The sequence below is a fragment of the Pseudophryne corroboree genome, chromosome 1 (assembly GCF_028390025.1).
Source record: "Pseudophryne corroboree isolate aPseCor3 chromosome 1, aPseCor3.hap2, whole genome shotgun sequence".
NCBI classification, from domain to species: domain Eukaryota; kingdom Metazoa; phylum Chordata; class Amphibia; order Anura; family Myobatrachidae; genus Pseudophryne; species Pseudophryne corroboree.
In genome coordinates this window covers 643,302,612-643,374,700 of record NC_086444.1, presented here as the reverse complement: position 1 = coordinate 643,374,700, position 72,089 = coordinate 643,302,612, and the positions used below count along the sequence as shown (strand labels likewise).

General features: G+C 46.6%; 2 long non-coding RNA genes across 2 annotated transcripts; one reads left to right on the top strand and one right to left on the bottom strand.

Moving 5' to 3' along the window:
• Positions 1-27,950: 27,950 nt before the first annotated feature.
• Positions 27,951-33,557, bottom strand: LOC134931717 (uncharacterized). The gene is made up of 3 exons (XR_010179168.1): positions 33,389-33,557; positions 31,815-31,881; positions 27,951-29,276 (listed from the first exon to the last, which is right to left on the bottom strand). It is a non-coding gene; the product is annotated as an uncharacterized LOC134931717 (long non-coding RNA).
• LOC134931791 (uncharacterized) lies at positions 31,934-68,253 on the top strand. Its single transcript, XR_010179177.1, has 3 exons — positions 31,934-32,088; positions 50,454-50,589; positions 68,077-68,253. It is a non-coding gene; the product is annotated as an uncharacterized LOC134931791 (long non-coding RNA).
• The last annotated feature ends 3,836 nt before the right edge of the window (positions 68,254-72,089 follow it).

The window sequence follows — 72,089 nt, the reverse complement described above, 5'->3', positions numbered from 1 at the left end:
GACTTTGACAAGGGTGTACGGTGACTTTTGAATCACCCTGTATACCTGTATTTTGAATTCCATATTTGCTCTGATCGAACCCTTGGCTGCCACTGTTAGGGCTTCCCCTGATAAACATGTTGTTTGTGCAAGAAATAAAGAGAGCAAGCTGTCCTTATGTGTGAAAGATATTCTCCATACCCTTCTACATCCCAGAATCCCCCCTCATCTCCCCTTCATCCCCTTTAATGTTTAAACTTATGGAACACTATGGTTTCCTTTCAGGTTACAAAATAACATCACCAAATCAGATGCTCTTTCACTGAATTTCTTACCCCATGATGCTTTCAAGATCACCTCTTTTAAGTGGCAAAAGACAAAAATATAGTATCTTGACACCTGCAGCATAATACATATTCCTATGATTACGTATTTCAATTTCCCTGGTTTGTTTGCCAAAGTTAAATCGGGTCTCCTTTCCTGTGCATTCTGATAATTTCATGGATGGGTAGGATCACATTGGTGAAAATGGATATTCTCCCAAAACTTCTCTACCTCTTCCAAACCCATCGCATAACAGTCCCCATATCTGAGCACTTTGCTCTTCCATGGTTGATGTCTGAGGGCCTGACTCAGAGATGTACAGCATGTAATCCCAATGTTTATGCACATCTCTGATGTTTTTATATCTGTGCATTCATAGAAGCTGCACTTCGCATATGCAGATCTGGGTCTGAGATGTTGCTCACAGTGCTCCAAAAACTGCAGTATGTTTGACATTTGAGGGTGGCAATGGGCAGAGCTCCAAAATAGGGTGTGTGCTGGCCCTGTTTTCTGGCCATGCCAATGCAAGTGACTGCCTCCAGCAGCATGATTTAATCAGACATACTGGGTTACCTAAGGGTTACTCAGATGTCAGATGTTCATGCAGAGGGATCCAACGATACATCTTCAGATGCAGCAGCATATCATAAAAGCCGACAGTGGGTATCTTTTTAGGCAAGATGCAGCTGCTTTGCTATAGTGTACATCTCTGAATCAGCTGCTAAATGTGAAAGGAACAACATGAAACCCAAGATTAATCTAGCCCTCCTTAAGAAACCTACTCGTGCTGGCAGAAGAGGATTCCTTGATTTCAAATAGTACTGCTGGGCCTCACGCCTCAAACAATAGCTTTATTTTGTAAAGTAATACACCACACGGTACATTAAGTGCATTAATATCTGTATTTTTTCTCCCTTTTCCTTTAGAAGAGAGTGGGCCTCACACCCTATTGTAAGGTTACGGTTTTCCACCTGGGACACTAGTACCCCATTGGTGGAAACGTGGGATCTGAAACCAAAGGTGCCAGTGATGATTTCCCACTAAATCCCATTATATATTCCTGTGTGTAGAATCGGGCTGGTAGAGCATTATGGCCTACACAGAGATGAGACAGTACTTATACTTTGTCTTTCCTTCCACATATCTTCTGTGGATTCTTGCATCTCACTATTCCGTAAAAGTCAAATCAGGAACCTGTCCACTAAAGTGTAATCATCTGGACCAGAGGTTAGCACCCTAGAGGGACCCCTCTTTCTGTCCCTTTACATTTGCACCCCTTGTTTTGCAACATGGTTTGTTCGGATGCATAGTTACTTGGTTTATCAGCTTTGCTCCCAACCCAGAACCAGTACCATTGTTTCAGGCAGTATTTTATTGTGGACCAGTAGACTCTTAAAGACAATTTTCAAAGTCATAATTCATTATTTGTTTGAAGTTTAAAAAAATAATAACTTCATTTAAATAATAAAAAAATAACCTTTACCTGTAAGTCAATAAAAAAAAAAGTCAGCTTTTATGGATTATACTCTAGAACAATGGTTCCCAAACTTTTTTGAGCAACGACACCCAAGAGTATCAGAATTTTCGTCACGGCACCCCTAGACCAAAAGTTTCTTATTGAGAAATTTAGAAAGAAATATTAAATTAAGTAAATTGTGTTAATATTAGAGATGTACACCAGAAATTTTTCGGGTTTTGTGTTTTGGTTTTGGATTCGGTTCCGCGGCCGTGTTTTGGGTTTGGACGCCTTTCGGCAAAACCTCTCTGAAAATTTTTTGTCGGATTCAGGTGTGTTTTGGATTCGGGTGTTTTTTTTCAAAAACCCCTCAAAAACAGCTTAAATCATAGAATTTGGGGGTAATTTTGATCCTATAGTATTATTAACCTCAATAACCACAATTTCCACTCATTTCCAGTCTATTCTGAATAGAGATGAGCGGGTTCGGTTCCTCGGAATCCGAACCCGCCCGAACTTCATTTTTTTTTACACGGGGCCGAGCGACTCGGATCTTCCCGCCTTGCTCGGTTAACCCGAGCGCGCCCGAACGTCATCATCCCGCTGTCGGATTCTCGCGAGGCTCGGATTCTATCGCGAGACTCGGATTCTATATAAGGAGCCGCGCATCGCCGCCATTTTCACACGTGCATTGAGATTCATAGGGAGAGGACGTGGCTGGCGTCCTCTCCGTTTATAGAGAAGAGAGTGAGACAGTAGAGAGAGACACAGTAGTAATTTTGGGGAGCATTAGGAGGAGTACTAGACTAGTTACTTGCTGAAGTGATAGATAGTGTGACTGTATTATCTGACTTGTGGGGGAGACACTGACAGTGGGGAGCAGTTAGAGTCTGAGAGCAGGACTCAGGAGTACATATAACGTACAGTGCACACTTTTGCTGCCAGAGTGCCACACTGCCATTGTGACCACACTGACCACCAGTATAATATATATTGTGATTGTCTGCTTAGGAGTACTACTTGCAAGTTGCTGATAGTGTGACCAGTGACCTGACCACCAGTTTAATAATCACCACCAGTTTAATATATATAATATATATATATAATTGTATATAATATATATATAATATTGTATACCACCTACCCGTTTTTTTTTTCTTTCTTCTTCTTTATACATACTACTATAGTAGCTTACTGTAGCAGTCTGCGGTGCTGCTGAGCTGACAGTGTCCAGCAGGTCCGTCATCAGTCATTACATAATAAATATATATACCTGTCCGGCTGCAGTACTAGTGATATTATATATATATATATATATATATTGATTTCATCTCATTATCATCCAGTCTATATTAGCAGCAGACACAGTACGGTAGTCCACGGCTGTAGCTACCTCTGTGTCGGCAGTCGCTCGTCCATCCATAATTGTATACCACCTACCCGTGGTTTTTTTTTTTCTTTCTTCTTTATACATACTACTATAGTAGCTTACTGTAGCAGTCTGCGGTGCTGCTGAGCTGACAGTGTCCAGCAGGTCCGTCATCAGTCATTACATAATAAATATATCTACCTGTCCGGCTGCAGTACTAGTGTGATATTATATATATATATTGATTTCATCTCATTATCATCCAGTCTATATTAGCAGCAGACACAGTACGGTAGTCCACGGCTGTAGCTACCTCTGTGTCGGCAGTCGCTCGTCCATCCATAATTGTATACCACCTACCCGTGGTTTTTTTCTTTTCTTTCTTCTTTATACATACTACTATAGTAGCTTACTGTAGCAGTCTGCGGTGCTGATGAGCTGACAGTGTCCAGCAGGTCCGTCATCAGTCATTACATAATAAATATATCTACCTGTCCGGCTGCAGTACTAGTGTGATATTATATATATATATATTGATTTCATCTCATTATCATCCAGTCTATATTAGCAGCAGACACAGTACAGTAGTCCACGGCTGTAGCTACCTCTGTGTCGGCAGTCGCTCGTCCATCCATAATTGTATACCACCTACCCGTGGTTTTTTTTTCTTTCTTCTTTATACATACTACTATAGTAGCTTACTGTAGCAGTCTGCGGTGCTGCTGAGCTGACAGTGTCCAGCAGGTCCGTCATCAGTCATTACATAATAAATATATCTACCTGTCCGGCTGCAGTACTAGTGTGATATTATATATATATATATTGATTTCATCTCATTATCATCCAGTCTATATTAGCAGCAGACACAGTACGGTAGTCCACGGCTGTAGCTACCTCTGTGTCGGCAGTCGCTCATCCATCCATAATTGTATACCACCTACCCGTGGTTCTTTTTTTTTTCTTCTTTATACATACTACTATAGTAGCTTACTGTAGCAGTCTGCGGTGCTGCTGAGCTGACAGTGTCCAGCAGGTCCGTCATCAGTCATTACATAATAAATATATCTACCTGTCCGGCTGTAGTACTAGTGTGATATTATATATATATATATATATATATATATATATTGATTTCATCTCATTATCATCCAGTCTATATTAGCAGCAGACACAGTACGGTAGTCCACGGCTGTAGCTACCTCTGTGTTGGCAGTCGCTCGTCCATCCATAATTGTATACCACCTACCCGTGGTTTTTTTTTTTCTTTCTTCTTTATACATACTACTATAGTAGCTTACTGTAGCAGTCTGCGGTGCTGCTGAGCTGACAGTGTCCAGCAGGTCCGTCATCAGTCATTACATAATAAATATATCTACCTGTCCGGCTGCAGTACTAGTGTGATATAATATATATTGATTTCATCTCATTATAATCCAGTCTATATTAGCAGCAGACACAGTACGGTAGTCCACGGCTGTAGCTACCTCTGTGTCTTTTAGTTGTGCCTATTAAAATATGGAGAACAAAAATGTTGAGGTTCCAAAATTAGGGAAAGATCAAGATCCACTTCCAACTCGTGCTGAAGCTGCTGCCACTAGTCATGACCGAGACGATGAAATGCCAGCAACGTCGTCTGCCAAGGCCGATGCCCAATGTCATAGTACAGAGCATGTAAAATCCAAAACACCAAATATCAGTAAAAAAAGGACTCCAAAATCTAAAATAAAATTGTCGGAGGAGAAGCGTAAACTTGCCAATATGCCATTTACCACACGGAGTGGCAAGGAACGGCTGAGGCCCTGGCCTATGTTCATGGCTAGTGGTTCAGCGTCACATGAGGATGGAAGCACTCAGCCTCTCGCTAGAAAACTGAAAAGACTCAAGCTGGCAAAAGCACCGCAAAGAACTGTGCGTTCTTCGAAATCCCAAATCCACAAGGAGAGTCCAATTGTGTCGGTTGCGATGCCTGACCTTCCCAACACTGGACGTGAAGAGCATGCGCCTTCCACCATTTGCACGCCCCCTGCAAGTGCTGGAAGGAGCACCCGCAGTCCAGTTCCTGATAGTCAGATTGAAGATGTCAGTGTTGAAGTACACCAGGATGAGGAGGATATGGGTGTTGCTGGCGCTGGGGAGGAAATTGACAAGGAGGATTCTGATGGTGAGGTGGTTTGTTTAAGTCAGGCACCCGGGGAGACACCTGTTGTCGGTGGGAGGAATAGGGCCGTTGACATGCCTGGTGAAAATACCAAAAAAATCAGCTCTTCGGTGTGGAAGTATTTCAACAGAAATGCGGACAACATTTGTCAAGCCGTGTGTTGCCTTTGTCAAGCTGTAATAAGTAGGGGTAAGGACGTTAACCACCTCGGAACATCCTCCCTTATACGTCACCTGCAGCGCATTCATAATAAGTCAGTGACAAGTTCAAAAACTTTGGGCGACAGCGGAAGCAGTCCACTGACCAGTAAATCCCTTCCTCTTGTAACCAAGCTCACGCAAACCACCCCACCAACTCCCTCGGTGTCAATTTCCTCCTTCCCCAGGAATGCCAATAGTCCTGCAGGCCATGTCACTGGCAATTCTGACGATTCCTCTCCTGCCTGGGATTCCTCCGATGCATCCTTGCGTGTAACGCCTACTGCTGCTGGCGCTGCTGTTGTTGCTGCTGGGAGTCGATGGTCATCCCAGAGGGGAAATCGTAAGACCACTTTTACTACTTCCACCAAGCAATTGACTGTCCAACAGTCCTTTGCGAGGAAGATGAAATATCACAGCAGTCATCCTGCTGCAAAGCGGATAACTGAGGCCTTGGCATCCTGGGTGGTGAGAAACGTGGTTCCGGTATCCATCATTACTGCAGAGCCAACTAGAGACTTGTTGGAGGTACTGTGTCCCCGGTACCAAATACCATCTAGGTTCCATTTCTCTAGGCAGGCGATACCGAAAATGTACACAGACCTCAGAAAAAGAGTCACCAGTGTCCTAAAAAATGCAGCTGTACCCAATGTCCACTTAACCACAGACATGTGGACAAGTGGAGCAGGGCAGGGTCAGGACTATATGACTGTGACAGCCCACTGGGTAGATGTATGGACTCCCGCCGCAAGAACAGCAGCGGCGGCACCAGTAGCAGCATCTCGCAAACGCCAACTCTTTCCTAGGCAGGCTACGCTTTGTATCACCGGTTTCCAGAATACGCACACAGCTGAAAACCTCTTACGGAAACTGAGGAAGATCATCGCAGAATGGCTTACCCCAATTGGACTCTCCTGTGGATTTGTGGCATCGGACAACGCCAGCAATATTGTGTGTGCATTAAATCTGGGCAAATTCCAGCACGTCCCATGTTTTGCACATACCTTGAATTTGGTGGTGCAGAATTTTTTTTAAAACGACAGGGGCGTGCAAGAGATGCTGTCGGTGGCCAGAAGAATTGCGGGACACTTTCGGCGTACAGGCACCACGTACAGAAGACTGGAGCAACACCAAAAACGCCTGAACCTGCCCTGCCATCATCTGAAGCAAGAAGTGGTAACGAGGTGGAATTCAACCCTATATATGCTTCAGAGGTTGGAGGAGCAGCAAAAGGCCATTCAAGCCTATACAATTCAGCACGATATAGGAGGTGGAATGCACCTGTCTCATGCGCAGTGGAGAATGATTTCAACGTTGTGCAAGGTTCTCCTGCCCTTTGAACTTGCCACACGTGAAGTCAGTTCAGACACTGCCAGCCTGAGTCAGGTCATTCCCCTCATCAGGCTTTTGCAGAAGAAGCTGGAGACATTGAAGGAGGAGCTAACACGGAGCGATTCCGCTAGGCATGTGGGACTTGTGGATGGAGCCCTTAATTCGCTTAACAAGGATTCACGGGTGGTCAATCTGTTGAAATCAGAGCACTACATTTTGGCCACCGTGCTCGATCCTAGATTTAAAACCTACCTTGGATCTCTCTTTCCGGCAGACACAAGTCTGCTGGGGTTCAAAGACCTGCTGGTGAGAAAATTGTCAAGTCAAGCGGAACGCGACCTGTCAACATCTCCTCCTTCACATTCTCCCGCAACTGGGGGTGTGAGGAAAAGGCTCAGAATTCCGAGCCCACCCGCTGGCGGTGATGCAGGGCAGTCTGGAGCGACTGCTGATGCTGACATCTGGTCCGGACTGAAGGACCTGTCAACGATTACGGACATGTCGTCTACTGTCACTGCATATGATTCTCTCCCCATTGAAAGAATGGTGGAGGATTATATGAGTGACCGCATCCAAGTAGGCACGTCACACAGTCCGTACTTATACTGGCAGGAAAAAGAGGCAATTTGGAGGCCCTTGCACAAACTGGCTTTATTCTACCTAAGTTGCCCTCCCACAAGTGTGTACTCCGAAAGAGTGTTTAGTGCCGCCGCTCACCTTGTCAGCAATCGGCGTACGAGGTTACTTCCAGAAAATGTGGAGAAGATGATGTTCATTAAAATGAATTATAATCAATTCCTCCGTGGAGACATTGACCAGCAGCAATTGCCTCCACAAAGTACACAGGGAGCTGAGATGGTGGATTCCAGTGGGGACGAATTGATAATCTGTGAGGAGGGGGATGTACACGGTGATATATCGGAGGATGATGATGAGGTGGACATCTTGCCTCTGTAGAGCCAGTTTGTGCAAGGAGAGATTAATTGCTTCTTTTTTGGTGGGGGTCGAAACCAACCCGTCATTTCAGTCACAGTCGTGTAGCAGACCCTGTCACTGAAATGATGGGTTGGTTAAAGTGTGCATGTCCTGTTTATACAACATAAGGGTGGGTGGGAGGGCCCAAGGACAATTCCATCTTGCACCTCTTTTTTCTTTAATTTTTCTTTGCGTCATGTGCTGTTTGGGGAGTGTTTTTTGGAAGGGCCATCCTGCGTGACACTGCAGTGCCACTCCTAGATGGGCCAGGTGTTTGTGTCGGCCACTAGGGTCGCTTATCTTACTCACACAGCTACCTCATTGCGCCTCTTTTTTTCTTTGCGTCATGTGCTGTTTGGGGAGTGTTTTTTGGAAGGGCCATCCTGCGTGACACTGCAGTGCCACTCCTAGATGGGCCCGGTGTTTGTGTCGGCCACTAGGGTCGCTTATCTTACTCACACAGCTACCTCATTGCGCCTCTTTTTTTCTTTGCGTCATGTGCTGTTTGGGGAGTGTTTTTTGGAAGGGCCATCCTGCGTGACACTGCAGTGCCACTCCTAGATGGGCCAGGTGTTTGTGTCGGCCACTAGGGTCGCTTAGCTTACTCACACAGCTACCTCTTTGCGCCTCTTTTTTTCTTTGCGTCATGTGCTGTTTGGGGAGTGTTTTTTGGAAGGGCCATCCTGCGTGACACTGCAGTGCCACTCCTAGATGGGCCCGGTGTTTGTGTCGGCCACTAGTGTCGCTTATCTTACTCACACAGCTACCTCATTGCGCCTCTTTTTTTCTTTGCGTCATGTGCTGTTTGGGGAGTGTTTTTTGGAAGGGCCATCCTGCGTGACACTGCAGTGCCACTCCTAGATGGGCCCGGTGTTTGTGTCGGCCACTAGGGTCGCTTATCTTACTCACACAGCTACCTCATTGCGCCTCTTTTTTTCTTTGCGTCATGTGCTGTTTGGGGAGTGTTTTTTGGAAGGGCCATCCAGCGTGACACTGCAGTGCCACTCCTAGATGGGCCCGATGTTTGTGTCGGCCACTAGGGTCGCTTAGCTTAGTCATCCAGCGACCTCGGTGCAAATTTTACGACTAAAAATAATATTGTGAGGTGTGAGGTATTCAGAATAGACTGAAAATGAGTTGAAATTATGGTTTTTGAGGTTAATAATACTTTGGGATCAAAATGACCCCCAAATTCTATGATTTAAGCTGTTTTTTAGTGTTTTTTGAAAAAAACACCCGAATCCAAAACACACCCGAATCCGACAAAAAAAATTCGGTGAGGTTTTGCCAAAACGCGGTCGAACCCAAAACACGGCCGCGGAACCGAACCCAAAACCAAAACCCGAAAAATTTCAAGTGCACATCTCTAATTCTGAACACCTCACAATACTATTATTAGTCCTAAAATTTGCACCGAGGTCGCTGGATGACTAAGCAAAGTGACCCAAGAGGACAGCACAAAGACCTGGCCCATCTAGGAGTGGCACTGCAGTGTCAGACAGGATGGCACTTTAAAAAATTGGCCTCAAACAGCACATCATGCAAAGAAAAGAGAAAAAGAGGTGCACTGTGGTCGCTGGACGGCTAAGCTAAGCGACACAAACACCTCAATATCACTGGAATTATTCGTTCTAATCAATGGTATTATTGGTCCAAATCACTGGAAGAAAATGACAAAATCACTGGAATTATTCGTTCTAATCAATGGTATTAATGGTCCAAATCACTGGAAGAAAATGACAAAATCACTGGAATTATTCGTTCTAATCAATGGTATTATTGGTCCAAATCACTGGAAGAAAATGGAATGGATGGATACGTGCAGTGACACAGAGCTGCAAGATACAGCAATGGCCTACTGTACACAACTATATACTGTTGGGTCACCAAAATGCTGCACTGTAATACTACGTATACTGCTCACAAAAATGCAGCGCAGATATGGAATGGATACTTGCAGTGACACAGAGCTGCAAGATACAGCAATGGCCTACTGTACAACTATATACTGTTAGTCACCAAAATGCTGCACTGTAATACTATATATACTGCTTACATAAGCCGCTCATAACTTTATTGTGATTACATAAACCTTTTCTTTAAGCTAGCTTATCACTAAATAAAACCACACCACACACTGAAATAAAGACACGGACACAGTAGCTGGAGTTAAAGGTCAGACGATGTTTATTAATCGCTGACCAACTCTTTAAACTAATAATTGAGGCCGAATTAGAATTGAATTGAATATATATTTAACTTTAGTTTGGAGGATGGCAAACAGAAAACCGCTGCCAAACACCAGCACCCGTCACCTAGATGAAAACCACCAAACCAAGGAGGGGAGTACACATACCCCGCCTCCTTCCCGCATAACCCGCATTGTGCTGGCCTTACCCCTCTTTCTCTGGCAAACGTTCGGTTCCCGCAGGGGAACGTCTAAATGTCCAACCGCAAGAAAAGGACACACCTGCCGTCCTTCTAAAGAGGGAGCCCCACAATGACCACTTATGCCTGTGTGACAGCTGGTTGGCAGCGATTTCCCGCCAATCTGGCTTTCAATAGCCCACAGCAAGAACAAAAACGTAGACGCATTCTGGGAGGGCGGGCGGGCATAAACTGAAATGGCAAGAGGAAGTCTAGCAAAATGGCCACCCCCTATATACTAACCTAAGACCCTCCTCTTCATCTTGATGCACAACCCTCTAATCCAATAGGAAAAAACCAACCGGGAAAACTGATCTGCCTAGCAACTGCTTAGTCATTTAACAACCAATCACAAAAAGTTGATCGCTTATATGGCCTCAGGCTTATGCAGCCTTCAGCTTATCTAAGCCGCTCATAACTTTATTGTGATTACATAAACCTTTTCTTTAAGCTAGCTTATCACTAAATAAAACCACACCACACACTGAAATAAAGACACGGACACAGTAGCTGGAGTTAAAGGTCAGACGATGTTTATTAATCGCTGACCAACTCTTTAAACTAATAATTGAGGCCGAATTAGAATTGAATTGAATATATATTTAACTTTAGTTTGGAGGATGGCAAACAGAAAACCGCTGCCAAACACCAGCACCCGTCACCTAGATGAAAACCACCAAACCAAGGAGGGGAGTACACATACCCCGCCTCCTTCCCGCATAACCCGCATTGTGCTGGCCTTACCCCTCTTTCTCTGGCAAACGTTCGGTTCCCGCAGGGGAACGTCTAAATGTCCAACCGCAAGAAAAGGACACACCTGCCGTCCTTCTAAAGAGGGAGCCCCACAATGACCACTTATGCCTGTGTGACAGCTGGTTGGCAGCGATTTCCCGCCACCAAGGTTTACCAAACCGCCACCGCCATCCGCAACCACAACATTAACCAAATAAGAAACTAACTAGCTCTAACGAAAAAGACCGAAAATATCCTCCAGAAAAAACTGCACTCCTTCCGGCGAAAGGTGAACCCCATCGTCTCTATAGAACTGCCTGTTCCGCAGCACCAGCAGAGGATGCTTAATTGCCACTCCGCCTATGGCCTTGACAAAAAGAGACACCGTCGAGTTCACCTTTTTGCGTGCTTTCTCCAGCGCCGAGAAACGCACCGCACCACGCCAATGGAAACGGGGCACCATTTCCGACCAGACAATGCATACCCCAGGCCAGTGACAACGTATCGCCACCACATCCGCCTTTATAGACAAAATCAAGTCTATGCCTTTAACTCGGCCCAGATCATTACCACCCAAATGAATGATAATACAACTGGGGCGACCCCAGCGGCGCTCCCGAGAAAAAAGGACGCGCAACAGATCACCCCATAACATGCCCCTGACACCTAACCATCTAAATTGCCTGGACCCAAAAATCTCAGTCGCCCTAGACGCCATGGGATGTTTCTCCGCCCAAAAAACATAGGAATGACCAACCATCCATATGTGGTCTCCAAAATTGATGACAGCTGTAAAAGAAAATATCCTAATGTCAGATTATGCACATAATCTGTAACTTAAACACAACGTAACCAATTAAACCCAAGTGAAGGAGAAAACTCAAAAAACCTCCCGTGGACCTTGATAGAACAGCCAATTGAAATTAGGCCCCCTCGGAGGAAAAATTTAAAAAATTCGCTTCACACCCTCGATTCCTGAACGGTAAGCGTTCAAAAACCGACGAGTAAACACGTTTTTGGGTTAGCGCAACAGGCGCACTTATAACTTATCTATACGGACATAGGACTTATAGGAGGCCGACTTCCAGCGACCCAACTCCCGAATAGCCGCCGGTGATGAACCAGCGGCCGCCGCATGGGTAGCCGCCCCAATCCGAAAGGAATGAGTACCGAAGTCCGCCTCCTGCAAGCCCAACGCCGTCAAACATTTCTTGAACACCGATGAGAACTGAAACTTTGTCAGAGGGTCCGACTGCGCGTGCACCAGCAACTGGTTGCCCCCCGGAGGTCTTAACCGCACATACTCTTGCGTCAACCGCAGCGGGCAAACGCCCATACCTCCCTGAGCCTCCAAGGACAACCAGCGACCCCGACCTGTTTGATCTGTCTTGGATCGCACAATCCTACAGAGCAACAGGCCCTCCTGCAAGCGCACATTCTCGTAGAGCAGACCCGATTCCCGGGACGCCTTGCTGCTCGCCACTAACTCGCTCACCCGAAAAGCCCCGAAAAAGGCCAGGGCATAAGCGCTACTAAACAATGCCACCTCAAATTCCGAGGACGCAATCCGAGGTAGCACACGCAGCAATTCTGCTAGCAGCTGCAACGTTATAGGCCTACGTGAATCCGCAGGCGCCGGGTGCAACCTAGCCCAACCTTTCAGCGCTCTGGAAAGGACAAACGACCCCGTGGGGTCCGTCGTCCCGTGGAGCCGCGAGTGAAAGGCGATGCCCGCAAGGGCAGTAGCCATGGCCGCTTTTGACCTACCGTTTTGGTAATGCTCCCAAACAAAGGTCAACATGGCGTCGGCCGAGGACTCACCTGCTACCCCGTACCTACTCTGAAAGGCTGACCAATCCCGCCATGCAGCATCATACGCTCGTAGCGTGGAGGGAGCCAGTGCACACCTGGCTAACGCCGTTAAACCGCTTCGACCATCTGCCAGACAGAAGGTGGGCACTGTAACCCCTCTGCCTCCGCTCCCGGAACCAACGTCCTGAATTTGTCAAACTGGAACCGGGACAATGCATCCGCAATTCCATTGTCAACTCCAGGAACGTGGCGAGCCCTAAAATTAATATTGCGCTGCAAACAAACCAACACTAAATGCCTTAGCAGTCGCAGCGCCTGCGGAGAGGAGGAACGCTGATTATTAATCGCATGCACTACCCCCAAGTTGTCGCAAAGAAACAAAATGTCCCTATTTGCGAACCGTCCGGCCCATAACTCAAGCGCCACTAAGATCGGGAACAATTCCAGCAAAAGCAGGTTCTTGGTAAACCCACGCGTTACCCAGGATGCCGGCCAGGCCGCAGCGCACCATGCGCCAGCGAAGAACGCGCCAAACCCTCGACTGCCGGAAGCATCCGTGAACAATTGCAGCTGCTTACTGGAACAACAAGGAGCGGGCCACAAAACTTCCCTGTTGAAGGACACCAGGAACGAGACCCAAATCCGCAAATCATCCTTGATCTCGCGGGAAAGGTACACGGAGTGATTCTGCCGAACCGTCCCCGCGGTGGCCCGCTCGAGTTTGCGACAGAAAATCCTACCCATGGGGATAATCCGACACGCAAAATTGAGAGAACCAAGCAAGGACTGCACCTGCTTAAGCCGAACCCTGCGTTTTCCTAAACAGTCTGTAATCAAACCCTATAGTTTCAGCACCTTATCCTCGGGCAAGCGACAGCACCCCCCTACCGTGTCAATTTCGATACCTAAATAGCTAAGACAAGTGCAAGGACCCTCGCACTTATCCTGCGCAACCGGTACCCCTAAAGCGCAGAATAACGACCTGGCCACCGAGAGAATGTCCCCACAGACCGAACTGTCCCCGGGCCCAACAAAGAGAAAGTCATCCAGGTAGTGAGCCACCCCCAGTTGCCCGGAGGCGGTCTGGACGCACCAGTGTAAAAATGTGCTAAAGCACTCAAAGTAGGCGCAGGAGACAGAGCAACCCATGGGGAGACACCGATCGACGTAGAATTCGCCCCCTATTTTGAAACCCAGAAACCGCAGGGAATCTGGGTGTAGCGGGAGTAGCCGAAAGGCCGACTCCACGTCCAATTTTGCCAACAGACTCCCCGGTCCACCATCCCGCACTAAGCGCAGCGCGTCGTCAAACGACTGATATCGAACTCTGCACTGGGCTTCCGGGATAGCGTCGTTGACCGACAACCCCGGCGGGTGCGACAAGTGCTGTATCAAACGAAACTTGCCTATGGCCTTCTTGGGCACTACCCCTACTGGGGAAATGCACAAGGAGGGCAACGGGGAAAAGGCGTAGGGCCCAGCCATGCGCCCCAGCCCAATTTCCCCGTCAACCTTCCGCCGGACTTCCTGCGGGAATTCCCGAGCCGATCTCAAATTCTGGCGTGCAACCACATACACCGAATCCGGAATTGGCAAACGAAAACCGTGCTGAAAGCCCTCCAAGAGAAACGATGCCGCCGCCTCATCGGGGTACAAGGTAAGCCAGCGCTGCAACTCGGGAACTATAATCGGGGAGAAGGCCTTACTTGCCAACTCCACCGGCCTCGGTGGAAGCGGCAGGCTTACTGCCTGTCGCCGCGGTGCATTCCTTGGCCGGGTGACTAGCTCCGCACAACCTACATGAGTGGCGAAAACGACAACTCGTTCCGTTGACGCATTTGCCGTCGTTGTAGGCAAAGCACTTGCCTTTCCCCGTCAATCGGGAAGCCGCCGCCCCGGCCGCCCCGGGCTTCTTGGCCGTGACGTCCGGGGTGGGTTTGACCTGCTGCGTGACCTCCAACCACACCTCAACATCCTTGAAACCCGCGGGCAGGATGGGGTTGCCATCCTGATTGCGACGAAACTTCTCGTCGTAATCCCGCCACGCGGAACCCTTGGATTTTAAGTACATATCGTGTACTAAAAACAAATATTTCACCAAGTTGGCATACTCCGAGGGACGCGATTCCGTGTAGCAAGCCATGAACACCAAAAAAACACGCAGCCACTGGTGAAAATTGCGAAACGCATTTTCCCCCATACCACCCGGCTTCTTGGCTGCGTCAAAACCTTGCCGCATTTCCTCCGTAAGGGTGAATATGTCTACATACTTCCCCTTACGGATTTTTTCCCGCATGCGCTTGCGAACCCCCCTTGTAACTGCCGTGTTGGCGCAATGTACCATCTCGCCGTAACGGGGTGGGTCAGAGGGGACCACCTGCACAGGAGCGGCCACCTTATGCGCCTCCTTAGCCATTCGCCGCGCGATGAGCCTAGCTAATTTACGCGGGCGCCGCGGAGAGCCGGATGATACGCTGCTAGAAGACGAGGAACTACAAGTTGAAACGTGTAAAGGAATGTTTAGCTCACCGGAGTTCGAAGGACCCGGAACCGCGTCGTCCGCTGCACCCGCCTCCGCTGATGGCCGTACCTCCACGTTCGCAGTCGCGCTCGTCCGCGACCTTCGCCTCGTGACGGGCGTAGCCCCTGAATTAGACGGGACCTGTGAGGGAGAAAAAGAGGGGACAACAGGCACAGGGGGAACCAGAACATCATTAACAATTGGCCGCAATTGTGGAGGCGGAGGGCCCGCCCCTCCGCTCCGCGGCGGATAGCCGCCCGGCAGCTGCAGGGAGGGGGCCCCCGCCGAGGTGTACCCGATCGACTGCGTAAAGGCCGACCCGCTCACTGCACCAAAACTCGCGGGGTAAGACGGCCGCCACGCCGTATGCGGCGGGCAGACGCCTGCCCCCGCCCATCCGTATGACGCCGGAAGGAACTGAGGGGGCGCCGGGAGAGGGGGCCAACTCTGTGCCACCTGATACCCACCGCCCGGTGCCTGTCCTGACTGCAGGCCCGCAAAGGCCGGCAAGGGCACCGCGACTCGGGGGCCACCGACCGACCACGTGGACTGCACGCCGGCGCCCGCGCTGGACCCGTGCGGGGAAAATTGTGTGCCGGACACCGTCATGAAGCCCATGGAAGGCATGCTGGCGGCTAAGGGGAATGCTGGAGCCGGAGGCCACGCAAAACCCCCGGGGAAGGACTGGCTCCCCGCGAAGCCTTGCTGCGCTGCTACCGCAAGCGCCCCGCCGGGCGTAATATAAGCCACCGAGACGGACGCCTGCGTGGACCCGAAATGAAAAGGACCGGGAAGGGCGTGGGGAGGAGTTTGAAACCCTGCAAGCGGGGGCACAGCTAATGGCGGCTGGGCGGCTGACGGCCAGAGGGCGCTAGAGCAGGCCCCCGAGGCCGGGGGGAAACCCTGCCACGTGGCCGCCGCCGGGGCGGGTGTGGCGGCAGCCGCTGCCACGTCCCCCACCCCAGCCACACTCGGCCGCACATTATTCAAAACACCCTGGGGTGTGCTAGTCCCCTCGCTGGAAGGGGGTAGGCTGGGGCCCTGTGTTGTCCCGGGGACAGCGGGAGCCGCTACCCGCTGTCCTGGGCTCATATTACCCCGCTGAAGATCGACCCCCCCCTCGCCCTGCGCGGCTCTGCCGCGGCCGTCCGGCACCGCTTGTGCCCCCAGGACGCCGCCGAGAGCCGTCCGCGGGGATGGAGGAGGAGGGCCGGAGGCACTGATCGGATGAGGGTGAGGATATGGGTGAACCGCTGGGGGCGCTGGGGGCGCTGGGGCGCGCGGCCCGGCCGGGCCGCGCGCACCTGCGCCATGCGACGAACGGCCGCTGGCCGCCGGGGGAGGAGGACTGCAAGCACCCGAAGCAGGAGGGAGGGGAGAGGCCCGTCCCGCTGCTAGCGCCGGTGCCGCGCGCCCCGGCACCACGTGACGAGCGGCCGCTGGCCGCCCGTCTCCGTGCGGCAGGGGAGCGGGCCGTAACTGCCCGTCCCCGCCGCCTGTCTGCAACAGGGGAAAGGCCTCTCTGAGGCACAATGCTCGGGGAGCGGGAGCGGAAGGCGCTCCCCGCATCCACGAGGCGCCTGGGGGGGGGAGCTGATCATCTGGGACGAGGCATGGCAGAGGAGGGAGACGTCGGTAAAAGCAGGCAATGACCGCACAGAGAGGGGGCAACAGTGTTATATAATGCCCTAGGGAAGGCAAATGAAATTCAAACCAAGTTACAGAAAGTTGAAATAAGCAATAATACTTATCCTTCCTGGGCATAAACTGAAATGGCAAGAGGAAGTCTAGCAAAATGGCCACCCCCTATATACTAACCTAAGACCCTCCTCTTCATCTTGATGCACAACCCTCTAATCCAATAGGAAAAAACCAACCGGGAAAACTGATCTGCCTAGCAACTGCTTAGTCATTTAACAACCAATCACAAAAAGTTGATCGCTTATATGGCCTCAGGCTTATGCAGCCTTCAGCTTATCAAAATGCTGCACAGATATGGAATGGATACTTGCAGTGACACAGAGCTGCAAGATACAGCAATGGCCTACTGTACTGTACTACTATAATTATTATATAGATGACATATAAAGTTACATTGTGGGGGAATCCAGTATACGTTCTGTCACCAGGTACCAGTGAATGACCACATCATGTATATATATATAGGTGACAGATATAAAGTTACATTGTGGGGGAATCCAGTATACGTTCTGTCACCAGGTACCAGTGAATGACCACATCATGTATATAGGTGACAGATATAAAGTTACATTGTGGGGGAATCCAGTATACGTTCTGTCACCAGGTACCAGTGAATGACCACATCATGTATATACTAGGTGACAGATATAAAGTTACATTGTGGGGGAATCCAGTATACGTTCTGTCACCAGGTACCAGTGAATGACCACATCATGTATATAGGTGACAGATATAAAGTTACATTGTGAGGAAATCCAGTATACGTTCTGTCACCAGGTACCAGTGAATGACCACATCATGTATATAGGTGACAGATATAAAGTTACATTGTGGGGGAATCCAGTATACGTTCTGTCACCAGGTACCAGTGAATGGCCACATCATGTATATACTTACACTGGTGGTCCCCAGTCCCCACAATGCAGCACACTGATCAGATATTTGCAGCACACTGAGCACAGATATGGAGCGTTTTCAGGCAGAGAACGTAGATATTTTCAGCACACTGAGCACAGATTATTTGCAGCACACTGAGCATAGATATTTGCAGCACACTGAGCTTTTCAGGGAGAGAACGCTGCCACGTCCTCTCTGTTCAATCTCCAGTGCACGAGTGAAAATGGCGGCGTAGCGCGGCTCCTTATATAGAATACGAATGTCGCGAGAATCCGACAGTGGGATGATGACGTTCGGGCGCATTCTGGTTAACCGAGCAAGGCGGGAAGATCCGAGGCTGCCTCGGAAGCGTGTAACATGGGTGAAGTTCGGGGGGGTTCGGATCCCGAGGAATCGAATCGCTCATCTCTAGTTAATATGTCATCCTTAGAATCAGTTGTGTGGTGACGGATAAGATGTGCTTCTGTATGTCCACATATTTTATGATTGACAGCCACCAGCACTGGTTTTGCCTATTACATTGACCATAAATAATTTGAATTGGTCCCACCAATCGAAGGCACACCTGCAAGTTTTCCGAGGCACCCCAGGGTGCCACGGCACACAGTTTGAGAACCACTGCTGTAGACCATACCTTAGGCACCGCAGATGATTGATTGTGATGGATTAAAGCCTATTGTTTATATAAAAGTTTGTGTTAACATTTTCTCTTGCACCTCATTTTTCCATATGAAAGCCAATTCTTGTCAGCTACAGTAGTTTCCCAGTTGCTCACTAAGTGATAAGCTTAGGTGCGGTTCTGTCTCTATAAACCAGTGAGCTAGCAGAGCTAATCCCATGAAAAAAGAATAGTTTCAGTATAAAGTCTGTTATATTGGTAGAAGTTTATGAAGAGTCAGTGTAAGGACTGGCCAGAAGGAAAGACTGATGCAGTTGGCTATCATAACACATTATTTCAATATTTTAGAACCAGCTTTCCCTGAATTTAAATGAAATACAGTTGGACACCACCGATAGATGAACAGTGACATGAATAAAAGCCTATTGTTTATTCAACTGTGATCACATTTTCTCTCACATCCCTTTTCCAGCTAAGCATATGAACAGAGAGGTTAAGGATAGCTTACTATATGTTTCAAATCTGTGTGATATGTAGTGTGAAGCAGAGTATGTCATGCTTTCTGTGGAACAGTGTAGAAAAGGCCAGACGGTAAGACTTTGGTGCATTTGCATATGCAATATGTTTAACTAACATTCCTAGGCCCTCATTCCGAGTTGTTCGCTCGCTAGCCGCTTTTAGCAGCATTGCACACGCTAAGCCGCCGCCTACTGGGAGTGAATCTTAGCTTAGCAAAATTGCGAAGATTCGCAATATTGCGAAAAGACTTCTCTGTGCAGTTTCTGAGTAGCTCGAGACTTACTCTTCCAGTGCGATCAGTTCAGTGCTCGTCGTTCCAGGATTGACGTCACAAACACACCCAGCGTTCGCCCAGACACTCCTCCGTTTCTCCAGCCACTCCCGCGTTTTTCCCAGAAACGGTAGCGTTTTTTCAAACACTCCCATAAAACGGCCTGTTTCCGCCCAGAAACACCCACTTCCTGTCAATCACATACGATCACCGGAACGAAGAAAAAACCTCGTAATGCCGTGAGTAAAATACCTAACTGCATAGCAAATTTACTTGGTGCAGTCGCAGTGCGAACATTGCGCATGCGCAGTTAGCGGAAAATCGCTGCGATGCGAAGAAAATTACCGAGCGAACAACTCGGAATGACCACCCTAGTTTTTAAATAGAATCCCCTTTGGAGTATGATAGGTGAGTGCTGGGTATGATTTTATACAGGAGCTGTTTTAGGTGCAGGGAAGCTGGGCAGCCAACTAAGGGCGCAGCTGCAGTCAACCCACAGGCGCCCACACCCCAGCTGCAGCAAGTGCCGTGGGCAGTGCGGGCACCCACTGCAGCTGATACCATTGATGGAAACACTAAGATGCTAGAGGTCCTACTTGACCTCTAGCATCTCGGGGACAAAAGGGAGATAGATGCTAGAGGTCAAGTAGAACCTCTAGCACCTAAGTGTTTTCCTCAATGGTATCGGCTGCAGCCATGGTGCATGCGGTGTCCAGCTTTTACATGTAAACCCCATGGCAACAAGTAGGAAAACCCTTGGCAATGAGCATGAGACCCCTGGCAGTGACCATGAAACCCCTGGCAACGAGCATGAAAACCTTGGCTATGAGCATGAGACCCCTGGGAACGAGCAGGAAACCCTTGGAAATGAGCATGGAACATAGATCAAGAAACCCTTGGCAACGAGCATGAGATCCATGGCAGTGAACATCAGACCTCTGGCAACGAGCATGTATTTTAAAAATAATTAGAAGCCTTACTGTGGGGCATAATTTGTAAGGGACATTATTGTGTGCGGGGCATAAAATGGTGTCAGGGCCAAAACGGTGTGTGGCATAATGTGAAATGGGCATTACGGTGTGTGGCATAATGTGTAATAGGCATTAGAGTGGGTGACAACATGTAATAGGCATTACGGTGTGTGGCATAATATGTAATGGGCATTATGGTGTGTGGCTGTCAGCCGCGGGATGCGCCGGCTCCCGGCCATTGCTAGGCAGCGGGGCCGGCGCGTCACTTCCGCCTCTGGCTCCGCGGCTGGTTGCATGACAACCAGGGACGTCAGGCAGCCGCCCTGCACAGCGGTCCTGGCGGTTGCTAAGCAGCTGGGATGCTGTGCGCCACGCGCCCAGGGACAGCTGGATCAATCAAGTCCCGGGGGATGGGCTGTCTGATTGGTCTGCAGGGCTTTTTAATGGAGCCAGACCAAGGCAGCCCCCCACCCCCCCCGGTGATATCTTCCTGTGGAGCTGCATCATGCCCCTGGAGTGTTCCTGTTCAGCCTGTATTCTGAGTCCTGGTGTCAAGAGCCTGATCGTTGGAAACTGGTCAGCCTTCCAGTACTGTGACCCTGTATCCTGAGTCCTGGTGTCCGGAGCCTGATCTTTGGAAACTGTTCGGCCTTCTAGTCCTGTGGTCCTGTATCTGCAGCCTTGGTGTTCCTGTTCCATCTGCGTGCATCATTACCGGTGTCGTGAGTAGCGGCTCTGCCGCATCGTACGGCCTTGGCAGTAAAAATTTTTACTTTCTTGCTTTTGCGTTTTCTGCAGAGGTTTCCGCCATTGCTGTCCTCACTGAGATACGACGGTGTCGTGTTTTGCGTTTGGGCAGCATTGCTTTTGTGACGGTTTTCCTTGGTGGCCGCACCGCACATAAATTTGGTTGTAGTTTTCAGTAGTTTCCCCTTTCTGTTGTGTCTGTCTTAGTTAGCCTCCCCCTTGTTCTCCCTCTGTCTCGGTTAACGCCTTGTCACCAACTAAGACTGGGGGGCATCGGAGTCGGGCAGACCTAATCCTCCCATCAAATGCGGCTGCCGTGGGCCCAAGAAACCATAGTCTCGCAGGCGTTGACCGACCACTTGGGGGAGACAACGGAGTCAGGGTTTCCATAGGGGTTGCTGCTGAACTCAGCTCGAACTGCAGCATCACTTTCCTGTACTCGGAGCTCATCTATCTGCCACCCTGTCTCTTGGGTTCCAAGTACAGAGAACGTAACAGTGGCATAACGTGTAATGGGTATTATGGTGTGTGGCATAACGTGTAATAGGCATTATGGTGTGTGGCATAACATGTAATGGGTGTTACGGTGTGTGGCATAATGTGGAATGGGCATTATGGTGTGTGGAATAATTTGTAATGGGTATTACGGTGTTGCATAATATGTAAGGGACATTATTATAAGGAGAACATTTTTTACAAATAATGTAAAGTGCATGAATCAGGGTTTTTTCCCCTGTGTTTTTGTTTTTCCTGTGTTGTATAAGGGACTCTACCTGGCGTAATGTGTATAAGGGATACTACTCTGTGGTGAAATGTGACTGATGGACGTGCACTAACCCTATTTTAAATGGAGGGGGCGCCAATGGAAACTTTCACCTTGGGCGCCACCAGATCTAGAAATGGCCCTGATTATATAAGTAAACTCAGCACCATAGAAGGTATTTGTTTGTTTTATTTTGCATAGCATATACACCTGGAGACATATCTATTGCAGGTGCTGGTGAGATGGTACTACAAGAAGCACTGGCAAATGATTATAAACATTAGCAACATTAACCAGACACTTCTTATACTGACAGTGCTTAATTAATTAATTAATTAATTAATTAATGTATTTATTTATTTGTTTGTTTGTTTGTTTGTTTGTTTCTGTATTGGGTTTATTTTATTAAGTTCCAGGCATCTATTAGCTTTACTTAAATTATATTTCATTTTGCACAGTCAAAGGAAAGAAGATTTTGTTTTGATTTAAAATGGAAAATAATTGCTTGCATTTCATTTATTGCAGTTTGTATTTGTGTATCTATTGTATCTCTGCACTACCCTTATACTTTCTGAATTCTATTGCAGAGGTTCTCAAACGCGGTCCTCAAGGCACTTCAACGGTCCAGGTTTTACGTTTATCCATGTTTGATCACAGGGGACTTAATTAGCACCTCAGTCAATTTGATTAACGTCCGTGCTGTGCCATGGATATAACCCCCCTGACTGACTCTTCTTTCAATAATGGCACATTATTAAGCCCTGTCGTTTGTGGCAAAATGCAATGATTCATGGGTCAATGGTGAGGGGGCGGGTCCAATATGACAGTATTTCATTAGATTCACATAATTTTTGCACTGCCTTCTCCCAATAGACCCGTGAATCTTGGAAAATTCTTCAAGGGGGAGAGGCCTAATGGCATGCCACCTGGTACCGATCACATCTACAACCGACAGCTGCTGCATGCATGGTAAGTGTTTGTGTGTGTGTAATGTATGACATACAGTATATACATGTTCTACTGTATGAGATGCGGTCAAGATGCCAGCTGTTGAGATCCCAGCAGTCGAAATACCAACAACAAGTATCCTGACACCATTTAGAATCCCGACGACAGAACTCCGAAAGGTCCAGGAGACCGACACTAGAATCTTGACAGCCGGAATCCCAACTGTAAGTATAGCCGGCGGGTTAGGTTTAATGTCGGGGGAGGGGAGGTAGGTTTAGCCGCCAGACGGAGGGTTAGAGTTAGGCTGCAGGAGGGGTTAGGTTAAGGTTAGGTTACGAAGAGGGAGAGTTAGGGTTAGGCACCCCCGGGGAGGGTTAGGGTCAGGCTGCAGGGGAGGGAAGGTTAGGTTTAGGCAGAAGGAATGGGGGTTTAGGTTTAGGCAGGGCCGGATTAAGGTCCACATGGGCCTGGGACTGAAAATGATCAAGGGCCTATAGTGAGAAGTTGAGGAGGTGTGGCTAATGCTGTGTGGGTGTGGTCAGTGACATACAGGTGTGTACACTCCTTACACTATAAGCCCCAGTTTCTCCCAAAATACCTAAAATTAAAAAAACAGCATCACTTTGTAAGGAAATATAATTTAAATTCTTATAATATATGGCAACCATGTGACCAGCTGGACAGTTAATCATCATCATGCTGTCATGGTGATGGGCCTATTTGTATCTGAGGCCTGGAGCTGTAGCTCCATCCGCCCCATTGTTAATCTGGCCCTGTGTTTAGGTACCTCCGGGGGGTGGTTAGGGTCAAGCACTAAGGGGGGTAGTTAGGGTCAGGCTGCAGGAACAGAGGATCAGGGTTAAATGGTAGGGGAGAAGGAAAAATAGTCCCTGTTGGTCTTTCAGGTATTATGACCTCCGGAATCTCGTAAGTCGACATTTCATACTGAACCCTGTATATAATTACACAAACATACTGTATATGTGTGTATGTATGTGTGTATATATTGGAGATGTGAGCCAGCTTATGGTTGCTGGTTTTAAAAAATTCATTAAAATAAGCTCAAATTGCAGAATTTGGGCATTTTTTGTTCCTACAGTATTTTAACCTCATTTACACTCATTTCCTGTCAGATCAGCTCACACTGTGGGGATTCAAAGGTACACCTATCTACTGTTTGGAGAAGTCTGGCCAGAAGTGGTTTTCATAATAGAATTGCAGTCAAAAAGCCATACCTTTTTGATGTGGAAACAAAGCCAAACAACTCAACTATGCTTAAAAAAACATAGGAACTGGGGTGCAGGAAAATGGCAGCAGGTGCTTTGGACTGATGAGTCAAAGCTTGAAATATTTGTCTGTAACAGAAGTTAGTTTATCGAAGGGCTGGAGAGCAGTACAATAATGAGTGTCTGCAGGACACAGTGCAGCATGATGAAGGTTTCTTGTAAGTTTGGGGGCTGCATTTCAGCAAATTGAGTTGGGGATTTGGGGGGTCATTCCGAGTTGATCTCTCGCTAGCAGTTTTTAGCAGCCGTGCAAACGCATTGTCACCGCCCACTGGGGAGTGTATTTTCGCTTTGCAGAAGTGCGAACGCGTGTGCAGCAGAGCGCCTGCAAAATAATTTTGTGCAAAACATGACCAGCCCTGTAGTTACTCTTCATGTGCGTTGATTCTAATGACGGAGCGGAGGGACGGCTTTTGATGTCACACACTCGCCCAGCCACGCCTGCGATTTCCCCGGCACGCCTATGTTTTTCTAAGCACTCCCTGAAAACGGTAAGTTGCCACCCAGAAACGCCCATTTAATGTCAATCTTCCTGCATTCGGCCGTGCGACTGAAAGCTTCGCTAGAACCTGTGCAAACACACGATGCTCTTTGTACCCGTATGTCGCGTGTGCGCATTGCGGTGCATACCCATGTGCAGATTAGCCATTTTTTCCACTGATTGCTACACAGTGAACAGTGGCAGCTAGCGATCAACTCGGAATGACCCCCTTGGTCAGGATTAATAGTGTCTTTAATGCTTAGACATACAGGCAGGTACTTATCCATCATGCAGTACCATCAGGGAAGCATCTGATTGGCTCCAAATTTATTCTGCAGTAGGAAAATTACCACAAACATACAGCCAATGTCATTAAGAACTATCTTCGGCATAAAGAAGAACAAAGGGAGTCCTGCAAGTGATCATATGGCACCCACAGAACCCTGTTCTCAACATCATTGAGTGTGGGATTACGGGGGCCATTCCGAGTTGATCGCTCGCTAGCAGTTTTTAGCAGCCGTGCAAACACATAGTCACCGCCCACGGGGGAGTGTATTTTCGCTTTGCAGGAGTGCGAACGCCTGTGCAGCAGAGCGCCTGCAAACACATTTTTGTGCAAAACAAGACCAGTCCTATAGTTACTTATCCTGTGCGATGATTGCTGTGACGAGTGACACGGTAATGACGTCAGATACCCGCCCAGAAAATGCCCGGCCGTGCCTGCGTTTTTCCAAACACTCCCAGAAAACGGTCAGTTGACACCCAGAAACGCCCTGTCAATCTCCTTATGTTCGACTGTGCGATTGGAATAGTCGCTAGAACCAGTGCAAAACCACAAAGGACATCGTACCCGTATGACGTGCGTGCGCATTGCGGTGCATACGCAGATTAGCCATTTTTTTCACTGATCGCTACGCAGAGAAAAACGGCAGCTAGCGATCAACTCAGAATGACCCCTACATGTACAGTTGTACATATACATGTAAAACTGACAAAAACGGTCATTCAGACAAATTAGTTAAAAGTAAAACCAATTTGTCCGATTGACCATTTTTGTCTGTTTTCCAGTGTTTGGGATCAAATGGTCAAATGTGATTTGCTCTCATCCATTACCAGGTTTTCATTCCAACCATCCAGACCTGATGATAAATATTTAGGTGTATGGCCAGCTTAACTCTTCATAAGTCCCACAACTGGAGAGTGCTGAAGCTGAAGATCACATGCAATAGATAAGTTCACCACTGTGAAATGTACCTAAAACACTCATTTACAGCTAATAAACTTTTAAATATAGAAATTAGCCATCGTAATACACCCCTTTACTTAAAAAAAATCTGTCCGTTAGAAATACATTAAAATACTGATAAACTATAAAAACCTAAGAAGCCATTTATCTAATTCCTATCAACTAGTTCATCACATACAATGAATTCCAAACTATGACTATTTAATAATTTCCACTGTTGTAGCTATAAATTGAAAGCTTCCTTGCCAAAAGCAGAAACTAATTTAATTGTACTTGTTGAATAATTTAAATTTGATAAATTAGTAACAAATCAACCTAATATTAGCAAGGTCATGAAGGTCTAGGCTACTTTGAATGTCTGTAAAACACATTTTTTACTGTTTTATATTTCAATTTCTTTTCATATAATTTAACATGTGGGCACTTACGGTTATAATTTCACATAGGGGGTAATTCCAAGTTGATCGCAGCAGGATTTTTGATAGCAATTGGGCAGAACCATGTGCACTGCAGGGGAGGCAGATATAACATGTGCAGAAAGAGTTAGATTTGGGTGGGTTATTTTATTTCTGTGCAGGGTAAATACTAGCTGCTTTATTTTTACACTGCAAATTAGATTGCAGATTGAACACACCCCACCCAAATCTAACTCTCTCTGCACATGTTATATCTGCCCCCCCTGCAGTGCACATGGTTTTGCCCAATTGCTAACAAAAATCCTGCTGCGATCAACTTGGAATTACCCCCATAGTCTTTCATCATTATAGAATAGCATAAATCACTTATTCAAACTGCAAAAAAATATGTAAGTAAAGTAAGACTATCAGAAAAGGCTATTATTTGATATTATTAGCCTGTAGTTTATATGGTACAGCAATTCATTGTACAATGGGGGTCATTCCGAATTGATCGTAGCTGTGCTAAAATTAGCACAGCTACAATCATCTTCCCTGACATGCGGGGGGACGCCCAGCACAGGGCTAGTCCGCCCCGCATGTCAGTCATCACACAGCGGCGATGCTTTAGTATTTGTGGAGTAACTTCCCACAGCGCAGCTCCTGCGGCTGGCCGGAAGTTGATTGTCGCTGCCACTGGCCGCAGTGGCTGCGCGAGACGTCACGCAGCCGCCGCGGCCCACCCCCCCAATGGTCCGGCCACGCCTGCGTTGGCCGGACTGCGCCCACTAAGCGGCAGATTAACGCCGCCATCCAGACCTCTCCCACCCAGCGACCGCCTCTGTCTCAGAGGCAATCGCTAGGCAACCACGGCTGCCATGCGCCTGCGCATTGTGGTGCCGGCACATGCGCGATTCTGACCCGATCGCTGCACTGCGACAATCTGCAGCGAGTGATCGGGTCGGAATGACCCCCAATGAACAAGGTAAATTTCCCTCGATCACCAATTGACTAGTTAATGAAAAAAAATAGACCTACCTCTAATATAAATGTAAAAAACAAAGCTCAAGTTTCCAAGTGGAAATCCATGTCCTGGGCTGAAAAGTTGAGGCTGGGTTAATGCTTTGGCCAGGGTAACCACATCAAGTGCGTCTCCTGGCTGTGGTAGTATCCCCCTGCTAGTGGAGCTCAGTGCTAGTTCTAAAAATCTTGGGGATCCCTACAGAATTTCCCCCCCGTATTTTTAGAACCAGGACCGGCTCCAAGAGCCCAGTGCTGGTTATGCTTCTGGGGGGCACCTCGCACATTTCTAATTATTAACTTTTACACAGATCAGTGTGATCTGTGCAGACTTCTGCAAACATGCTGCTCAGGGGCAAAGTATATTTTGGTCCAAGTTTGCTTTGTGTTTAAAAACACGATTCTTAGTAAACTTCCATGTTGTATCATTTTCTATTGAAAGTACTTGTGAGTTGGCTCAATGGTATATTGGCCCTCATTCCGAGTTGTTCGCTCGCTAGTTGCTTTTAGCAGCATTGCAAACGCTAGGCCGCCGCCCTCTGGGAGTGTATCTTAGCAGAAGTGCGAACGAAAGATTAGCAGAACTGCTACTAAATAATTCCCTGCAGTTTCTGAGTAGCTCCAGACCTACTCCTAGACTGTGATCACCTCAGTCCGTTTAGTTCCTGGTTTGACGTCACAAACACGCCCTGCGTTTGGCCAGGCAGTCCCCCGTTTCTCCAGTCACTCCTGCGTTTTATCCTGGCACGACTGCGTTTTTTAGCACACTCCCTGAAAACGTTTCTGCCCAGAAACACCCACTTCCTGTCAATCACACTACGATCACTCAAGCAATGAAAAAACATCGCTCGAGCTTGTGTAAATCTACAAAGTTTTGTGTGAAAGTACTTAGCGCATGCGCACTGCGTACCATGCGCATGTGCATTTTTGCCATTTTTTCACTTAATCGCTGCACTGCGAAAATCGTCAGCGAGCAAACAACTCGGAATGACTACTATTGACTTCTATTTGCAGATTTGTCTGTGTTTTGCAGTTCAAATAAAGATTACCTACCATGTTTGCCTTTAGTAAACCTCGGGCAAACACAATTGATAGTAAATTTACCCCTTGGTGCACTGGTGTATTTATAATGGATGCAGTGTGTGCGGTGCAGAAATCACTGGGAAAATGCTGTGGTGCCATTTTCACAGTGTTTTGCACATGCGCAGTAGAAAAACCACTGGGAAAATCGCCGCAGTGCAATATTTCTCTGAGATTTGGCATGCGCTCTAGACTCTGGGACATCGCTGCCGGCTACAGAGGGGGGCCCAGACAGAGCCTGCACACAGGTCACCTCCTCTCTAGATACACCCCTGCCTTGGTGTAGTATGAGGTATTACTGGATCTCCATAGGAGTTGAATGCAATTTGTTCCTAAGCAGTAATGTAACATGCAATGGTAAAGAAAATAAAGCGCATATTGCTATCTTTGCAGAGTTTGTCACAAACATATGATAAAACCAAAGTTGCATAGATAGCAAATGCACTCCACCGCCACCTGAAAATAACAGGAGCAGATGTGCCAGGAATATGATGAAGTGTGGCTTCACTGTGAGTACAAAGCAAGAACACAGAATGCATTTCACACACATAACAGTAAGGGGTCTATTCATGAGAAAAAAGAAAATGGAATTGTTACTTATCACTATACATCGCATCAGTTCAATGCGATATATAGCTGTGATAAGTAGCAATTTATGTATAATCAACTCTCCGGCAATGCGTTGCAGTATCTCAGGCTCCAGCGTGGCCAACTTCTCCTGCGGTCCCCCTCTGCAGTGTTGGATTCAGCCGTCGTGTCCACTCTGCACATGCGCTGGCTCCTGAGGTCCCGGGAGGCTGTAGGGGCTCTGGGAAGTTAGTGGGCAGAGCTACCACCAGGTGCCGGACAGGGAGATCCGAAGCATTGAGCTTCCGTGCAGTTACCTCACTACAGTTCAAGTTGTGCCATCCTGATATGGCAAATCTGAACTCCATGGTGAAGCAGAAAGCAGAGGTTTCTGTTCCTTCATGAATCGCACTCATGATTCAGGCACGGAGTGGGAGTGCCGCTGGAGAAGTCTTTTCTCTGCTGCAGTACATAAATAGACCCCTAAAAACCAAGAAAGTGGAGATGCAGAGCGGATTTAGACCTCATGGGGCCCTAGGTAAGATACCAGTTTGGGCCCCTCACCTTTCCTTTTTTTTTTTTTTTTAAACAATATTCTTTAGGATTTATTTTTTGTGGTAGGTGGAGAGTGGACAGAACTGCCTTATAGAAAAAAATAATAAAACACAATGGCCCCTAGGAAAAAAACAACTTTGACCCTTAACAGGTACACATTGGCCCCTACAGAAATAAATAAAACACATTGGCCCCCGACAGGAAAAATAACACGACATTAGTCCCCAAGAGGAAAAAAACCCAGTTGATCCAAGCAGGGAAAAAAACCCAAACACAGTGTACATTATACCAGCTGCTGTGATCAACTACATACAATACCAGAAGAGGCACTCATCACATAACACTGCCATTGGAACACATTATATTATATTGGCTATATATCCCATCACATTACATAAGTAGTGGTGCCACTTACAATATAGCCAAATGTGCTTACTTGTACTTGGTTATCAGAGGTGTAACTAGCACAGGGTGAGCAGTACACTACACGTGCCCTGGGCATTGTGGCAGGCCCAGCATATGGGGGTGCCACCGGCTCCAGCATGGCCCACTCACCCCATTGTGCCACTATTGCGACCACCATCGCCAGAGCTCAGTCAGTCTTCCCAGCCTTTCCCAGTCGCGCTGCCCCCGAGCCGTCCTCCCATCCTCCTCCAGCTCTTGCTGGTGGGAGCATAATCACAATGTGTCATGGTCCCGGTCTGATCAGCCTGCTGCCTCATCCCGCCGGCTCCTGGTCCCGGCTCCCAATAGGTAAGGGGAGGAGAGAGGTGATACTGTGACAGGATTAGAAAATGGGGAGACACACTGAGAGACATAGAAGAAGCATTGGGTATGAGTGACCGGCGGCCAGCATACCAACGCCGGGATCCCGGCAGCCAGAATGCCAGCAGGGAGCCGAGCACAATGAAGCCCCTTACGGGCTCACTGCGGGCTTGGTGAAACCCATGAGTGGAAATAGTCCTCAACCCCCTGCCGGCATTCTGGCGGCTGGGATCCCGGCGTCGGTATGCTGATCACTGGGATCCCGACCGCCGGGATGGTGACTACTTCCCTAGAAGAGGGAGAGAGGGAGACAAAATAAGAAACATAGAAGGGGGGGAGACATACTGAGAGATATAGAAGCATGGGGGAAAGACTCATTGAGAGACATAGAATGAATGGGGAGACACACAGAGACATAGAATGAAGGGGGCGACACACTGAGAGACATAGAATGAAGCGAGGGGAGAAACACTGAGAGAAATAGAATGGAGGGGACACACCAACAGAGACATAGAATTAAGGGGGGAGACACACTGAGAGACACAGAATGAAGGGGGTGGAGACACACAGAGAGACATAGAATGAAGAGGGGGGACAGTGAGAGACATAGAATGTCATGGTGTGCTGAGAGACGATGCAGGGGGTAGGTGATGTTGTGCTGGGAGACTCCGCATGGTAGGTCATGGTGTTCTGAGAGACATTGCAGGGAAGGTGATGGTGTGCTGAGAGACATCACAGGGGGAGGTGATGGTGTGCTGAGAAACGCTGCAAGGGTAGGTCATGGTGTGATGAGAGATGAGGCAGGGGGTAGATTATGGTGTGCTGGGAGACGGCCCAGGGAGTAGGTTATGGTGTGCTGAGATGACACAGGGAGAGGTGATGGTGTGCTGAAAGACATTACATGGGGAGGCGATGATGTGGCTAAGTGACAATGCAGGGTGGGAGATGATATGCTGATTGACGATGCAGGGGAAGGTGATGGTGTGCTGGAAGACTTTGCATGGGTTAGGTGATGGTTTGCTGAGACATCGCAGGATGAGGGGATAGTGTGCTGAGAGAAGTGGCAGGGGTAGGTGATGGTGTGCTGAGAAATGAAGGTGGGGTAAGAGGATGATGTGCTGAGAGGTGACACAGGGGGTAGGAGGTGGTGTGGCTGAGAACTACTGTTGTATGATGCTGACCTTGTTAATATTCCTACACAAACAGGCATCTTCTGGACAATGTGATCTCCTACATGAATAGTGAATATTGACTTAAGACGCTGTCTGCCTTAGAGGATACAGTTCTTCAGAGGTTCCACATTGTGAGAAGCCATCATATAGGTAAAGTGCATGTGGAATTGAAAAGAATGTTCCCAGTGTGTTGTGAAACTGGTGGCATGCCCCATTTTCAGTGGCCACGTCCCTTCTTCTGTGTGGCCATGCCCATTTTTCCATGCATCATTTCTGATGTGGGCATTTGTTTTTTGAAGGGTGCCCCATCCTTCAAAAAACAAATGCCCACAACAGAAATTGCCCTAGGTTCAGAAAGACCTAGTTATGCCTCTGTTGGTTACCCTCAGGTTTTGTGCAAAAAAATCAGATGTGTCTATATAACAAAAATAGGGAGCTACATTACTTGACATAGAAATATATTTTAGACTCTAAGAAGTACACTTGTCATGGTAAAATGGGGACAAGATCAGACAACTGGGGACCTTACGTGCAAAATCAAATTGTCAGAATCCCTTGCAACAGTAGAAGAGCTGATGATGTAATTAGCCAAAGCCCTGAAAGTATAAAGCCAAAGTCAAGGAAATGTCCAAAGGGAGTAATCAGCCAGCACATGAAGGCTGGGACTATACCTCAAACCAACTCTATTCCCTGAGACGAAAGAAAAAGGCTACAATTTACATAGAGCCATGGCCTTCCCTGAACATCTTGAATATTCTAAATCACTGCAAAGTAGTTCTGTAATGCCCAGAGACAAGACCTCAGTAAGTGATATAAATAGCAGTGTTTAACAACAGCAGAGTTGTTGTTGATTTCCCAGGATGAATTGTTATTGCTGAATGCTTCTTTGACAGACAAAGAGATGGAGGCTGCCATAAAGTATGATAGTCCATCAAGGGCTCCTGGTCTAGATGGCTACACCTCTACATTATTTCCTGAATTGAAAGAAGTGTATGATTCAGCTTTGCAGAAAAAAGGTCTAATTTCCTTTAAATTGTGCACAGTCTGTATGGTTTTCAAAAACCTGGCTAAGATTATAATAATGTTATTTGAGACTCAAGTCCAAACACAGATGTTTACAAAAAGTCTATTCATAAGATTAAATTCTATCCTCTGAAATTTGACCCAGCAAGACTTCACGTTTAGTTTCTACAATGACTAGAGCAACATCGTCTTTAGATATATAAAGAGGCAGATTAGCGATTCATGAGAATGATTAGGAATATTTATCAGAATCTGCATAATTATTTATCACAATCCGCCTATTAAATGTGGATGTGATCAAAAATTTTACTCCTAAATTTGCTATGTGAAAATGTAGATTTTAACGTGAATATAGCATTATGGGGGTAATTCCAAGTTGATCGCAGCAGGAATTCTGTTAGCAACTGGGCAAAACCATGGTCACTGCAGGGGAGGCAGATATAACATGTGCAGAGAGAGTTAGATTTGGGTGTGGTGTGTTCAATCTGCAATCTAATTTGCAGTGTAAAAATAAAGCAGCCAGTATTACCCTGCACAGAAATAAAATAACCCACCCAAATCTAACTCTCTCTGCAAATGTTCTATCTGCCTCCCCTGCAGTGCACATGGTTTTGCCCAACTGCTAAAAAATTTCCTGCTGCGATCAACTTGGAATTACCCCCTATGTTCTGATAGGAGATGGGTTTGTTCTAGCACATAGCTGTAATCAGAATAATTTCCTGGTTTGGGGTCTGATAGCGTACTGCACTTGAACAATCGGCGGTCGAAAAATGCATCACATGGCGACTGAGAGGGAACTGGAGAATCCCTCCTTGAAAGAAACCCCAATACTACATCTTCCGATGTCAAAACTGCTTGCAAAAAATCCAACTGCATAGCAGGAGCTGCTTTGCAGTCAGAAATAGTGGGGACATGCCAGATATCGGAGATAACTGCTGCAGTCCCTCCATTTTAAATACAGGGGATCCTTAACAGCGGTGGCTGCAGCGCCAACCACACAGTGCAGGGCAGGGCCGCTTAGCGCACACAGTATTAACATACTGTGACAGACCAACATAGATGGGATAAAGTCCAACTCACTTTATTTTCCACCACAGGCAGGTTACACAGTTTCACATAGGATTCGCAGGTCAGGTTTAACAGGGTACAGTCTTCTCAATGAAGTTGATACAAAGATCCAATGTTTCCTAACGTGGTCCCATACACCCCTCCTATTGCCTGGCTGACTACTTCAGCAACAGGAACAGTTTCCCAGTGTCTCTGCTGCTTTTTTTTTTTTTACCAGGCTCACACAGGTGATTATAATCAGGCCTGCTGCCCAGCTTTGCACACGGAATACCTGGCCTGGATCTGATATCCTGCATTTTACATTTCTGTGCAAGCCCTGCCACAAAACATGTTACTGAGCCTCCAAAATGACCCGCCCCACTAGGTACAAAATGCTCTGTCTCTGGACTTCCCTCTTAATTTATGATTTCCATCACCTGTGTTGAATTAGTTAAATGATAAGAAAGCTGTTTCTTCACAGGTGATGGCAATAATAAATTAAGAGGAAAGTCCAGAAACAGAGCATTTGTACCTAGTGGGGCGGGTCATGTTGGAGGGTATGATGTTATGCTGTATGTAATATATGTGCTGACCATAGGTGTGCGCACGGGGGGTGCCTATAGCATAGTCACTGTGCCTCCGCTCCTCTCCTACAGCGCCTGCCTGCTGCTACGGACAATGTACAGTATGCGCAGCAAGTGTATAGCGGCCGCACAGAGGGGACTCACGTCAGGCTCCGCCTCTTGATGTGACGTATTTATGTCACAAGGCACTCCCTCCCTTCTCACTCGGCTGCACTCTCCTCCTGCCTGCGCTCTCAGTGTGCCCTGCCACTGCCGTCCCGCCAGCGCCGCAGCCCCAACTCAGGCAGCGTTCCTCTCAGGAGGACTCGGAGTCGCTGCCAGAGTGGAGGACACAGCTGAGCCTGAGACAGCAGAGGGTGAGACTCTGTCATTCTTTTCTTTTATTCTTTTTACTTTGGTTCTATTTCTTATATATAATCTGAGCCAAGCATTTAGTAGTTTTCTGAGTGCACCTTTAGTGTATAGATGCACTCAGGAAACTACTGAATGCTTTGCTCAGATAGATACATATATATATATATATATATATATATATATATATATATATATATATATATAAAGAGATCTGTGGATGCACTCATAAAAATAGGATTTTAACTACTTACCGGCAGTGGTCGAAGTGGAAATTTTGAAGTGGGGGTATGCAAAAGTAAAGGACGAAGGCGCACGCGCGCTCCAGAAAAGGGGGTGTGGTCATCCAAAAGGGGGCATGTCCAGTGTAGTAGAACCCCTTATACTATCTAGTACTGGTGCCCCTTCCACATTATAGCACAAGGTACGAGCTGAAATTCACATTATAGCACACGGTACAAGCCGAAATTCACATTGTAGAACACTGAATGAGCCGAAATTCACATTGTAGCACACTGAATGAGCCGAAATTCACATTGTAGCACACTGAATGAGCCGAAATTCACATTATACCACACTGAATGAGCCGAAATCCACATTATAGCACAGTGAATGAGCCGAAATCCACATTGAGAGCACACTGAATGAGCCGAAATTCACATTGTAGCACACTGAATGAGCCGAAACTCACATTGTAGCACACTGAATGAGCCGAAATTCACATTGTAGCACACTGAATGAGCCGAAATTCACATTGTAGCACACTGAATGAGCCGAAATTCACATTGTAGCACACTGAATGAGCCTAAATTCACATTGTAGCACACTGAATGAGCCGAAATTCACATTGTAGCACACTGAATGAGCCGAAACTCACATTGTAGCACACTGAATGAGCCGAAATTCACATTGTAGCACACTGAATGAGCCGAAACTCACATTGTAGCACACTGAATGAGCCGAAATTCACATTGTAGCACACTGAATGAGCCGAAACTCACATTGTAGCACACTGAATGAGCCGACATTCACCTTGTAACACACTGAATGAGCCGAAATTCACCTTGTAACACACTGAATGAGCCGAAATTCACATTGTAGCACACTGAATGAGCCGAAATTCACATTGTAGCACACTGAATGAGCCGAAATTCACATTGTAGCATACTGAATGAGCCGAAATTCACATTGTAGCACACTGAATGAGCCGAAATTCACATTGTAGCATACTGAATGAGCCGAAATTCACATTGTAGCACACTGAATGAGCCGAAATTCACATTGTAGCACACTGAATGAGCCGAAATTCACATTGTAGCACACTGAATGAGCCGAAATTCACATTGTAGCATACTGAATGAGCCGAAATTCACATTGTAGAACACTGAATGAGCCGAAATTCACATTGTAGCACACTGAATGAGCCGAAATTCACATTGTAGCACACTGAATGAGCCGACATTCACATTGTAGCACACTGAATGAGCCGACATTCACATTGTAGCACACTGAATGAGCCGAAACTCACATTGTAGCACACTGAATGAGCCGAAATTCACATTGTAGCACACTGAATGAGCCGAAATTCACATTGTAGCACACTGAATGAGCCGAAATTCACATTGTAGCATACTGAATGAGCCGAAATTCACATTGTAGCACACTGAATGAGCCGAAATTCACATTGTAGCATACTGAATGAGCCGAAATTCACATTATAGCACACTGAATGAGCCGAAATTCACATTGTAGCATACTGAATGAGCCGAAATTCACATTGTAGCACACTGAATGAGCCGACATTCACATTGTAGCACACTGAATGAGCCGAAATTCACATTGTAGCATACTGAATGAGCCGAAATTCACATTGTAGCACACTGAATGAGCCGAAATTCACATTGTAGCACACTGAATGAGCCGAAATTCACATTGTAGCATACTGAATGAGCCGAAATTCACATTATAGCACACTGAATGAGCCGAAATCCACATTGTAGCACACTGAATGAGCCGAAACTCACATTGTAGCACACTGAATGAGCCGAAATTCACATTGTAGCACACTGAATGAGCCGAAACTCACATTGTAGCACACTGAATGAGCCGAAATTCACATTGTAGCACACTGAATGAGCCGAAATTCACATTGTAGCACACTGAATGAGCCGAAACTCACATTGTAGCACACTGAATGAGCCGAAATTCACATTGTAGCACACTGAATGAGCCGAAACTCACATTGTAGCACACTGAATGAGCCGACATTCACATTGTAGCACACTGAATGAGCCGAAACTCACATTGTAGCACACTGAATGAGCCGAAATTCACCTTGTAACACACTGAATGAGCCGAAATTCACATTGTAGCACACTGAATGAGCCGAAATTCACATTGTAGCACACTGAATGAGCCGAAATTCACATTGTAGCATACTGAATGAGCCGAAATTCACATTGTAGCACACTGAATGAGCCGAAATTCACATTGTAGCATACTGAATGAGCCGAAATTCACATTGTAGCACACTGAATGAGCCGAAATTCACATTGTAGCACACTGAATGAGCCGAAATTCACATTGTAGCACACTGAATGAGCCGAAATTCACATTGTAGCATACTGAATGAGCCGAAATTCACATTGTAGAACACTGAATGAGCCGAAATTCACATTGTAGCACACTGAATGAGCCGAAACTCACATTGTAGCACACTGAATGAGCCGAAATTCACATTGTAGCACACTGAATGAGCCGAAATTCACATTGTAGCACACTGAATGAGCCGAAACTCACATTGTAGCACACTGAATGAGCCGACATTCACATTGTAGCACACTGAATGAGCCGAAACTCACATTGTAGCACACTGAATGAGCCGAAATTCACCTTGTAACACACTGAATGAGCCGAAATTCACATTGTAGCACACTGAATGAGCCGAAATTCACATTGTAGCACACTGAATGAGCCGAAATTCACATTGTAGCATACTGAATGAGCCGAAATTCACATTGTAGCACACTGAATGAGCCGAAATTCACATTGTAGCATACTGAATGAGCCGAAATTCACATTGTAGCACACTGAATGAGCCGAAATTCACATTGTAGCACACTGAATGAGCCGAAATTCACATTGTAGCACACTGAATGAGCCGAAATTCACATTGTAGCATACTGAATGAGCCGAAATTCACATTGTAGAACACTGAATGAGCCGAAATTCACATTGTAGCACACTGAATGAGCCGAAACTCACATTGTAGCACACTGAATGAGCCGACATTCACATTGTAGCACACTGAATGAGCCGACATTCACATTGTAGCACACTGAATGAGCCGAAACTCACATTGTAGCACACTGAATGAGCCGAAATTCACATTGTAGCACACTGAATGAGCCGAAATTCACATTGTAGCACACTGAATGAGCCGAAATTCACATTGTAGCATACTGAATGAGCCGAAATTCACATTGTAGCACACTGAATGAGCCGAAATTCACATTGTAGCATACTGAATGAGCCGAAATTCACATTATAGCACACTGAATGAGCCGAAATTCACATTGTAGCATACTGAATGAGCCGAAATTCACATTGTAGCACACTGAATGAGCCGACATTCACATTGTAGCACACTGAATGAGCCGAAATTCACATTGTAGCATACTGAATGAGCCGAAATTCACATTGTAGCACACTGAATGAGCCGAAATTCACATTGTAGCACACTGAATGAGCCGAAATTCACATTGTAGCATACTGAATGAGCCGAAATTCACATTATAGCACACTGAATGAGCCGAAATCCACATTGTAGCACACTGAATGAGCCGAAACTCACATTGTAGCACACTGAATGAGCCGAAATTCACATTGTAGCACACTGAATGAGCCGAAACTCACATTGTAGCACACTGAATGAGCCGAAATTCACATTGTAGCACACTGAATGAGCCGAAATTCACATTGTAGCACACTGAATGAGCCGAAACTCACATTGTAGCACACTGAATGAGCCGAAATTCACATTGTAGCACACTGAATGAGCCGAAACTCACATTGTAGCACACTGAATGAGCCGACATTCACATTGTAGCACACTGAATGAGCCGAAACTCACATTGTAGCACACTGAATGAGCCGAAATTCACCTTGTAACACACTGAATGAGCCGAAATTCACATTGTAGCACACTGAATGAGCCGAAATTCACATTGTAGCACACTGAATGAGCCGAAATTCACATTGTAGCATACTGAATGAGCCGAAATTCACATTGTAGCACACTGAATGAGCCGAAATTCACATTGTAGCATACTGAATGAGCCGAAATTCACATTGTAGCACACTGAATGAGCCGAAATTCACATTGTAGCACACTGAATGAGCCGAAATTCACATTGTAGCACACTGAATGAGCCGAAATTCACATTGTAGCATACTGAATGAGCCGAAATTCACATTGTAGAACACTGAATGAGCCGAAATTCACATTGTAGCACACTGAATGAGCCGAAACTCACATTGTAGCACACTGAATGAGCCGACATTCACATTGTAGCACACTGAATGAGCCGACATTCACATTGTAGCACACTGAATGAGCCGAAACTCACATTGTAGCACACTGAATGAGCCGAAATTCACATTGTAGCACACTGAATGAGCCGAAATTCACATTGTAGCACACTGAATGAGCCGAAATTCACATTGTAGCATACTGAATGAGCCGAAATTCACATTGTAGCACACTGAATGAGCCGAAATTCACATTGTAGCATACTGAATGAGCCGAAATTCACATTATAGCACACTGAATGAGCCGAAATTCACATTGTAGCATACTGAATGAGCCGAAATTCACATTGTAGCACACTGAATGAGCCGACATTCACATTGTAGCACACTGAATGAGCCGAAATTCACATTGTAGCATACTGAATGAGCCGAAATTCACATTGTAGCACACTGAATGAGCCGAAATTCACATTGTAGCACACTGAATGAGCCGAAATTCACATTGTAGCATACTGAATGAGCCGAAATTCACATTATAGCACACTGAATGAGCCGAAATCCACATTGTAGCACACTGAATGAGCCGAAACTCACATTGTAGCACACTGAATGAGCCGAAATTCACATTGTAGCACACTGAATGAGCCGAAACTCACATTGTAGCACACTGAATGAGCCGAAATTCACATTGTAGCACACTGAATGAGCCGAAATTCACATTGTAGCACACTGAATGAGCCGAAATTCACATTGTAGCATACTGAATGAGCCGAAATTCACATTGTAGCACACTGAATGAGCCGAAATTCACATTGTAGCATACTGAATGAGCCGAAATTCACATTATAGCACACTGAATGAGCCGAAATTCACATTGTAGCATACTGAATGAGCCGAAATTCACATTGTAGCACACTGAATGAGCCGACATTCACATTGTAGCACACTGAATGAGCCGAAATTCACATTGTAGCATACTGAATGAGCCGAAATTCACATTGTAGCACACTGAATGAGCCGAAATTCACATTGTAGCACACTGAATGAGCCGAAATTCACATTGTAGCATACTGAATGAGCCGAAATTCACATTATAGCACACTGAATGAGCCGAAATCCACATTGTAGCACACTGAATGAGCCGAAACTCACATTGTGGCACACTGACTGAGCCGAAACTCACATTGTAGCACACCGAATGAGCCGAAATTCACATTGTAGCACACTGAATGAGCCGAAACTCACATTGTGGCACACTGACTGAGCCGAAACTCACATTGTAGCACACCGAATGAGCCGAAATTCACATTGTAGCACACTGAATGAGCCGAAATTCACATTGTAGCACAACGAATGAGCCGAAATTCACATTGTATCACACCGAATGAGCCAAAATTCACATTGTATCACACCGAATGAGCCAAAATTCACATTGTATCACACCGAATGAGCCAAAATTCACCTTGTAACACACCGAATGAGCCAAAATTCACATTATAGCACACTGAATGAGCCAAAATTCACATTATAGCACACTGAATGAGCCAAAATTCACATTATAGCCATCTGAATGAGCCGAAATTCACATTATAGCACACTGAATGAGCCAAAATTCACATTGTAGCACACCGAATGAGCCGAAATTCACATTGTAGCACACTGAATGAGCCGAAATTCACATTGTAGCACAACGAATGAGCCGAAATTCACATTGTATCACACCGAATGAGCCAAAATTCACATTGTATCACACCGAATGAGCCAAAATTCACATTGTATCACACCGAATGAGCCAAAATTCACCTTGTAACACACCGAATGAGCCAAAATTCACATTATAGCACACTGAATGAGCCAAAATTCACATTATAGCACACTGAATGAGCCAAAATTCACATTATAGCCATCTGAATGAGCCGAAATTCACATTATAGCACACTGAATGAGCCAAAATTCACATTGTAGCACACTGAATGAGCCGAAATTCACCTTGTAGCACACTGAATGAGCCGAAAGGACAGCAGGTACAGCCAGAGTGACGACAGGGACAGCCAGAGTGACGACAGGTAGAGAGAGAGAGAGTGACGACAGGGAGAGAGAGAGAGTGACGACAGGGAGAGATAGAGTGACGACAGGGAGAGAGAGTAACGGCAGGGAGAGAGTAATGGCAGGGAGAGAGAGAGACGAGAGTAACGGCAGGGAGAGAGAGCGACGAGAGTGACAGCAGGGAGAGAGAGAGTGACAACAGTGACAGCAGGGAGAGAGTGACAGTAGGGACAGGGACAGTAACGACAGGGAGAGAGGGTGACAGCAGGGGAACATTACCTGACTCATTTGTTGCGGGTGAGTGGCTGGTGGCTGGTGGCGGTGGGCGGCTGGCTGCGGTGAGCAGCTGTGAGCTAGTACAGCGCTCTACACAGCCGCCGGCAGCCGAGCAGGGACGGGAGCAACATCAGTGATCGCGCTGAGCAAAAAAAATTGTGGATCCTTGGGACCCCTCACTGTAGAAAATTGGGATCACACTTCACCATCTCTGGGTCCCATAACATATTATTGGCGTGTGTGTGTGTGGAAGGGGGGGGGGGGGGGGAGGGGGGTCATGCAGATGTTGGGGCAGTGCTGAGGATACGGTGGGGGTAAGGGTAGATAGCAGCTGGGGCAGTACTGGAAGGCAAGGAGGGGGTTAGAGGCAGGTAACTGAGTGGTAGGTGGTAGGGAGATGGTAAGGGTGGATAGTAGGGTCTAAAAGGGAATACCGCACTGGTCTGAAAATATCACGAATAAATGTAGTAACCAAAATAAACTGATATAAAGAAAACCTTAATTTCTTATTCTTAATTTGGTGGTGCACCCTGAGTCAATGGTAACTATAGACAACAGAGGGAGAAAAAAAGACTCTTTTGTGGGCGCACTCTTATAGTAAATTAACGTATGAAAAAATCAGAAAAGTCTTATAAAATTTAACTTTTATTAATATAATAACAGTAAAATGTTCAGTGGTCAAAGAACATCATAGTAATAATCAAGCTAGAAAGCAGTAATTTAGCTGATATTAAATAATATAGCGCAGTACTACAATATAATCAATAATAATTAAGTGCTGAAACTCGCATGATATGTATCGGCTGCCGGTGTCCAAGGTCTTGAAGAGTGTATTGGCCCACCCAATAAAGGTATCAGATAAGGCACTTAGATGCACTAGCTTAGTACTAGTGTAATTAGGGTGCCTGGTGGTGTACTATACCCGGCTCAGTGGCAAACGCAGGATTTGCATGGGGGGGTTTCCAGAACTGGGCGGAGCCAATCACGGGGGTGGGGACTGAGGTGACCCAGTATATGCTGGGTCCGTAAAACTAGTGTGTGTGTGTGTGTGTGTGTGTGTGTGTGTGTGTGTGTGTGTGTGTGTGTGTGTGTGTGTGTATATATACATATATCTACACATATATATATATATATATATATATATACATACATACACTCACATACATATACACATATACATAGCATATTAAACATGCATACATATATATATATATGTACACACACATACAGTACACATATATATATATACACATTATACGCACTCTGCCATATTCACAATTCATTAGGGTCTGTAGAAATAATTCTGACGTGGTCATGAGAGATTTACAACTAGGAGAAATGATTAAGAACTTTTGTGACAGAGGTTATGCTAAAGCTGAATTATACAAGGCATGTGAGAAAGCTAAAGCTAATGTAGCCCAGAAATTAAAGAAGAAACACATAGACACAACCAGAACTGTGACACCCTGGGTCAATGAATACAATACCAGCAGTCCTGTGACCGCAAAACGCGCAAAAGACCTATGGCAAATGGTCACTTCAGATCCGGATTTGAAATGCTTTCAAAATCACAGGCTAATGCCTTGCTACTCTCGCAGTAGAAACATCAAAGATATGGTGGTAAAGACCGACGTAACTGGCTTTTGTCAATCCAGGGCACAGAGCAATTTTCTAAGTAGAAAAAATGGGTGTTTCAAATGCCTAGGGTGTACAACTTGCTCTTACATGCTCATTGGCGATACCATCCCGCACCCACAAACTGGCAAGCGATTTAAAATCAGGTGGCCACTTACATGCACCACAAGGTTCGTCATTTACGTCATAGTATGCCCTTGTGGGCTGTATTATGTCGGTAAAACAGAATGCCAGCTCAAAGTGAGACTGACACAACACAGGTCCACTGTACGGGCGGCATTAATAGCTGGCATGAGTGACCAGCCTGTTGCCCGCCACTTTGTTCTTCAGCGACATAATCTAGCTAGCCTCAGATATAAGGCAATAGACCATGTCCCAGCCTCTTTAAGAGGAGGTGATAGGGGCAAAAAATTGCTCGAATTGGAATCCAAATGGATTTTTAAATTAGATTGTATGTCACCAAGGGGCCTTTGTCAGGAATCGACTTACCAGGCTGACATCCGTCCGCCGCTGCGGACTCCGTCCTGGCTCCCTGCGGTCACCTGTCACCTATGCCCCTGCCATGGGACATCATCAAGGGCCTGGGAACACTCCTGAGACAGCGGGCATGTAGCGCGCCGCGTCCCTGCTAGGCCGCAGCGTGGGCGCCGCCATGACAGTCTGTAAACAGCCAGTATACTGCGGCCAATCCGGTGCTTGGCCGCACCCACTTTCCTTCACTCATCCAATCCCTGTGCACCATGGGGTACATAAGAGACTGCAGGATCAGTCTGCAGGCATCCTGGACTTTGTGTCATTCCTGCGACCCATATGAAAGGATCGGTTCCTGTTGCTCCTGTGTTCCTGGCTCTCTGGTTAAAGACTTGTATTCCTGGTTACTCTGCACAGCTCCGTGGAACTTCAAGGCCCAGCAATACCTGCAACCTGCAAACAAGGCTTCACACTCATTACCACCTTGTGTGCTTCAGCCTGCAGTTGAGACTGACTCCAGGTGTGTTTCATTCCTCCACCTGTGATACAGCTTGCTGCTGCCAGTGCTTCATCACCTGCACTGTGAAGTCAGACTCCTGCCTCTGCTCAGGTTTGCCATTCTACATCTTGCTGCCTAAAGTTTCCTGTTTTAAAACCTGCACTGGTTTCCAAACCAGAACCATTTCACAAGCACCCGTTCTTCTGTTTATTATATTACCGGTTATTATTTCCTCAAGTCATCTGTCATCCAGTGCCATAGACTTTCAGTTATCATGCTGAGTGATTGACTTTATTCATCTGTTATTATTGTTTCTGCTACCATTCTGTATAATATCATCTGCCAAATAAATACCATTGCGCTCATGCGCAGGAACGTTATCCAGCCTCCTCGTTTTCTCCCATCTACCTCCACTGACCCACTAGCGCCCCCTCCGGGGACACAGCCCAAACACAATCTGACAGTAAGTCCAGGATCGATGGACTCGGATGGTGGACGGAGTGTGGGGTCAGAGGCCTTGCAAAATCTGGTCTCTCGTCTGGATGGTCAAGAGGTTGCGCAGCAGCAGATGCTTCAATTCCTGCAAGGGATGTCCTCCCGATTAGATACACTACAGCAATCCCTGCCTAGTGTACTCTCTCCTACTGTTCCTGTTACTCCAGCACCTGCCAGTGCTGTGAGTTCTTCTATGCCGGCTGCATCAGCTCCAGTGTCACGTCTGCATCTGCCCGTGCCGAGCAAGTATGATGGCAGTCCTAAATTATGTCGCGGGTTTCTCAATCAATGTGAAATACAGTTTGAGTTATTGCCACATAATTTCCCCACGCCAAGATCCAAGGTTGCCTACATCATCTCCTTACTCTCTGGATCTGCTCTGAGTTGGGTGTCTCCTCTGTGGGAACATGCTGACCCTCTGATTAACAACTACACAGACTTCGTGTCAACCTTCAGACGGATCTTTGACGAGCCTGGTCGTGCGACATCAGCTTCGGCAGACCTGATCCAACTTCGTCAAGGTACCCGAAGCATGGGACAATATGTCATCCAGTTCCAGACGTTGGCTGCAGAGGTTCAGTGGAACAACCAAGCTCTGGTAGCAGCTTTCTGGCACGGACTCTCGGATCGGATCAAGGATGAACTGGCGACCCGTGACATTCCTATTCAACTGTCTGATTTGATCTCCCTGTGCATTAAGTTGGACTCTCGCATCCGCGAACGCAATAATGAACGCGCTCGGAGTGAGCCACGCAGATCAAGGTTCATACCTTCTGTACAGTTCCAGTCTCCCTCTTCTGACGAGCCTATGCAGATAAATAGGTCCCGCCTAACTCCTGAAGAGCGGGCAAGAAGAATACGTGAGAGACTCTGCCTATACTGTGCTGCTGCGGGCCATCAGATTAACTCCTGCACGGTGCGTTCGGGAAACGCAAGATCCTGACTTGTAAGGGAGGAGTCAAGTTAGGATCTTTCAGTCAAGCTCCTTCTCAACAAGACCTCATCCTTCCAGTGATGCTAGAGACTCCAGTTGGGCTCCAGTCTGCGTCAGCATTAGTGGACTGCGGTGCTGCAGGAAACTTTATCACCCAAGCTGCGGTAAATAAATTTTGTCTATCTACCTGTGAACTTTCTTGTCCAGTTTACATTACTGCTGTGGATGGTAGTCGAATCTCCAAGGGGAACATTTCTCATCAAACTGTTCCAGTGGTTCTGGGAGTTGGATTTCTCCATTCTGAACTGATCAAGTTCCTGGTCATCCCTCAAGCCACCCAGGAGATTGTCTTGGGCATGCCCTGGCTCCAGCTACATAATCCACAGTTTGACTGGTCAACGTTGCAGCTTACCTCATGGGGTTCACATTGTCATCAATCCTGCTTAGCCCAAGTGTGTCCCATTAAGTCTACCGAAGTAAAGACACAGTCAAGTCTCCCAGCAGCTTATCAAGACTTCTCAGACGTCTTCTGTGAAAAGGCTGCTGATATCCTGCCGCCCCATAGGGAATGGGATTGTCCCATCGATCTCCTTCCTGGCAAGAAGCCACCTAGGGGGCGCACCTACCCGTTGTCTGTTCCTGAAACTGAGGCGATGAGTAATTACATCAGAGAGAATCTTCAGAAGGGATTCATCCGTCCGTCATCATCTCCCGCTGGTGCAGGTTTCTTCTTTGTTAAAAAGAAGGATGGAGGACTGCGTCCATGCATTGACTATCGGGGTCTCAATGACATTACTATCAAGAATAGTTATCCATTACCACTCATTACCGAATTATTTGACAGAGTTAAAGGAGCCCGCATCTTTACCAAGTTAGATCTCCGCGGTGCCTATAATCTCATCAGAATCCGGAGTGGTGACGAGTGGAAGACAGCTTTCAACACTCGAGAAGGCCATTATGAATACCTGGTAATGCCATTTGGGTTGAGTAATGCTCCAGCAGTGTTCCAACACTTTGTGAACGAAATCTTTCGTGATGTCCTGTATAAGTACCTCGTTGTTTACTTAGATGATATCCTTATCTTCTCCCAAGACCTTCCATCTCATCGTCTACAAGTTTGTGAAGTTCTCCGACGTCTTCGTGAGAACCGGCTCTACGGGAAACTATCTAAATGCACCTTTGAAGTTCCCTCTATACCCTTCCTGGGTTATATAATTTCCGGATCGGATCTTCAGATGGACCCGACAAAATTGGAAGCTATTGCCAATTGGTCCATTCCAAACTCTCTCAAGTCTATCCAGCGATTCCTGGGTTTCGCCAACTACTATAGAAAATTTATTCGAGGATTCTCCACTATCATCGCTCCTATTACCAACCTGACTCGGAAAGGGGCAGACCATTCCAACTGGTCAGAAGAAGCCTTGGCAGCCTTCCAGAAGATCAAGCTAGCCTTTATGTCTGCTCCAGTGCTGTCTCAGCCAGATGTCAACAGACCATTCGAGTTGGAGGTAGATGCCTCTACAGTTGGGGTTGGAGCTGTTCTCTCCCAGAAGGGATCCGATGGGAAAGTCCACCCTTGTGGATTTTATTCTCGAAAGTTTCTTCCTGCAGAAGCTAACTACTCCGTGGGAGATCAAGAACTACTGGCGATCAAGCTGGCTCTCGAGGAATGGAGATATCTCCTAGAAGGGGCCAAACATCCGTTTAATATCTACACGGATCATAAAAACCTGCTATATTTAAAGGCAGCTCAGTGCCTTAACCCTCGCCAGTCCAGATGGGCTATGTTTTTCTCACATTTTAATTTCAAGCTTCATTTCCGCCCAGGTTCGCAGAATGTAAAAGCCGACGCGTTATCCCGATCCATGGAATCTGAAGAAGGAACATCTGACTCAGTGCCACAGTCCATCCTGAGTCCCGTGGTTTTCGCTGCATCTCAAGTCTCCCCAGCTCCTCCTCCTGGTAAGACTTTTGTTTCCCCAGATCTCCGTCCCAAGTTGCTATCTTGGGCCCATCAATCCAAGTTCACTGGTCATCCTGGGGTCCTGAAGACCTTCAAGTTCCTTTCTGCTACATATTGGTGGCCAAAGATGAAAATGGACATCCAGGATTTCGTGGCATCCTGTCCTAAATGTGTGCAGCACAAGACTCCTCGTCAGTCTCCAGCAGGTCAGTTACAACCACTGTCTATCCCTAGTCGTCCCTGGTCACACCTGTCCATGGATTTTATCACCGACCTTCCTCCTTCTCAAGGACATAATACCATTTGGGTTGTAGTGGACAGATTCACCAAGATGGCTCATTTTGTTCCTCTCCAGGGTCTCCCTTCTGCCCCCAAAACTTGCCCAAATCTTCCTACGGGAGATTTTCCGCTTACATGGTTTACCCTCTGAAATAATATCTGACCGGGGGGTACAGTTTGTAGCGAGGTTTTGGAGGGCCCTCTGTTCTGCCATGCAGGTCAAACTGAAGTTTTCATCTTCATACCATCCTCAGACGAATGGGCAGACAGAGAGGGTCAATCAAGAACTTGAGACTTTTTTAAGATTATATGTTTCATCTTCCCAGGATGACTGGTTCGATCTGCTCCCATGGGCCGAGTTTGCCCACAACTTTCGATACCATACTGCCACTGAAACGACACCATTCTTTGCAGTATATGGGCAACATCCCCGTGTACCTGATTTCCAAGAACTCCCTCATATGGATGTTCCTGCTGCCACTACTGCTCTGACTCAGTTTTCATCTATTTGGAGAAAAATTCACGTTTCCCTCAAAAAGGCCTCCAGTCGGTACAAGGTCTTTGCCGACCGCAAGAGACGTGCGGTTCCCCATTTGAAACCTGGGGACAAGGTTTGGCTATCAACCCGTAACCTCCGTCTCAGGGTCCCATCCATGAAGTTTGCACCACGCTTCATTGGTCCTTACCCTGTCGAAAGAGTCATCAACCCAGTGGCCTATAAATTAAAGTTACCATCTTCCCTTCGTATACCTAACGCTTTTCATATTTCTCTCCTCAGACCTCTAGTCCTAAACCGCTTTCAGAATACTCTTCCAGTAGGTCCCAAGGTTCGAACTCAGCGGGGCGTGGAATTCGAGATCAACAAAATTCTGGACTCCCGTTGCCGGTATGGACGTCTCCAGTACCTGGTCGATTGGTCCGGTTATGGCCCAGAGGAGAGAAGTTGGGTGAATTCGTCCGATGTCCATGCTCCTAGGTTGGTCCGTGTCTTCCACAGCACTCATCCCTCCAAGCCACGTGGGTGTTCGGTGTCCACCCCTAAAGGAGGGGGTACTGTCAGGAATCGACTTACCAGGCTGACATCCGTCCGCCGCTGCGGACTCCGTCCTGGCTCCCTGCGGTCACCTGTCACCTATGCCCCTGCCATGGGACATCATCAAGGGCCTGGGAACACTCCTGAGACAGCGGGCATGTAGCGCGCCGCGTCCCTGCTAGGCCGCAGCGTGGGCGCCGCCATGACAGTCTGTAAACAGCCAGTATACTGCGGCCAATCCGGTGCTTGGCCGCACCCACTTTCCTTCACTCATCCAATCCCTGTGCACCATGGGGTACATAAGAGACTGCAGGATCAGTCTGCAGGCATCCTGGACTTTGTGTCATTCCTGCGACCCATATGAAAGGATCGGTTCCTGTTGCTCCTGTGTTCCTGGCTCTCTGGTTAAAGACTTGTATTCCTGGTTACTCTGCACAGCTCCGTGGAACTTCAAGGCCCAGCAATACCTGCAACCTGCAAACAAGGCTTCACACTCATTACCACCTTGTGTGCTTCAGCCTGCAGTTGAGACTGACTCCAGGTGTGTTTCATTCCTCCACCTGTGATACAGCTTGCTGCTGCCAGTGCTTCATCACCTGCACTGTGAAGTCAGACTCCTGCCTCTGCTCAGGTTTGCCATTCTACATCTTGCTGCCTAAAGTTTCCTGTTTTAAAACCTGCACTGGTTTCCAAACCAGAACCATTTCACAAGCACCCGTTCTTCTGTTTATTATATTACCGGTTATTATTTCCTCAAGTCATCTGTCATCCAGTGCCATAGACTTTCAGTTATCATGCTGAGTGATTGACTTTATTCATCTGTTATTATTGTTTCTGCTACCATTCTGTATAATATCATCTGCCAAATAAATACCATTGCGCTCATGCGCAGGAACGTTATCCAGCCTCCTCGTTTTCTCCCATCTACCTCCACTGACCCACTAGCGCCCCCTCCGGGGACACAGCCCAAACACAATCTGACAGCCTTAATGAATCCTTAGGACTTATCAACTTTTTATAAGGGTTTTGAGGGGGGCCAGCTAATATCTACTGTGTTGAAAAAATGATAGACCATTATGGTTAAACAACACGATATGTATAGGAGATTTATCCATGTCTGGCGACTCATGATCCTCCAGTAAAATGTGAAAACTAGGGTAGCTTTAACAGCAATTGTGTGTAAGTCCTTGTAATATTTAATTTCTAATATTCAACATTTAAATTGTTAAGCAAAAATAATTCTTAAATAAAACTCACAGTACAGGTCAAAGGCTCCTATTATACAGTGCAGGCACTATAGGAGTATAATGTATGTTTTTTATCACTTTGTTTAATTATTTATATGAGAGGCATACTCGAGCTTGTATTAGCGCTTTGCATGTATGTCATGTTTTAGTTGTCATCACAATGGCCCTCATTCCGAGTTGTTCGCTCTGTATTTTTCATCGCATCGCAATGAAAATCCGCTTAGTACGCATGCGCAATGTTCGCACTGCGACTGCGCCAAGTAACTTTGCTATGTAGAAAGTATTTTTACTCACGGCTTGTTCATCGCTCCGGCGATCGTAATGTGATTGACAGGAAATGGGTGTTACTGGGCGGAAACACGGCGTTTCAGGGGCGTGTGGCTGAAAACGCTACCGTTTCCGGAAAAAACGCGGGAGTGGCTGGAGAAACGGAGGAGTGCCTGGGCGAACGCTGGGTGTGTTTGTGACGTCAACCAGGAACGACAAGCACTGAACTGATCGCACAGGCAGAGTAAGTCTGAAGCTACTCTGAAACTGCTAAGTAGTTAGTAATCGCAATATTGCGAATACATCGGTCGCAATTTTAAGAAGCTAAGATTCACTCCCAGTAGGCGGCGGCTTAGCGTGTGTAACTCTGCTAAATTCGCCTTGCGACCGATCAACTCGGAATGAGGGCCCATGTTTTGTTCTTAAAAATGCATTATACGTATGTAACATGTAGATGTTATACATCTGTTTACATTTGTGTATCACAGCTTGCGGCGCGTCGTCGTGGCAACCGGCCGGCCCATGTACGTCACTTCCTGCACTGTGGTGACGCAGAAACCGGATGTGCCGAGCGGGGAAGTGCGGTGGACCGCGATGCACGCTGCTGTGAGCGGGGGAAGGGGGGTAAGTTGCACTAATTACACATTGTGTATATATATTTGTTGATGCACTGTACTATTGTCTGAGGAAGGGGATACGTCCCCGAAACGTAACACAATTAAAAACAGCATCCCTGCTCGGATGCCTGCTTCACCAATCTATTAAGTCTCTGAGTGCCACCTCAATTCGGTCTGTATATACACATGTATATATATATATCATATGTGTGTGTGTGTGTGTGTGTGTGTGTGTGTGTGTGTGTGTGTTTATATGTATGTATGTGTATACATGTGTATATATGTATGCACATGGATATATATGTACTATAGTTAAAATAAAGTAAACTTTTATTGCACTTACAAGTGCCACCAGGAAGACAGCAGGCTGCAGAGGACGCTAGACAGCCATTAATAATTATCATACAGCAAAAAAAAAAAAAAAAAAATTTTTTTTTTTTTAGAGGAGGGGGGTTTCTGGGTGCTCGGAAACCCCCCCTGGGTGCGCCACTGCCGGCTGTCATAAGGGAGGAAAAAATGTATGAAATGAGATGGCAGAGTGATTCTGCTGTCAGTGTTAGACTCTGAGCGTGATAGGCCAATCTCTTCTCTACTAAACTGAGTATTCCTCAAGGGTCGCCCGCTTGAGTACTGGCCCAGTCCTACACTGATTAGCTTCCAAGATCGGACGGTTTTGGGCGTTACCAGTGTGGTATGATAGTAGAGACAGTAATGAATGAGGGTCCAATGCTTCTGGAATCACTGATGAGAGTTCACGAACTACACAGTATCAAAGAATGTCAGAGGTAAGATGGATCTGCTGCCAGTGTTAGACAGGGACGGACCCTGAATCAGTGGTGAGAGTCCATGAAAAAATAGAAAAGAATGAGACAAGCGAAAGCAGGATGAGACTCCTAGGTGCTTAGTAGATGAGAATTCCTCGAATCTGATAGCCGGATAAAACTATTATCTGATATAGTCTGGGGCAGTTCGTTCTGAGGCTAGATATAAAGTTCAGCAAGTATTGAACAATGATCTATGCCATAAATTAACAAAATAATAATTTTTGCCAGTATCACACTGGAAAAAAGTCTGCTAGAAGCCTGTGGTATTGTGTGCTAGAAGGTTGCAACAATAATGGTACTTGTGTAGCATAAGCTGCTAATATTTAAACATTGTAACAGGTACAGGGATTGTCACTCGAAAACTGATATAAGAAAAGTATAAATGAATCAATAAATGAATATCTGAATGAGTGAAATATAATCAAAATTGATTAAGCAGATGATTGCACACAAAGAACATATTTCCATATTATTTCAGTTGTAATTAACACACAAAGCACGTATTGTTATTAAACAAACAATGAGTACATGGGCATGTGTGGAAGAATAGAAGTTATTGCAGAAAAACTGACAAGACAGCTGCATAGGTACTGATAATATATAGGAAAAATTCTATTGTAATGAACTGAATAAATCGGCAATATGGAAAAAAGATAGTAATGAGACACTGATATTACCCGTGGTAAGGTGTGGGACAGTTCTGATTCCAGAAATGACAAGTCCGTGAGTGTGGATGCGATGGAATTGCTTCAAAGCACTGAGACACTGTCTGTGCGGGGCCGTGCGTGGCCGCCCGACAGAGTTCACAAATCGGTGGACTTGATGCAGGCGTCTGGAATCGGTGTTGTGCAGTCCGTGACCCCGGACGGGCACCGGAGTCCCGTAATTGAAGCCAGTCAAAGGAGAGATGTAAGCAGGGCTGGAGAGGCGGCAGGCAGCAATGGATGTGAAACACCGGGAATGGAGACGCTGGGCTAGAGATGTGTCGGGCAGCGAAGGATGTATGACACGGAGGACGAGGATGCTTCCGGCAGCCGAAAAAGGGGAGTTGGAAGACGCGTTTCACCCGTGTACCGGGCTTGATCACTTCCTGTCACGGGCTGGATCCCTGCTGATATAAGTACTGTCTGGGCTGATGGATGTCCAATCAAAGAGTGGCTATATTGCTGCACAGCTGAATCCTTGGATATAACGCAGCCAGAATTGGACTCAGCAGGGGGACCCATGTAGTTATATTAAAAGATCGTGAGAAAAGAAAAGAATAAAACAAAAATGAGTTCATAACAAAATATGTGGTTAAAAACAAATTTAAAACACAGCCATGATTTTAAACTGAAGATATATTAATGTAGGACTAAAAGTATATCCATGATAGAAGAAAATTAGAGGAAAGCGTATACATTTAAACATTATGATAAAATGTTAAAGGTATCCTAAAGTGATCGTTGACTTGATTAGTGCTCAATTATATATTTAAACATTATAATAAAATATTAGAGGTATCCTAAAATGATCGTTGACTTGATAAGTGCTTGATTAGACCTCAGGCAATAATTAATAAATTGCCATTACTGTCTAAGAGATTTAACACAGATAATGTATTACAAAGATAAAATGGGAGTTCATGGACAAGTCTAAGATGCAGGTAATCAGAGGATGGATATAGACATACTATAGTGAGGGAATTGGAGGACTGGTCTTATCATCCAGTGTGCTACTAGTTTAGACAGGTGACTATAAATAAAACGATAAAATTTGAGGAGAGCACATACGTATAAACAAAATTCTTGATATATGAGTATATCAAATAACAAAAAATAGAGAATTAAAGTTACAATTATGAGTAATGATTGTTTCATTAATTGGGGCTTAATTAGGCCCCTGTCCGTGAGCCGAAAGTATAAAGGAAATAGTTACAACGGAATAAAAATAACGAGTAGATAGAAAGTGGAATAGGTGGTGCTGAGGAAATTGATTAGAGTGCTGAACGCAGGTGAAATCTGAAAGAGAATTGAAACACAAAATTTTATATTATTGAAAAAATTATGAAAAAGTTGAGCGGTGGTGTGGTGAGAGTATGGGACATAGCCTCCGTGTAAAAAAAATTTTTTGAAAAGCGAACAATTCTTTTGAAGTTACAAGAGGATATGGGATGCAATTTAATGCTGCAATATGAAAGGAAAATGAACTGGGGAAAGTGTATAGGATATATTAGTGAATCAAGATTATAGACAAAGTGATAGACTAATGTGTAAGAAAAATATGTGAAAGAGGAAGGAGGGAAGAAAAAAAGGGGGGGAGGGAAAGTGAAAAGGAAGGGGGAGGGGGGAAATAAAATTATTATCACAAAATTGGAGTGACGTAAAATGGTGACTTGTGACAACTCCATATGGGAGTTGGAAGATAAATTGTTGCTTATAAAAGGGCAAAAAATAAATTGTTGCTTATAAAAAGACACTATAATTGATGTACTCGTTCAGGCCCCCGGGTTTTAATCCTCCTAGCCTGAATGGACAATTCACTTTCTTTCAGGTAGAGAGAGTGACGACAGGGAGAGAGAGAGAGTGACGACAGGGAGAGAGAGAGAGTGACGACAGGGAGAGAGAGTAACGGCAGGGAGAGAGTAACGGCAGGGAGAGAGAGAGACGAGAGTAACGGCAGGGAGAGAGAGAGCGACGAGAGTGACAGCAGGGAGAGAGAGAGTGACAACAGTGACAGCAGGGAGAGAGTGACAGTAGGGACAGGGACAGTAACGACAGGGAGAGAGGGTGACAGCAGGGGAACATTACCTGACTCATTTGTTGCGGGTGAGCGGCTGGTGGCTGGTGGCGGTGGGCGGCTGGCTGCGGTGAGCAGCTGTGAGCTAGTACAGCACTCTACACAGCCGCCGGCAGCCGAGCAGGGACGGGAGCAACATCAGTGATCGCGCTGAGCAAAAAAAATTGTGGATCCTTGGGACCCCTCACTATAGAAAATAGGGATCACACTTCACCATTTCTGGGTCCCATAACATATTATTGGCGTGTGTGTGTGTGTGTGGGGGGGGGGGGGGGTCATGCAGATGTTGGGGTAGTGCTGAGGATAGGGTGGGGGTAAGGGTAGATAGCAGCTGGGGCAGTACTGGAGGGCAAGGAGGGGGTTAGAGGCAGGTAACTGAGTGGTAGGTGGTAGGGAGATGGTAAGGGTGGATAGTAGTTAGGGCACTATTGGGGGCAAGGAGGTTTATTGGGAAAGGCAGTACTGGGGGAGTAGGAAGAGTATTAGATAGCTGGGGCAAGGGGAGATAGGCAGTACTATGGAAAGTGCCTGGGGGTAGGGGTATATAACTGGGGCAGTACTTGGGAAAAGAAGGGGTTAAAGACAGCTAGTACTATGGGCAGTGCTGGGGAGTCGGGGTAGATGGCAGTTATGGCAAGGAGAGGGTTAGGGGCAGGCAGTGCTGGAGAGTAGGGAGGGGTTAAGGGTAGATGGCAGATTGGGCAGTACTGGGACACAGAGCAGACAGATACCCGCCACCACCACGGAAATAATAAGCACACCTGCCACTTACACCCGCCAGAATGATGAGCGTCTCCTCTTCTCCCCCCCCCCTCCCCCCGAGCACACAGCCAGCTGCAACTCTACGCTGCCGAAGCCGAGCACTGAGCATCCGGACACACGTTCTCCCAGCCGCCTACCACACACGGGGACACTCAGCAGGATGCCATTTACCCCCGCAGGAGCCGAACCCAGCCACGCGTCCTCTCCAAACCCCCCTGTGCACCAGCCACGGGAACACTGGGAACCACTCCCCCATCGCTGCGGAAATACCCAGTCCATCCTTGCTCAGCCCCCACACCAAGTCCAGCTGGGCTGCCGTGGAGCGCATCCCAGGGACCCGACCATTTTTAAAATGTGAGTCCTCTGTACTCAAAACGGTAAAATACTGAACATGTGCAGCAGGATGGCCACTTCCCTTGCCTTCTGCTGCACTTTCATTTTCTGTTTTCCGGGTCAGTGGAAGAAGTGGCGGTATACCATACCGCCGTATACCGCCCCACTTCGACCACTGCCTACCGGTAAATCCCTTTCTTGCAGTCCGTAGAGGATGCTGTGGTCCACATTAGTACCATGGGGTATAGATGGGTCCACTAGGAGCCATTGGCACTTTAAGAGTTTAATAGTGTGGGCTGACTCCTCCCTCTATGCCTCTCCTACCAGACTCAGTCTAAAAAACTGTGCCCGAGGAGACGGACATACTTCGAGAGAAGGATTTTACACAGATGGTGTTGAGAGTCACACCAGCTCACACAAACAAGGCAAACCAAGCTAACTAGCTTGAAAACTCAGCAACAGCTGAATAACATTACTGAACCAAGTAATAATAACGCAGTACTTAACTAAGAACAAAGTAGTACTGACCAAGTAACCACTGCAGGATAAAAAAGCGCTAGGAGGGCACCCAGCATCCTCTACGGACTACGAGAAAAGGATTTACTGGTAGGTAATTAAAATCCTATTTTCTCTTACATCCTAGAGGATGCTGGGGTCCACATTAGTACCATGGGGATGTACCAAAGCTCCCAGAACGTGGAGGGAGAGCGCGGAGGTTACTGCAGAACTGATTGTCCAAATTTTAGGTCCTCAGCCGCCAAAGTATCGAACCTGTAGAACTTAGCAAACGTGTTTGACCCAGACCAAGTAGCCGCTCAGCAAAGCTGTAAAGCCGAGACATCCCGGGCAGCCGCCCAGGAAGAACCCACTTTACGAGTAGAGTGGGCCTTAACAGATTTTGGACACAGCAATCCTGCTGTAGAATACGCATGCTGGATAGTGAACCTGATCCAGCGAGAGATCGTCTGTTTAGAAGAAGGACACCCAACTTTCTTGGGATCATACAGGACAAACAGAGAGTCCGATTTTCTGTGATGAGCAGTCCTCTTCACATAGATTTTCAGAGCCCTTACCACATCCAAGGACTTTGACGGAATTGAGGAGTCAGTAGCAACTGCCACCACAATAGGTTGGTTGAACCTTTGGAAGGAACTGTTGACGTGTCCGGAGCTCAGCCCTATCTTCATGGAAGATCAAGTAGGGACTTTGCAAGACAAAGCCCCCAACTCCGACACACGTCTAGCAGAAGCTAAGGCCAACAAAGTGACAGCCTTCCACGTGAGAAACTTGATCTCAACCTCCTGTAGAGGCTCAAACCAATCTTATTGGAGGTACTGCAGCACCACGTTAAGATCTCAGTATGCCGTAGGCTGGATGTGCAGAACCCCTTTCAAAAAAGTCTGACCCTCAGGGAGGGCAGCCAATTGTTTCTGGAAGAAAATGGATAAGGCCAAAATCTGGACCTTTACGGATCCCAACCTCAGGCCCATATCCACACCTGCTTGCAGGAAGAGGAGAAACCATCCCAGTTGAAACACCACCATAGGAAACTTCTTGGATTCACACTAAGATACATACTTTTTCCAAAGGTGATAGTAATGTTTAGATGTTACTCCTTTCCTAGCCTGTATCAGGATAGGTATAACTTTGTTCGGAATGCCCTTCCGAGCTAATATCTGGCGTTCAACCTCCATGCCATCAAAGTAGCTGTGGTAAGTCTTGATAAGCGAACGCCCCCTGTTGTAATAGGTCCTCCCAAAGAGGAAGAGGCCTCAGATCTTCCAGCAGTAGATCCAAAAAATCTGCATACCAAGCCCTTCTTGGCCAGTCCGGAGCAATGAGGATTGCCTGAAATCTTGTTCTCCTTATGAGCTTTAGAATCCTTGGGATGAGTGGAAGTGGAGGAACACCCACAGAGACACCAGAGCATCCACCACCACTGCTTGTGGGTCTCTCGACCTGGAACAATACCTCCGAAGCTTCTTGTTGAGGCGGGAGGCCATCATGTCTATTTGAGGAACCCCCCAAAGATTTGTCACCTCCGTGAACACCTCTGGATGTAGGCCCCACTCCCCTGGATGGAGATCCTGTCTGCTGAGGAAGTCTGCTTTCCAGTTGTTCACTCCCAGAATGAAAATTGCTGACAGCGCCAATGCGTGCTTTTCTGCCCAGAGGATGATTCCTGTTACCTCTGACATTGCAGCTCTGCTCTTCATTCAGCCCTGTCTGTTTATGTAGGCCACCGTCGTTACATTGTCCGACTGCACTTGAATGACTCGATCTCGCAGAAGATGTGCCGCTTGGAGAAGACCATTGTACACGGCTCTTAGCTCCAGAATGTTTATGGGAAGACCAGATTCCAGACTTGACCACCTTCCTTGGAAGATTTCTCCTTGAGTGACTGCGCCCCATCCCTGGAGGCTTGCATCCATGGTTAGAAAGATCCAGTCCTGAATCCCGAACCTGCGGCCCTCCAGAAGGTGAGACATTTGCAGCCACCCGAGGAGTGAAATCCTTGCTTTCGGCGACAGACAAATCCTCAGGTGCAAATGTAGATGAGACCGCAACCACTTGTCCAGGAGATCCAGTTGGAAGGATCGAGCATGAAATCTTCCATACTGTAGAGCCTCGTAGGAGGCAACCATCTTCCCCAGAAGGCGAATGCACTGATGAACCAATACCCGGGCTTATTTCAGGACATCCCGGACCATTGCTTGAATCACCAACGCTTTCTCCTCCGGTAGAAACACCCTCTGCACTTCCGTGTCGAGGATCATCCCCAGGAAAGACAATCTCCTTGTCGGCACCAAATGTGACTTTGAAAGGTTCAGGAACCAACCATGGTCCCTGAGCAGACAAATCGTGAGAGCAATGGACTCCAACAACTTTTCCATGGTCGATGCCTTTATCAGCAGATCATCCAGATATGGGATTATGTTCACCCCCTGTCTGCGAAGGAGAACCATTATCTCTGCCATCACCTTGGTGAACACCCTCAGTGCCGTGGAGAGGCCGAATGGCAGTGCCTGGAACCGATAGTGACAATCCAACAGTGCAAATCTGAGATAATATAGAAACGGGGCCTGGACTGCACACCCTAGCTTATTATAATGGGATGTGCTACCTTGCTGGGACTAAGTACTGTAATACTACAACATACGAACAAAGGGTGCAGGTGCACCATACACCATTAAAATTATTATAACCATAATATAATATTTGAGGTTCTTGACATATATTGGCCAGTATATGAGCCTGCCCACCTGCTTCATGGTGACCTCATCGGACAGGTCCCTAACACTATAGGGGTTCACCTCCGGGACGCAGCGCACCCCCAGACCACCCCAGCCAAACCACCCCAGGGCATCACACAGAAAAAGGATAGGAGTGAAAGATTAGTGTTAAGCAAATGAAAGAGGCTGCTGAATGTAAAAGAAAAGAAGAGGACAGCAGTAAAGTGTCAGAGTGTTAGAATGTGAAGTTTAGCTGAGCAGTGTTATAAGTGTAAAAAATATAAAAAATATGTGAAAAAAGCTACATAAATATAAAACAAACACAATGGCCCTCATTCCGAGTTGATCGCTCGCAAGGCGAATGTAGCAGAGTTACACACGCTAAGCCGCCGCCTACTGGGAGTGAATCTTAGCTTCTTAAATGTGCGACCGATGTATGCGCAATATTGCGATTACAAACGAGTTAGCAGTTTTTGAGTAGCTTCAGACTTACTCTGCCTGTGCGATCAGTTCAGTGCTTTTCGGTCCTGGCTGACGTCATAAACACACCCAGCGTTCGCCCAGGCACACCCACCGTTTCCCCGGCCACTCCTGCGTTTTCTCCGGAAACGGTAGCGTTTCCAGCCACACGCCCCTAAAACGCCGTGCATCCGCCCAGTAACACCCATTTCCTGTCAATCACAATGCGAACGTCGGAGCGATGAAAAAGCCGTGAGTAAACTTACTTTCTTCATAGTAAAGTTACTTGGCGCAGTCGCAGTGCGAACATTGCGCATGCGCACTAAGAGAATTCTCACTGCGATGCGATGAAAATCTCCGAGCGAACAACTCGGAATGAGGGCCCATGTGAAATAAGTGTTAAAAGTAAATGTAAGGTGGTGATGCCCCAAGGTGGCCCAGCTAGAGCAATATAGGGAGCCCCACACCCCAAAAGCTCACCCCCAAACTGACTTTGTATTTAATTAAAAGGATCATACCTATGTCTTTTGTGCAGTCAGAATGTGCTGGTTCCCTGTTTAAAAGCCTGAGAGGCAGTGGGTGGGGTGCTAATCCAGAGATGAGGGTTGTCCCAATCCCTCAGGTGTGTATACACACACATAATATAGACTATATAGAAACGGGGCCTGGACTGCACACCCTAGCTTATTATAATGGGATGTGCTACCTTGCTGGGACTAAGTACTGTAATACTACAACATAGGAACAATGGGTGCAGGTGCACCATACACCATTAAAATTATTATAACCATAATATCATATTTGAGGTTCTTGGCATATATTGGCCAGTATACTGTATGAGCCTGCCCACCTGCTTCACGGTGACCTCATCGGACAGGTCCCTAACACTATAGGGGTTCACCTCCGGGACGCAGAGCACCCCCAGACCACACCAGCCAAACCACCCCAGGGCATCACACAGAAATAGGATAGGAGTGAAAGATCAGTGTTAAGCAAATGAAAAAGGCTGCTGAATGTAAAAGAAAAGAAGAGGACAGCAGTAAAGTGTCAGAGTGTTAGAATGTGAAGTTTAGCTGAGCAGTGTTATAAGTGTAAAAAATATAAAAAATATGTGAAAAAAGCTACATAAATATAAAACAAACACAATGTGAAATAAGTGTTAAAAGTAAATGTAAGGTGGTGATGCCCCAAGGTGGCCCAGCTAGAGCAATATAGGGAGCCCCACACCCCAAAAGCTCACCCCCAAACTGACTTTGTATTTAATTAAAAGGATCATACCTATGTCTTTTGTGCAGTCAGAATGTGCTGGTTCCCTGTTTAAAAGCCTGAGAGGCAGTGGGTGGGGTGCTAATCCAGAGATGAGGGTTGTCCCAATCCCTCAGGTGTGTATACACACACATAATATAGACTATATAGAAACGGGGCCTGGACTGCACACCCTAGCTTATTATAATGGGATGTGCTACCTTGCTGGGACTAAGTACTGTAATACTACAACATAGGAACAAAGGGTGCAGGTGCACCATACACCATTAAAATTATTATAACCATAATATCATATTTGAGGTTCTTGGCATATATTGGCCAGTATACTGTATGAGCCTGCCCACCTGCTTCACGGTGACCTCATCGGACAGGTCCCTAACACTATAGGGGTTCACCTCCGGCACGCAGAGCACCCCCAGACCACACCAGCCAAACCACCCCAGGGCATCACACAGAAATAGGATAGGAGTGAAAGATCAGTGTTAAGCAAATGAAAAAGGCTGCTGAATGTAAAAGAAAAGAAGAGGACAGCAGTAAAGTGTCAGAGTGTTAGAATGTGAAGTTTAGCTGAGCAGTGTTATAAGTGTAAAAAATATAAAAAATATGTGAAAAAAGCTACATAAATATAAAACAAACACAATGTGAAATAAGTGTTAAAAGTAAATGTAAGGTGGTGATGCCCCAAGGTGGCCCAGCTAGAGCAATATAGGGAGCCCCATGCCCCAAAAGCTCACCCCCTCTCAGGCTTTTAAACAGGGAACCAGCACATTCTGACTGCACAAAAGACATAGGTATGATCCTTTAATTTTAATTAACAAAGTCAGTTTGGGGGTGAGCTTTTGGGGCGTGGGGCTCCCTATATTGCTCTGGCTGGGCCACCTTGGGGCATCACCACCTTACATTTACTTTTAACACTTATTTCACATTGTGTTTGTTTTATATTTTTGTAGCTTTTTTCAGATATTTTTTACACTTATAACACTGCTCAGCTAAACTTCACATTCTAACACTCTGACACTTTACTGCTGTCCTCTTCTTTTCTTTTACATTCAGCAGCCTCTTTCATTTGCTTAACACTGATCTTTCACTCCTATCCTTTTTCTGTGTGATGCCCTGGGGTGGTTTGGCTGGGGTGGTCTGGGGGTGCTCTGCGTCCCGGAGGTGAACCCCAATAGTGTTAGGGACCTGTTCGATGAGGTCACCGTGAAGCAGGTGGGCAGGCTCATATACTGGCCAATATATGCCAAGAACCTCAAATATTATATTATGGTTATAATAATTTTAATGGTGTATGGTGCACCTGCACCCTTTGTTCCTATGTTGTAGTATTACAAATCTGAGATAAGCCTGGTGCGGTGGCCAAATCGGAATGTGGAGGTATGCATCCTTGATATCCAGGGATACCAGGAACTCTCCCTCCTTCAGTCCTGAGATCACCGCTCTCAGAGACTCCATTTTGAATTTGAACTCCCTCAGATAAGGGTTTAACGATTTCAAGTTTAAAATCGGTCTGACCGAACCATATGGTTTCGGTACCACTAAAAGGTTTGAATAATAACCCTTGGCTTGCATATGAGGTGGAACTGGGACAATGACCAGTGACTTTTCCAACTTTTGGATGGCTTCCTGTAGAATAGCCCTGTCTACCCGCAAAGCTGGCAAGCCTGATTTGAAGAATCGTTGAGGCAGAAGTTCTTGAAACTCCAGTCTGGCCGGATGACACCCAGATGTGGCTGAAGCGTCTGAGCCTCGCACCCACCAGCTTCCCTTTTCCAGACTTCGCGGGCCACCGTCATGCTGAGGATTGTGAGGAACCAGAAACAGGTTTCAGGTCCTGGGAGCTTGCGGGTGCAGGCTTTTTGGATTTTGCACGAGCACCTCTAAAGAGGGTGGTAGAAGGCTTGGACTTTTTTGTCTTAGCAGTCCAAAAAGACTGCGATGCAGATAAAGAAAAGGGTTTCTTCATAGAAGGCGTAGTTGAGGGAAGAAAAGGTGACTTACCCGCGGTTGCCGTGGAAATCCATGCATCCAATGCTTCCCCAAATAGAGCCTGACCTGTGTAGGGTAGGTTCTCCACACTTCTCCTGGATTCCATGTCTGCAGACCATTGGCATAGCCATTGACCACTGCGAGCTGAGACAGACATGGAAGATATCCGTGCAGTCAGCGTACCCAGGTCTTTCATGGATTCCACCATGAACCCTGCAGAATCCTGAAGGTTACGTAAAAATAATTCAATGTCACTTCTATCCATCATATCCAAATCCTCTAGTAACGTGCCTGACCACTTTACTATAGCTTTAGACATCCATGCACAGGCAATAGTGGGCCTCAACGCCACCCCTGAAGCAGTGTATATGGATTTGAGCATAATGTCAATCTTACGATCAGCCGGTTCTTTTAACACGGTAGATCCAGGATATATCCAGGGACAGGTAACACCACCTTTTTTGACAGTCTGGACATAGATGCGTCAACTATGGGTGGGTTTTCACATTTTTTTTCTATCTTCCTCAGGGAAGGGAAAAGCAACCAGAACCCTTTTTGGGATCTGGAATTTTTTCTCTGGGTTTTCCCAGGATTTTTCAAATAGAGCGTTTAATTCCTCAGACGCAGGGAAGGTTAGCGAGGCTTTTTTATTATCTGTGAAGTAAGCCTCCTCAACCTGCTCAGGTGGTGTGTCAGTAATGTTTAACACATCTCTAATGGCCTCAATCATGAGCTGCTCCCCCTCTGCAAGGGATGCCGCCCCCCTCAGCACATCCCCATCACCGTCTGCCACGTCACAGTCGGTATCCGTGTCGGCTTGCATAATCTGGGCAAGTGCACGTTTCTGTGGGTATATGCTAGGGGATTTTGAAGGAATAGGAACAGAACCTGACCTAACTGCCATAGACTTCATTAAAACCTGAGTTTCAGTCTCAGTATGAGCTACCCTAGTAGATATCTGAGAGATTATTCCCTTAATAGACGTCAACCACTCAGGCTCATTAATAGGGATCTGAGACAAGACATTACATTCCTGTGTACATGGAATGGATTCCTCTGGAGAAGAAATGTCCTCAGCAGCATAAGACACAGAGTCCCTAGACATGGCTATGTGAGAAAACAAACCCCCCCCCACACACAGGAAAATATCAGACACAGTTTCCCCCCAAGTATGCCACAGAGAAACACAGAGCTTGGAGCCAGCACACACACAGCGCTTCCCTAGATAGATAGAATAAAACTACCTGGCACTGACTGTGTACCTTAATAGACTACACAGTAAATTTACAGCCTTCCCTCCCCCCCCCCCTTCTAAAACCCCCTGGTACCGCACAGGATAGCTGGAGTTGCGAGGAGGGACAGCTCTCCCTGACAGCATCTCTGTACAGGATCTGCAGGCAGGAAAATGGTGCTGAATGCTGCTGGGTCCGCTCCGAGGTCCCTGACAGCCTTGGTGACCAGTGTAGGGTATAGGCGCTGGCTCAGGGCGCCCCTCATAGCACTGCACTGTGTATCGCTGAGCCTCCGGAGCGCAGTTAGCACTGCGCTCCCACCCTGTTGCCGCCATCTTCACACCGGCTCCCACTTGCCGGGGGGGGGGGTGACTCACTTGCCACTGGAATCTTCTGGCTCTGTTAGGGGGTGGTGGCATTCGGCGGGAGTGAGCGGTCCCCTGGGGCGGCTAACGATCATCACCCTCAAGAGCTCAGTGTCCTGTCATTGGAGATAGTGGCCATTAACCTCTCAGGGTTGGACACTACTACCCCCCTAAGTCCCACGAAGCAGGGAGGCTGTTGCCAGCAGCCTCCCTGTGCCTAACTCTAATGAAAAAAATAAAACTAGAAAAACTCCTATGAAGCTCCCCTAGCTGTGATCGGCTCCTCCGGGCACATTCTCTAAACTGAGTATGGAAGGAGGGGCATAGAGGGAGGAGCCAGCCCACACTATTAAACTCTTAAAGTGCCAATGGCTCCTAGTGGACCCGTCTAAACTCTATACCCCATGGTACTAATGTGGACCTCAGCATCCTCTAGGAGGTAAGTGAAAAAAAATTAAATAGAAAAGAAGGGCTACATTAATATGTTAGCATTCACTGGTTTCCAGAGTACACTTATAGATCTCATTCTTTCATTTTTAGTAACTGTATTTATATAAAATGATGAGATTGGTATGGTAGCACCACCTCTCTTTTAGTATTAGCATATAGAAATATAGATGATACTCATATCGTGTGGCGTAATGTGAAGTTCGGCTCATACTGTGTGGCGTAATGTGAAATTTGGCTCATACTGTGTGGCGCAATGTGAATTTCGTCTCATACCGGGTGGCATAATGTGAATTTCGGCTCATACCATGTGGCATAATGTAAATTTTGGCTCATATTGTGTGGCGTAATGTGAATTTCGGCTCATACCGTGTGGTGTAATGTGAATTTCGGCTCATACTGTGTAGCATAATGTGAATTTCGGCTTATACTGTGTGGTGTAATGTGAATTTCGGCTCATACTGTGTGGCATAATGTAAATTTAGTCTCATACCGTGTGGTGCAATGTGAATTTCACCTCATACCGCGTGGTGTAAACAGTGACTTTCAGCTCACACTTCGTGGGGTAATGTGAAATTCGGCTCATACTATGTGGCATAATGTGAATTTTGGCTCATACTGTGTGGCGTAATGTGAATATTGGCTCATACTGTGTTGCGTAATGTGAATTTCGACTCATACTGTGTGATATAATGTGAATTTTGGCTCATACTGTGTGGCGTAATGTGAATTTCGACTCATACTGTGTGGCTTAATGTAAATTTTGACTCATACTGTGTGGCTTAATGTGAATTTCGACTCATAGGGGTATATTTACTAAGCTCCCGATTTTGACCGAGATGCCGTTTTTTCATCAAAGTGTCATCTCGGTAAATCTCGGTCATTTACTAAACACTAATCACGGCAGTGATGAGGGCATTCGTAATTTTTTGCTAGTTCAGGTAAAAAATTACGAATGAATACACCATCGGTCAAAACGCGGCTGTTTAAGTATGAATCTCGGTCATTTACTAAGAAGTGCAAAGCAAAAAAACACAAAACACTGCCGTGAAAAATTACAACTCGTAAAAAAGTCCTAAAAAAAAACAGACCTGCTTTTTTTATCCGTGATTTGAGATGCATGCAGGGATCCATGAGATCCGTGCATGTATATCAGTGGGAAGGGGTGTGAAAGTGCTTATTTTTGCTAAAAAAAATGCGTGGGGTCCCCCCTCCTAAGCATAACCAGCCTCGGGCTCTTTGAGCCGATCCTGGTTGCAGAAATATGGGAAAAAAAATGACAGCGGTTCCCCCATATTTAAGCAACCAGCATCGGGCTCTGCGCCTGGTCCTGGTCCCAAAAATACGGGGGACAAAAAGAGTAGGGGTCCCCCGTATTTTTAAAACCAGCACCGGGCTCCACTAGCTGGACAGATAATGCCACAGCCGGGGGTCACTTTTATACAGCGCCCTGCGGCCGTGGCATCAAAAATCCAACTAGTCACCCCTGGCCGGGGTACCCTGGGGGAGTGGGGACCCCTTCAATCAGGGGCTCCCCCCCCCCAGCCACCCAAGGGCCAGGGGTGAAGCCCGAGGCTGTCCCCCCCCATCCAATGGGCTGCGGATGGGAGGGCTGATAGCCTTTGTTGTAAAATAAAAGATATTGTTTTTAGTAGCAGTACTACAAGTCCCAGCAAGCCTCCCCCGCATGCTGGTACTTGGAGAACCACAAGTACCAGCATGCGGCGGAAAAACGGGCCCGCTGGTACCTGTAGTACTACCACTAAAAAAATACCCAAAAAAAGACAAGACACACACACCGTGAAAGTATAATTTTATTACTTACATACACACATACATACATACTTACCTATGGCCCCACGCAGGTCGGTCCTCTTGTCCAGTAGAATCCAAGGGTACCTGTTGAATAAATTATACTCACGAGATCCAGGGGTCCAGGCTCCTCGGCAAATCCAGGGTTAATCCACGTACTTGCCAAAAATAAAAAAACGGTGTCCCGACCACGAACTGAAAGGGGACCCATGTTTGCACATGGGTCACCTTTCCCCGAATGCAAGAAACCCACTTTGCCTTCTGGCTAAGTGGGTTTCTTCAGCCAATCAGGGAGCGCCACGTTGTAGCACTCTCCTGATCAGCTGTGTGCTCCTGTCTTCACTGACAGGCAGCACACGGCAGTGTTACAATGTAGCGCCTATGCGCTACATTGTAACCAATGATGGGAACTTTCAGCTCAGCGGTGACGTCACTTTAGGTCAACCGCAGGGCAGAAAGTTCCCATCATTGGTTACAATGTAGCGCATAGGCGCTACATTGTAACACTGCCGTGTGCTGCCTGTCAGTGAGGACAGGACCACACAGCTGATCAGGAGAGTGCTACAACGTGGCACTCCCTGATTGGCTGAAGAAACCCACTTAGACAGAAGTCAAAGTGGCTTTCTGGCATTCGTGGGAAGGTGACCCATGTGCAAACATGGGTCCCCTTTCAGTTCGTGGTCGGGATACCGTTTTTTTATTTTTAACAAGTACGTGGATTAACCCTGGATTTGCCGAGGAGCCTGGACCCCTGGATCTCGTGAGTATAATTTATTCAACAGGTACCCTTGGATTCTACTGGACAAGAGGACCGACCTGCGTGGGGCCATAGGTAAGTATGTATGTATGTGTGTATGTATGTAATAAAATTATACTTTCACGGTGTGTGTGTCTTGTCTTTTTTTGGGTATTTTTTTAGTGGTAGTACTACAGGTACCAGCGGGCCCGTTTTTCCGCCGCATGCTGGTACTTGTGGTTCTCCAAGTACCAGCATGCGGGGGAGGCTTGCTGGGACTTGTAGTACTGCTACTAAAAACAATATCTTTTATTTTACAACAAAGGCTATCAGCCCTCCCATCCGCAGCCCATTGGATGGGGGGGGACAGCCTCGGGCTTCACCCCTGGCCCTTGGGTGGCTGGGGGGGGGAAGCCCTTGATTGAAGGGGTCCCCACTCCCCCAGGGTACCCCGGCCAGGGGTGACTAGTTGGATTTTTGATGCCACGGCCGCAGGGCACTATATAAAAGTGACCCCCGGCTGTGGCATTATCTGTCCAGCTAGTGGAGCCCGGTGCTGGTTTTAAAAATACGGGGGACCCCTACTCTTTTTGTCCCCCGTATTTTTGGGACCAGGACCAGGCGCAGAGCCCGATGCTGGTTGCTTAAATATGGGGGAACCCCTGTCATTTTTTTCCCCATATTTTTGCAACCAGGATCGGCTCAAAGAGCCCGAGGCTGGTTATGCTTAGGAGGGGGGACCCCACGCATTTTTTATTTTTATTTTACATTGTTTAATTAAATAAAAAAAAAATAAGAACCCCAGCACGGATCACACAGATCCGTCCGAGATTGATTGTAAAAAAAAACGGCAGTGTTTTGCTAATCACTGCCGTAAAAATAGGTAAAAAAAAACGAATGACATCGACATCGGAAGAAAAGAAAAACCCGAATACGACAGCTTAGTAAATCCATCGTAATCAATTCAAAAAGTTGCAGTTTTACACTGTCGATGTCATTCGTGATTGAACTTTGACCTTTTTTCGGAAATTACGAATCTTAGTAAATTTACCCCATACTGTGTGGCTTAATGTGAATTTTGACTTTTATTGTGTGCTATAATGTGAATTTCAGCTCATACCGTGTGCCATAATGTGAATTTTGGTTCATACTGTGTGGTGTAATGTGAATCGGTTTATACTGTGTGGCGTAATGGGAACTTCGACTCATTTTTTAATGTTTATGTAATTACTTACACATTCTTCACCACTTATTACAGATCCTGAGGATGGAAATCAAAATGAGGCTATACGGAGGGTGCTCCAAAACATGCGAGCCAACATTGTTGCCCTCCTAGCCAATGTGGACTATTTATTATTATAAAAAAAAAAAAAAAATTGTGTTTTTTTATTTTGGCTCTTTTCATATTTTAATTTAATTTTTTTTTTTACAAATTAATGCATTAGTAAATTGTTCAAACTATGCAATTGTGTTGTGTTTTTATTATACACAATTAACACACTTTTAATGTGCTTTTTTCAATTTCAACTATCCTGTGACTCTTCAGTATGTGGCTTTAAATTTTTTCCTCTTTTTTTGTATTATTTTTTTGGTGAGGGGTAACTTACTTTTTTTCACCCACCCTTAAAAAAGAGATTAAGTTTAAAAGAGATTATTAAAGGTATGATGCAAATAGGACAACAAACATATTTTGTGGATTCAGTATGTTTGTTGCCTTATTTCCTGAGTGTAATTGAGCAATTATGTTTTCAAACACTTCATTTTGCAGTGTTGGATGACTTAATTGAACTATCACATTACAATTCCTTATAGGCCCTACACACTCGGCAATGTGCCGCCGAGCTGCCCGACCGCCGATACGGGCGACGGGCGACCCGACGGTGGGGGGGCAGTGACGGGGGGAGTGAAGTTTCTTCACTCCCCCCGTCACCCGGCTCCGTAGACTTGCAGGCAAATATGGACGATCTCGTCCATATTGGCCTGCATGCACAGCCGACATGGCCCCAGTGATGAACGAGCGCAGGGCCGCGCATCGTTCATCGCTGGAGCCTCCACACTGCATGATATGAACGTTATCTCGTTCATTAATGAACGAGATCGTTCATATCGTGCAGTGATATCGGCATGTGTGTAGGGCCTATTAGGTTAATTGATTGGACAAATCTTTGGTTAAAAAAATAGGCCCGTTGTGACATTATTTGCAAGATAGCGAATGCAGCGTGAATGTACACATTGGGGGTCATTCCGAGTTGATCGTAGCTGTGCTAAATTTAGCACAGCTACGATCAGGCACTCAGACATGCGGGGGGACGCCCATCACAGCGCTAGTCTGCCCCGCATGTCAGTGCCGACCCCCCCCCACCCCGCAGAAGTGCATTTCAGGAGTTACTCACGGCCAGCGCAGCTCCTGTGGCTGGCCGGGAGAACCTCTTTGCTGCCCCGGGTCGCAGCGGCTGCGTGCGCCGCCGTCCAACCCCCTCCCGCCCAGCGACCGCCTCTGCCACAGAGGCGAATGCTAGGCAGCGCCGGCGCATGCGCAGTTCCGACCCGATCGCTGCGCTCCAATAAACTGCAGCGAGCGATCGGGTCAGAATGACCCCCATTGTATAGCTATCTAGCAAATGCAATGCACATTTGCAAACACTACGTGTTGCTAGCGATGCAATTTGCAACCTTGCATACACATCGCTCCTGTGCGAAGCAGAATGGTATACACCTCTTTTTTGCAATGCTACACATTTGTTTGCAATCGTGCACAGTGGGCGTGAATTCGCACTCTTGTGACGCAATCACTCGCTTGCGAACGCTGCTAGCGTGCGTGCCGAACAGCGATCAGGTCGGAATGACCCCCTTAATCTCAAATCTCTTTAATTGTGTACGAAAAAAGGTAATGTGACTTTCACAGTTCTAACTTTGGGCCAGATTCAGATGTGGACGGAATAGCAATCACTGCTGCTTAAATAGAAGAAAGTTTTGCAAGATCTCTCCACAGGTATCACATTTATAAATTGTAACAGTAACACCTTGTACTGCTAAAAAAAAAAAAGTAGGCAAGTAGTAACTAGACCCTAGAGCTGTTTATTGATTGAATTTCAATGCTGAAGGCTACCAAAGATTGATTCATTTTGTACCAGTGGTACAAGTGCTACATTTGTTGCGCCAACTGCCCTTTTGTGAGCTTCACATACAGTATGTAACCACCACTAGGAGGGAAATGCTGGAGGTGTACAGTATTTGTGTAAACTGACCTGTTATGTTTATTGGGGTTGCTATATTTAAAATATAAAAATTCAGGACACACTGGGGGCATGGACAAATCTGGAAACATGGTCACATCTCCCAAAAAACTTTAAAAAATACTATGAACTTCCCAAAGACTGTTTTTGAGACACAGACGCTAATTCTGGTACAAACCCAGGAAAACCAGGACATATAGCTAGCAACCCTATGCTATATGTTATTTCAGTTAAGGAAAATAAACAAGTTATGTTTAATATTTCTACAATTACATTTCCCTAAAATGTTGAGCTAAAGACTATGGGGTATATTCAATTGCAGTCGAAAGCTGCCGTCTGCTGGAAAGACGGCATTTTTCGACTTTTTTAGGTCGGATGGGGTTCCAACCTATTCAATAGACCCCAGAATTTTCCGACAAGTCGGGAATTCCGACTTGTTGGAAAGCACGTGGATCGGTGGAACAGCCGTCGATCCGAATGCATCTGTCGGAAACGGGTCAAATCCGACAGGTTTTGGCCCTGTTTCCAACAATCTCAATTCAACTTTTAAAAAAGTCGGATTGACCCTGTCGTGACCAGCCTAAACCTGTCGGATTTGTCCAGGCAAACCTGTCGGGTTTGGCTCGTTCTGCAAAGTTTTCTCTCCTGCGTTCTGCAAAGTTGCCTCTCTTGCGCCAGTGGTGCGCTGATCGGGGCTGCACCCACAGTTACGCCGCACTGCAGCAGCTGCAGGGACATGGCACTGCTAGTGCCAGGGAGCCAGCTGTGCTCCTGTCCTGTGGAGAGCGCTGACTGGCACCACTCCATGACACCCCGTAACACATTTGCCCGATTGGACGAAGATTCGGTGGATGATAGCGAAGAAATGACGAAGCCGGAGGAGACTATTCCCTCTAGCAACCAGAGGAGTGGTTCCTCTGGCTCAGATGGGATGAAAGTTAGAGAGGCACCCATGGAGATGGTGGTGGTAGGGGACTCTATCATCAGGAAGGCAGATAAGGCAATCTGCTACCGGGCTCGTGATTGCTGTATGGTCTGTTGTCTCCTGGGTGCTCGGGTATGGCACATCGCGGACCGGGTAGATAGATTGTTCGGAGAGGCTGGGAAAGACCCGGCGGTCTTTGTGCACGTCGGCACCAATGACAAAGTTAGTGGTAGGTGGGATGTCCTTAAGAAAGATTATAGGGACTTAGGCCAGTAATTAAAGTCCCAGAAATTAAAAGAAAGGACATCTAAGGTAATATTCTCCAAAATATTACCTGTGCCACGAGCTAGCCCAGGGAGGCAGAGGGAGATCAGGGAGGTAAATGTGTGGCTTAGAGACTGGTGTAGGAAGGAGGGGTTTGTGTTCCTGGAACACTGGGCGGACTTCTCAGTCAGACGCCATCTTTTTTGTCATGATGTATTGCACCTGAATGAGGAGTGGGCTGCGGTGCTGGTGGGAAGGATGGTTAGTAGGTTGGAAGAGCTTTTAAACTAGGAGCCTGGGGAGAGGGTTTAGTTAGAACGATGGGTCATGCAGCGAGAATAGTAAAGATGGTGGTAGTGAGCTAAATGGGGTGGAGAAGGGGGGAGGGAAAGAGCAGCTGGCAAGGGTATTTGCATGGGTTTTAAAAAGGGTAGTAACAAAGGTATTTCCAAAACATTAACTAACATTTAAGTGTCACCATTACAGCATATAGAAAATGATGTACATAGCATAAGGGAAAATACTTATGTCAGGGCGGAGAATTTAGGCCGAAACACTGGGTTGAGCAAAGAGGAGAGTAAGGTGGGCAGTATTAAGTATGGTGGGGGTGGAAAGGGAGCAAAAAGGACAGTCAATAAGAGTAACTCTAGGGAGGCTCTAGTAAACCATGATAGGATACCTTTAAAAAAATAAGCGGACAAGGGAACCACTAAACTAAAATGCATGCTTGCAAACGCAAGAAGTCTAGCAAGTAAAATGGGGGAACTGGAATTATTAGCATCAAAGGCTGAGCATGATATTATCGGTATTACAGAAACATGGTGGGACGACTCTCACAACTGGGTT